Below are 72089 nucleotides of genomic sequence, written 5' to 3'. Positions count from 1 at the left end.
GTTTAGCAATTACATCTACTTTAGCTCTATCCACTTCAATTCCTTCTTTTGAAATTTTATGTCCAAGAACGATGCCTTCTTTAACCATGAAATGGCATTTTTCCCAATTAAGTACTAGATTTGATTTTTCGCATCTAATTAGCATTCGTTCCAGATTAACTAGACATGATTTAAATGTATCACCGAAGACTGAAAAGTCATCCATGAATACTTCCATGCATTCTTCTATCATGTCATGAAAAATCGCCATCATACACCTTTGAAAGGTTGCAGGGGCGTTACAAAGTCCAAATGGCATGCGTTTGTAAGCAAAAGTACCATAAGGGCACGTGAATGTGGTTTTCTCTTGGTCCTCGGGTGCTATTGGAATTTGAAAATATCCGGAAAATCCATCTAGAAAACAATAGTAACTATTTCCGGCTAATCTTTCCAACATTTGATCTATGAAAGGTAAGGGAAAGTGATCTTTTCTGGTGGCGTCATTTAATTTTCTATAATCAATACATACACGCCATCCTGTTACAGTCCTAGTAGGAATAAGCTCATTTTTCTCATTTGTAATGACAGTCATGCCACCCTTCTTAGGTACGCATTGAACTGGGCTTACCCATGGACTATCAGAAATTGGGTAAATTAAACCTGCATCTAGCAGTTTAATAATCTCTTTCTTAACTACATCTTGCATATTAGGATTTAGTCTTCGTTGGCGTTGCACATACGTTTTATGACCTTCTTCCATAAGGATTTTATGTGTGCAATACGAAGGACTTATTCCTTTAATATCATGAATCTTCCATGCAATGGCTGGTTTATGAGCTTTCAACACAGAAATGAGTTGTGATTTCTCATTTTCAGTAAGAGAAGACGATATTATTACAGGTAATTCAGATTCACCATGTAAATAAGCGTATTCCAAATGGTTTGGAAGTGGCTTTAACTCTAATTTCGGAGGTTCTTCTATCGATGATTTATATCGATATCTGTCTTCTTCTTTTAGCATTTGAATTTCTTCTGTTGTTGGTTCATATCCATTAGCTATAAGTGTAGCTAACATTTCAGCTTCATCAATTGGTTCATTACCTTCTCCTAAAGAACATTCTCCTGTTCCTTGTAATTCTGGAAATTCTTCTAATAATTCTGCATGTGCATCTATAGTTTGAATATAATAACATGTATCATCTGCAGATTGTGGTTGTTGCATTGCTCTATCAACTGAAAAGGTAACACTCTCATCCTCTATACTTAGGGTCAGTTTCTTACCGAACACGTCTATCATTGCTTTAGCTGTGTTTAAGAATGGTCTTCCTAATATGAGAGGAACTTGAGAATCTTCTTCCATGTCCAAAACAACAAAATCTACTGGAAATACTAAAGTACCAACTTTAACTAGCATGTTCTCCATTATCCCTCTAGGATATTTTACTGATCTATCGGCTAGTTGTATGCTTATTCTGGTTGGTTTCAATTCTCCAAGGTCTAGTTTAGCGTATAGTGAATACGGCATTAGATTTATACTAGCACCTAAGTCTGCCAATGCTTCTATTGAACTAAGACTACCCAGAAAACATGGAATTGTGAAACTTCCTGGATCAGATAGTTTTTCTGGTATCTTATTCAACAGCACTGCTGAACAATTTGCATTCATAGTGACAGCCGAGAGTTCTTCCATTTTCTTTCTATTTGTGATTAGATCTTTCAAGAATTTAGCATATCTAGGCATTCCTGAAATCACATCAATGAAAGGAAGATTTACATTTATCAGTTTAAACATATCCAAGAATTTGGATTGCTCGGCTTCAAGTTTTTCTTTCTTCATTTTACTCGGATAAGGAAGTGGTGGTTGGTATGGTTTAACATAAGGTTTATCCTTAACTGTGTTATCTTCATTAACCTTCTCAACTACCGGTTCTTTTTCCTTATCTTGATCAGGTTGTAGTTCTTGTGGAGTAGGAATAGTTTCATCAGAAGTTACAGGTATTTCAGGTGATTTAAGTGTTGTACCACTTCTTGTGGTAATAGCTTTAGCTGTTTCATTCCGGGGGTTAGCATTTGTATCGCTTGGTAAACTTCCCGGTTTTCTTTCACCTATTAACCTTGCTAGGTTACTTACTTCTTGTTCCAGATTTTGAATAGAAGCTTGTTGATTTCTAAATGCTTGAGCATTTTGTTCATTGGTTTGTTTTTGAGATGTGAAAAACTGCGTTTGAGTTTCAACTAGCTTCGTCATCATATCTTCTAAATTCGGCTTTTTATCATCGGTTTGCTGTGGTGGTTTGTTTTGAAAATTTGGTCTTTGCTGATTATAAGTATTATTGGATACTTGTTGATTGCTAGGACCTTGTTGGTTGTTGTATGGAATATTTCGGTTATAATTCTGGTTTTGATTGTAAATCGGTCTTGGCGGTTGATAATTATTCTGATAATTATTTCCAGGCCTTTGGTTTATGTATGAAATATTCTCTCTTTGTTCCATTGTTAATTCAATACTGAGACAATCTTTTGTCAAATGTGGTCCTCCACACTGCTCACAACTAATTCGTATTGAGTGAATATCCTTAGTCATTTTTTCCATTCGTCTCTCCACAGCATCTATCTTTGCGGAAATGGAATCTAAGTCATGGCTAGAATCGGCTCTAGCTGCTTTAGATGATCTAATGATATCTTTTTCTTGGTGCCACTCATGTGAGTGGGAAGCAGTGTTATCAATAATTTTGTAAGCATCAGTTTCGGTTTTCTTCATAATAGAACCACCAGCTGCTATATCTATGTCTTTTCTTGTAGTGATGTCGCATCCTTGGTAGAATATTTGTACTATTTGACAGGTGTCTAAACCATGTTGCGGACATCCTCTTAACAACTTTCCATATCTAGTCCACGCCTCATATAGAGTTTCATTTGGTTTCTGTGTGAACGTAACAATTTCTGCTTGAAGTCTTACGGCTTTAGATGCAGGAAAGAATTGTTTAAGAAATTTGTCAATTAAAACGTCCCATGTATCGATCGCCCCTTCAGGTAACGATTCCAACCAATCTTTGGCTTCTCCCTTTAAAGTCCAGGGAAATAACATGAGATATATCTGTTCATCCTCCACTTCTCGTATTTTAAATAGTGTGCAGATCCTATTAAAGGTACGTAGATGTTCATTTGGATCTTCCTTCGGCGCACCACTAAATTGGCATTGATTAGTCACCATGTGTAAAATTTGTCCTTTGATTTCATAATCTGGCGCATTAATGTCTGGATGAGTAATTGCGTGACCTTGGCCAGTGCTGTGACGCCCCGTACTAAATCATCATGTACGGACCATCAACAACAGGATCATTACAAGGTTAAGTACTATATGCGTTTTCAAAACAGAGTTTACATTCATTAATAAAAGTGACGTCATAACATACGTCAATTGTTTTACAAATCAAAGTATGCTTCACTAAGTAGAAGCATTAAATAAGTGTACGTGACCATAATGGTCGTTACATAACATAAGTTCATAAGTAAAAAGTTTGAATGCAACATAAGTAGTCATGCGATAACAACTCTAGGCAGCGGGTTCTACAGCACGACTAGTAAGATAGCGGAAGCGACTTCAAGCACCTGAGAAAATACATGCTTAAAAAGGTCAACACAAAGGTTGGTGAGCTATAGTTTAAGTATAACAGTAATGTAAGTAGGCCACGAGATTTCAGTGCTACAACGAGCGTTTCAAAAGTATGTAAAAGTATATGCTTAACCGTGGGCACCCGGTAACTAACTTAACGTTTAATGTACCCCCTTAAAGTGCACTTGGCAAGTGCGTATAACCTCGAAGTATTAAACACTCGTTAAATGCTAGCGCTACTAGCCCGAGTGGGGATGTCAAACCCTATGGATCCATATCTAAGATTCGCGTTCACGGTTCAAAAACCAATGATTAAACGTTACCGAGCTAAAGGGAATGTTTCTGCCGTTATATAACCCACACATATATAAAGTTTAAGTACTCGTGCCTAGTATGTAAAACATAAAATCCGCATGTATTCTCAGTTCCCAAAATAAGTTAAAGTAAAAAGGGAATGCTATAACTCACAATGATTAGTAGTAATGGTAAGGTAGTAGTCGGAAAGTGGTGTGCAAGTAACGGTCCAAACGTCCTCAACCTAAGTCAAATAGCACTAAGTCAATAAGTCGTCTCAAAAGGTTTACAAGTACGTAATTAAGGTCATAAGGGTCATCATCAATCATCATTAAACAAGAGGTAACAAGTAAGACTCGTTTATGAAAGTTGTTTAAAACAAAGGCTGACTTCGGTCAGTCACCACGGCCTCTACCCTTACTGAATTAAGGTGAGACCAGTGGTCATGGCTCCGTCTATGAGTCCCTTAAGTGTGGTAAAATTTACAGAAGCAAACTCGTCTTGGTTTGACCGTGGCGACGGTCTAAGTGCGAGTAGGTCAGAAATTTCTGCACAACGTTAAAGGACATGGTAACGATCGGAGGGCCATAAATCCTAAACCGTAACTCGGATTAAGACGAGTCCTATATGAAAAGTTATCTACTCGAAAAGTTCTATCTAAAAATCAAGGTTAGAACAGCCCAGGTCTACTGGTCTGTTCCAGAAGCATCAGGTCAGTAGGTTTTGGACAGAACAGTGGGTTTTGGAGAGTTCCGGTTGTCTCGGTGCTTGATGTTCATCACGGTTCTCATCCTTGATGCGTATAGCTTCAAGTGTACAACTCGTTGATGTGTTAATATCATTTTGACCAAGGTTTGTCCATCATAACTCAAGTGCAAGTGTTGTAAGTGTTTGATGAACCAAGGTTACATGTAAGTTTATGAACAAGTTTATGAACACTAAGAAAGATCACAATCAAGTGTTGGATCCATGATACTTGCACCAAAGTGTAAGCTCTTGTTGGTTTCATGTCCTTGTTCAAATGTGTAGTAAGCAACTAACAATAAGAAATAAAGAAAATGAATGATAAGCCTAAACCAACCATGAAGGTGGTATTCTAGTAACATACAACAAACAAGAACACAAGTAACAAAAATTGAAGATTATAAACTTTAAATCTTTGAAATAAATAAAGTAGAAAGCTAACTAAACAAGAAGATGATTCATAGTTGCTCTTACTTTTAAAGATTCAACCCAAGTTGATCTTTAAGTGAAGTAACTTCAAAGTTACTTCAAGAACTACAAGTAAAGAGTTTATACAACTATGAACTTTAATTCTTTGAAACAAATATGTAGAACATAACTAGAGAGATTATGTTCTTGATGTTCTTGTTAAATACAAGATATAAATGAAGAATCAAAACTAGAAAGTTTGATCTTGTAACTTAGTAAATAAAGACAAGTAAGTAAGTAAATAATAACTTAGTAATCTACAAGTGATTAAACTACAACAAGATTAAGTAACAAACAACAAAAGATGATGATGATTAATGTTTATGAAATCAGTTTTTTTGCAAGGAAAAAGAGGAGAGAAAAGTTCATATTACTTACAAGTAAGTAGAGAAAAGTGAGAGAGAATGGTTGAGAGAAAATGGGAGATGAATGTGTGTTTGAATGAGGTTATACAAGTGAAGTAGTATTACATAAAATGACACAAAAAGCACTCCCAAGGCCTCTATATTTTCGGCCTGCAGCAGCCCAAAAGGGGGGAGAGCTTTGTTTGGTGGATACTAGCATGTGGTTGTCCTTAAAGGTGGTTAAAATGGGTGCATGCATGGGAAGAACAACTAACTTGATTCCTTACTAAGTTAACCAACTAGTTACAAGTTAAAGTGATACTTACACTTTGAAAGAGTGGGCTAACTAAGCCCACTTAAAGGTAGGGTGGGCTTACAAGTCTTATTCATGAGTCCATTAAACTAATTAAAGCCCAAGTTGCAAGTAATCCAATAAAAGTCCAAGTTAAGCCCAAGTAACTAACTAAAAGCCTTAGTTAATTAAAATGATTAATAAAATTAATCATGGATGTAAATAATATCTTAAAATATTATTCGTGCAAGTTCCGGGTGTCACCAAGACGTTTCGGGCATTTAAAGTTCAAGTACGGGCAATTAAAGCAACATGTAAATGTAATAACATACATTCGATTAATCACACGTATTAATAATAATAATTATTAATAAATAACGTTGGAAAAACCAGGGTCGTTACATTACCCACCTGTTAAAGAAAATTTCGTCCCGAAATTTAAGCTGAGGTAGATGGAGGAGTCGGGAAAAGGTGAGGATACTTTCGCATCATTTGATCCTCTCGCTCCCAAGTAAACTCAGGTCCTCGTTTGGCATTCCATCGTACTCGTACAATCGGAATCTTGTTGCGTTTCAAAGTTTTGATCTCACGGTCCATAATCTCAACAGGTTCCTCCACAAAGTGGAGTTTGTCATCAATAGTAAGTTCTTCCAATGGTATGATGAGTTCGGGTGCAGCAAGACACTTCTTCAAGTTTGACACATGGAAGGTAGGATGAACTGAGCTCAATTGTGCTGGTAGATCCAAACGGTAAGCAACTGGTCCAACACGTTCCAAGATTTCGAAAGGACCAATGTATCGTGGGTTCAACTTTCCACGTTTTCCAAAACGGATCACACCTTTCCAAGGTGCAACCTTCAACATTACACGATCACCAACATTAAATTCAAAGTCTTTCCGTTTAAGATCGGCATAGCTCTTTTGGCGATCACGGGCAGTCTTAAGTCTAGATTGGATCTGAGCAATCTTCTCCGTGGTTTCGTGAACTACCTCGGGTCCGGTGATTTGCTTTTCGCCTACTTCGGCCCAACAAATAGGAGATCGGCACTTACGACCATACAATGCTTCAAAAGGTGCAGCATTAATGCTTGTGTGATAACTGTTGTTGTACGAGAATTCGGCGAGTGGCAAATGCCTTTCCCAGGCCTTTCCAAAATCAATGACACATGCACGCAGCATGTCCTCCAAGGTCTGAATCGTTCGTTCACTTTGCCCGTCAGTCTGAGGATGATAAGCAGTACTCATGTCAAGACGAGTTCCCATGGCTTCTTGCAAAGAACGCCAAAATCTGGAAGCAAAACGGGGATCGCGATCGGAGATGATTGATAAAGGTACACCATGACGAGATACAACCTCTTTGATGTACAGCTGAGCAAGTCTTTCCATTGTATCAGTTTCCTTCATCGCTAGGAAGTGTGCAGATTTGGTGAGGCGGTCAACAATAACCCAAATAGTATCGCATCCGCCCACCGTCTTCGGCAGCTTAGTAATGAAATCCATTGTGATCCTTTCCCACTTCCATTGTGGGATTTCCGGCTGTTGAAGTAACCCAGAAGGTCTCTGATGCTCGGCTTTAACCTTCGAGCAAGTCAAACACTTACCAACATAAGTCGCAACGTCCTTCTTAAGATTCGGCCACCAATACTGTTCTTTAAGGTCGTGGTACATCTTACCTGCACCGGGGTGAATCGAATATCTCGATTTGTGTGCTTCATCAAGTATCAGGCTTCGTAGATCTCCATAGTAAGGTACCCAAATTCTTCCGGCATAACATCGGAGTCCAGACTCTCTAACCTCGAATCGAGAGACAAGTATGTTCAAATGCTCGTGAGATATGTTCTCCTCCTTGAGAGCCTCAACTTGGGCTACTCTGATCTGGTTGTTGAGGTTCGAGTGGATGGTGATGTTCAGAGCCCTAACACGGAGAGGTGCCGTCCTCTCCTTTCGGCTTAAAGCGTCAGCTACAACATTGGCCTTGCCAGGGTGATAACGGAGTTCACAATCGTAGTCGTTGAGCGTCTCGATCCATCGACGCTGTCTCATATTCAATTGCTTCTGATCGAAGATGTGCTGGAGACTCTTGTGATCGGTGAAGATAGTGCTCTTAGTTCCATACAAATAATGTCTCCACAATTTGAGTGCAAAGACAACGGCTCCAAGTTCAAGATCATGTGTAGTGTAGTTCCGCTCGTGAATCTTCAATTGGCGGGAGGCATAGGCAATAACCTTTGATCGTTGCATCAGTACACAACCAAAACCACTCTTCGATGCATCGCAATAAACAACAAAGTCGTCACTGCCTTCAGGAAGTGATAGGATAGGTGCGGAGGTTAATTTCTTCTTCAAAGTTTGGAATGCTGATTCGTGTGTGGGTTCCCAAATGAACTTCTTGCCCTTGTGAGTCAGTGCGGTCAAAGGACGCGCAATCAGAGAAAATCCTTCGATAAACCTTCGATAATAACCGGCGAGACCTAGAAATTGGCGAATATGCGTTGGAGTAGTGGGGGTCTCCCACTTGCTGATGGCTTCAATCTTGGCGGGATCAACTTTGATACCCTGGTCGCTCACAACATGACCCAAAAACTGTACTTCCTTCAACCAAAATTCGCACTTGGAGAATTTGGCATAAAGTTGCTCTTGTCTTAAGAGTTCAAGCACTAGCCGAAGGTGTTGCTCATGTTCTTCTTCGCTCTTAGAGTAGATGAGGATATCATCTATGAAGACGATAACAAACTTATCCAAGTAAGGCTTGCAGACACGATTCATGAGATCCATGAACACGGCAGGTGCATTTGTCAAACCGAATGGCATCACGAGGAACTCATAATGACCATAACGGGTCCTGAATGCAGTTTTCATCACGTCACTTTCCTTCACCCTCAGCTGGTGATATCCGGATCGCAAATCGATCTTTGAATAAACGCTCGATCCTTGTAGTTGATCAAAAAGATCATCAATTCGTGGAAGAGGATATCGATTCTTGATAGTCAATTTGTTGAGTTCACGGTAGTCGATACACATACGGAAGGATCCATCCTTCTTCTTTACAAACAACACAGGTGCGCCCCAAGGCGAGAAGCTTGGTTGGATAAACCCTCGATCTAATAGTTCTTGTAGTTGACTCTGTAATTCTTGCATCTCGGAAGGTGCGAGTCTATAAGGTGCGCGAGCTACAGGTGCAGCTCCTGGCACTAAGTCAATCTGAAACTCTACTGCTCTCTGCGGTGGTAATCCAGGCAATTCCTCTGGGAAGACATCAGAAAATTCGTTCACAATTCGAACGTCGTTCACGTTCTTCATCTCAGTCTCTACCGCTTTCACATGTGCTAGGACAGCAAAGCGTCCCTTCTTCATAATCTTTTGCGCTTTCACGCAACTAATGAGGTTCAACTTCGAGGTACATCTCTCTCCATAGATAACCAGTGGTTCGCCATCTCCTTGTGGTATGCGAAGTGCTTTATCTCCACAGATAACAACGGCCTTTATCTTGCTCAACCAATCCATACCGACGATCGCGTCAAAACTTCCCAGTTTGATAGGTATCAAATCAATTTCGAAATCTGCACCAGCTATGTTGATAATAGCTCCACGACTAATATGGTCAACCTTTTCAAGTTTTCCATTGGCGACCTCGACAAGCATACTTTCCTTCAAAGGAACTAACGACCAATCTAACTTATCACAAAAATGTCTACACACATAGCTCCTATCGGCACCAGTATCAAATAGGACAGAAGCTAAAAGATTGTTGATCTTGAATATACCTGTCACCAAGTCGGGGTTGTCGCGAGCGTCCCTTGCATTAACATTGAAGGCTCTAGCACGTGGTGGTCCGCCATCCTTACGCTTGTTAGGACACTCGTTCCTGAAATGGCCCGTCTTTCCACATTCATAACTTCTTAGGCCCATTGTTGTTGTGGTTTGGCTTCACATTCAAAGTGGTAACCTTGCAATCCTTGCCAACATGTCCAGATCGTTGGCACTTCTCACAGATAACATTGCAATACCCAGTGTGGTGCTTGTAGCACCTATTGCATTGTGGTAAGGTTCCCTTGTAGTTCGGATTGGTGTGGTTGTTGTTGTTGGGGTTGGTGTTGTTGTTGTGCATGTTGTTGTTTTGCCTGAACCCTTCATGTCGTTTTGCCGGGTTTTGATCATAGTTCCTACCCCTGTTGTTGTTGTGGTTGTTGTCCCATTTCCTCTTTTCACCACTAACAGTTTCAAACTTAGCCTTCTCCGGCTCGTCAAGGATGATTTGATTCAAGAGAGTATGCGCCATGCGCATTGCTTCGGGAACACTTGGTGGCTTGGATGAGGTAACATTACCCTTGATGGACTTAGGAAGTCCCGAAAAGTATTTCTCCAAACGCTTAAATTCGGGGGTGACCATGGTTGGACACATAAGAGCCAATTCCAAAAACCTACGGTTGTAGCTGTTAAGGTCGTTCCCTACGGTTTTCAATTGCATAAATTCGATTTCCATCTTTTGAATCTCGGTTCTCGGACAGTATTCCTCGATCATAGCACATTTAAATTCTTCCCAAGGCGTAGCATACGCCTCATCAATTCCTTTCGCTTGGGCCATGGTATTCCACCATGTGAGCGCGCCATCAGACAGCGTGCAGGATGCAAATTTCATTTTGTTAGCCTCAGAACAATTGCTAACCCTGAATACTGATTCCAACTTTTCGAACCATCTGGTGAGACCGACGGGTCCCTCAGTGCCACTGAAGTAGTGTGGCTTGCAGTTTTGGAATTCCTTGTAAGTACACCCATCTCGGACGACAGGTGGATTGACAGGCGGTGGTGGTGGAACTTGGGGTGGTCTTTCAGCTAGTGCAGCAGCGACTCGCTCGTTAATCATTTCCTCAATTTGTGCCGCGGTGGGGATAGATCTCCCGTTGGCCATGATGTTCTATACAAACATTTTGACTCAAGTCAAAATCCATTATGCAAATAATAATAATATAGTATATAACAACCAACATGAAAACAGCACAACACATGTTGATTAAGTAATGCAAGCATATATAAGTACCACAAAACCATGATATGATAACGTAAATAGAACACTTGCGCACAAAGTAACAACACAAATTCCATTCATTAATGATAATAAGTTCATACATTACAATAAGTTCGTACATTACATAAGTGAAATATGAAATTACAAAAGAGATTACAATACAGAATCTAGTACAAAGTCCTACGGCGATGGTGGGTACAAGATGTCCAAAACATGAGTCAACTGCTCCTCGAGCTCAGTAACTCGAGTCTGGAGAATCTCAATCTCCCGCCTCATTTCCTCATTAGAGGAAGATGGTGGGGCAGGTGGTGCTGGCGGTGCAGGTGGAGCCGGTGGTGCTGAAGTGGATGGTCCGGCTCTGGGTGGAGACGGTAAGATCAGTGGGTCGGCGGGGTACGGCACCAGCCGTTTACGAGCAGTGATCCTACGACGCCGACCATAAGCGTCAGTGACAGTACGACCAGGAATTATGCCAGCGAAGCGATACCGCTTCTTCGGCGGGGTAGAAGGTGCCTGAATCGGTCGGTCAGCGGGATCCTCCTCATAACTGGAGTCGTCAGATGAGGTGTCGTCTGAAGAAGCATCGGTGGAAGAACCGTCGTCTGAATCATGTGGTGGTGGCGCGGGTGGCTCAACATATCCGAAAGCGGCCAACATCCGTCGGTGTCGGCCTGGCGTAATCACGGCTAAGCGGCCGTCGGCAGTGCGTCGGCAAGGTGTGCGCCAATGATTACGGAAAGGACCCTCCCCAAACTCCGCGGGGATATCTATGCCACCAATGCGAGCCAGTTGCCTCAGGGGTCTGGAAGAAGACGCCGGGATAGGCACACTAGAGCTAGCTCCAGAACTAGAGGCGCCGGGGTCGCCAGTGGGTGTCGGGGCCGGAATGTCAGCAGCAGCAGCAGCAGCAGCAACAGGTGCAGCAGTGGGCGAAACAACGGGGCCTGAGCCGCTCGGGATATCAGTAGGTGGAACGTCCGACATCTGAACAAGGAAAAATAAATTTTCCATGTCAGTATGTCATAAAGCAAGCAAATAATAGGCCAACAGTTTAAATCATGTATAACAATAAGTAGCATGGCAATATCAGTAATCGTACGAAACTAGCATGCAATCGAAAGCAAGTAATAGCATGCAGTAGTGAAATCACGTAGTAGCATACGGCATATAGCAGTAACAGTAAGCAGCAGCATGCAGTAAGTTTAGCGGAAACAAGTAAACTAACAAGTTGTAGATTAGTCCTATTAGTGAATCCTACTCGGGTCGGTCTTAGACTCACTAATGCATCCTAATTCCCTACAACCAATGCTCTGATACCAAATGTGACGCCCCGTACTAAATCATCATGTACGGACCATCAACAACAGGATCATTACAAGGTTAAGTACTATATGCGTTTTCAAAACAGAGTTTACATTCATTAATAAAAGTGACGTCATAACATACGTCAATTGTTTTACAAATCAAAGTATGCTTCACTAAGTAGAAGCATTAAATAAGTGTACGTGACCATAATGGTCGTTACATAACATAAGTTCATAAGTAAAAAGTTTGAATGCAACATAAGTAGTCATGCGATAACAACTCTAGGCAGCGGGTTCTACAGCACGACTAGTAAGATAGCGGAAGCGACTTCAAGCACCTGAGAAAATACATGCTTAAAAAGGTCAACACAAAGGTTGGTGAGCTATAGTTTAAGTATAACAGTAATGTAAGTAGGCCACGAGATTTCAGTGCTACAACGAGCGTTTCAAAAGTATGTAAAAGTATATGCTTAACCGTGGGCACCCGGTAACTAACTTAACGTTTAATGTACCCCCTTAAAGTGCACTTGGCAAGTGCGTATAACCTCGAAGTATTAAACACTCGTTAAATGCTAGCGCTACTAGCCCGAGTGGGGATGTCAAACCCTATGGATCCATATCTAAGATTCGCGTTCACGGTTCAAAAACCAATGATTAAACGTTACCGAGCTAAAGGGAATGTTTCTGCCGTTATATAACCCACACATATATAAAGTTTAAGTACTCGTGCCTAGTATGTAAAACATAAAATCCGCATGTATTCTCAGTTCCCAAAATAAGTTAAAGTAAAAAGGGAATGCTATAACTCACAATGATTAGTAGTAATGGTAAGGTAGTAGTCGGAAAGTGGTGTGCAAGTAACGGTCCAAACGTCCTCAACCTAAGTCAAATAGCACTAAGTCAATAAGTCGTCTCAAAAGGTTTACAAGTACGTAATTAAGGTCATAAGGGTCATCATCAATCATCATTAAACAAGAGGTAACAAGTAAGACTCGTTTATGAAAGTTGTTTAAAACAAAGGCTGACTTCGGTCAGTCACCACGGCCTCTACCCTTACTGAATTAAGGTGAGACCAGTGGTCATGGCTCCGTCTATGAGTCCCTTAAGTGTGGTAAAATTTACAGAAGCAAACTCGTCTTGGTTTGACCGTGGCGACGGTCTAAGTGCGAGTAGGTCAGAAATTTCTGCACAACGTTAAAGGACATGGTAACGATCGGAGGGCCATAAATCCTAAACCGTAACTCGGATTAAGACGAGTCCTATATGAAAAGTTATCTACTCGAAAAGTTCTATCTAAAAATCAAGGTTAGAACAGCCCAGGTCTACTGGTCTGTTCCAGAAGCATCAGGTCAGTAGGTTTTGGACAGAACAGTGGGTTTTGGAGAGTTCCGGTTGTCTCGGTGCTTGATGTTCATCACGGTTCTCATCCTTGATGCGTATAGCTTCAAGTGTACAACTCGTTGATGTGTTAATATCATTTTGACCAAGGTTTGTCCATCATAACTCAAGTGCAAGTGTTGTAAGTGTTTGATGAACCAAGGTTACATGTAAGTTTATGAACAAGTTTATGAACACTAAGAAAGATCACAATCAAGTGTTGGATCCATGATACTTGCACCAAAGTGTAAGCTCTTGTTGGTTTCATGTCCTTGTTCAAATGTGTAGTAAGCAACTAACAATAAGAAATAAAGAAAATGAATGATAAGCCTAAACCAACCATGAAGGTGGTATTCTAGTAACATACAACAAACAAGAACACAAGTAACAAAAATTGAAGATTATAAACTTTAAATCTTTGAAATAAATAAAGTAGAAAGCTAACTAAACAAGAAGATGATTCATAGTTGCTCTTACTTTTAAAGATTCAACCCAAGTTGATCTTTAAGTGAAGTAACTTCAAAGTTACTTCAAGAACTACAAGTAAAGAGTTTATACAACTATGAACTTTAATTCTTTGAAACAAATATGTAGAACATAACTAGAGAGATTATGTTCTTGATGTTCTTGTTAAATACAAGATATAAATGAAGAATCAAAACTAGAAAGTTTGATCTTGTAACTTAGTAAATAAAGACAAGTAAGTAAGTAAATAATAACTTAGTAATCTACAAGTGATTAAACTACAACAAGATTAAGTAACAAACAACAAAAGATGATGATGATTAATGTTTATGAAATCAGTTTTTTTGCAAGGAAAAAGAGGAGAGAAAAGTTCATATTACTTACAAGTAAGTAGAGAAAAGTGAGAGAGAATGGTTGAGAGAAAATGGGAGATGAATGTGTGTTTGAATGAGGTTATACAAGTGAAGTAGTATTACATAAAATGACACAAAAAGCACTCCCAAGGCCTCTATATTTTCGGCCTGCAGCAGCCCAAAAGGGGGGAGAGCTTTGTTTGGTGGATACTAGCATGTGGTTGTCCTTAAAGGTGGTTAAAATGGGTGCATGCATGGGAAGAACAACTAACTTGATTCCTTACTAAGTTAACCAACTAGTTACAAGTTAAAGTGATACTTACACTTTGAAAGAGTGGGCTAACTAAGCCCACTTAAAGGTAGGGTGGGCTTACAAGTCTTATTCATGAGTCCATTAAACTAATTAAAGCCCAAGTTGCAAGTAATCCAATAAAAGTCCAAGTTAAGCCCAAGTAACTAACTAAAAGCCTTAGTTAATTAAAATGATTAATAAAATTAATCATGGATGTAAATAATATCTTAAAATATTATTCGTGCAAGTTCCGGGTGTCACCAAGACGTTTCGGGCATTTAAAGTTCAAGTACGGGCAATTAAAGCAACATGTAAATGTAATAACATACATTCGATTAATCACACGTATTAATAATAATAATTATTAATAAATAACGTTGGAAAAACCAGGGTCGTTACAAGTGCGTTTAGCTCTCATTCGGTCTTCCATACTTAAAGGTTCTAGATTCTCCATAATTGAATTTGTTGAATCGGTATCACTAGATGATTCTGTTTTAATAGTTCGTTCCTCAACAATCTCTGTTTGAATGATTGGTGGTTCCGGAGGAAAGTTTAGTGGTTCAGGATCTATGAACCGTTCCTGAATATTTTCCGGATTCTCAATTGTGAGGTCGGGTTCAAAAAATGGATTATCGGAAATTTGAACTGAAGTACTTGGTCGACTGGATGACGATTCTAAAGAAAAATCAACGGCGGTTATATTTGTTAAACGATGTCTTGATCGAGTTATAGGTGGTGAACGTACAAAAGGTGATGAACGTCTTGCTCGGTGCATTCACTGAATATCCTATTAGTTTTAAAAAGGGAAGAAAAATTATAATAAGTTATCCAATCAATAGACTTTTCTGATTTTGCCCACGTTTCGAATAGCCAAAAGATGCAGCAGAGGGGCAGGATTCGTTTGGTCTCAATATAATTGAGGACTGTTTGGCTCCAATAACCCGGTCCACGTACAAATCCAACTATTACTACGAACCAGAAAATTTTGATGTCTATCAATTTAACCACTTAAAATAAATTTTCGTAATTTTAAGAAATTTAGATAAGAAGTAGAAAAAAATTCTAAGTCCTAAAAACTAGAATATCGAGAAATAAGAAAGAAAAAGAGTTCGTCGCAAAAGGTCGAAAAAGAAAAAAAATGGTTGAAAAATAAAAGGTGACGGAAAAATAAAAGAAACTTATAAAAACTTAAAAATACTTAACTAACATAACCTTATTACTACAACTAACTTAAAATTATAATCGCAAATTGAAATTACTAATTGGAATGATAATTGGTACATAGTAAAAGGTCTAAAAATATTAAAGCTTACAAGGAAAAACTAAATCCCAAATGGAAATAACTTAAAAAGAAACTAAAACTTAAAAAGGCGTCGCAAAATTCTAAAGCACCTAAATCTTAGTCTAAAGAAAAAGCACTTAAGGAATTCTACGTCAAAGCCTAAAAATCTAGGAGTAAAAATAACTATAGCAAAAACTAAGTTTAAAATTAAATATGAGCTAAAAATACAAATATTACGTTACAACGATTAAAAAGGTACAAAATATAAAAATATATAAAAAGTTGTAAAAAGTACAATTTTTATAAAAATATTATTTTTATATTATTTATTTTATTAAACTATTAATTTTACAATTTTAATAAAACTAATTAAACAAAATACATAAATAAATAAAAAGTAAAAATAAAACTAAAACTAATAATAATAATAATAGTAATTAGGTTAAATAATAATAATAATAATTAATAATATCCCGTAATTAATGCAGTTTTAGGGTTTCTGTTCGCGTGTCAGAGTGGCTCCGCGAGTTGCGGTGATTAAAGAAGAAAACCCCGCGAGTCGCGGGGTTCAGAATTTGAGCTGACAGATTTATCTTTTTACGCGTTTTTCTTTTTTTTTTTTTTTTTATTTTCTGTTTTCTGTTTTTTAAATAAATAAAAGATTTTAAAATAAAACTTATATTTTTATAAACTAAAATAGAAATAAAGAAACTTATAAAACTTAAATATTTAACAAAATCTTAAAAATACTAATATTTTTGTTTTTTCTTTTTATATTTTCGAATATTTAAAACGTATTTTTACAAAAACGACTTTTAATAAAAGTAACTAAAAATCTTTTTTTTTTTTATATATATTAGCGTTGCGCTTCCGGCTTTTAAGATAGTCCCCGGCAGCGGCGCCAAAAATAACTTGATGTCAAAGCGAGGTGTATATAAAATAGTTATTATTTTACTAGGAAAACACTATTAAATACGATACAATTTTACACAAGATATTTATTTATTTATAGAATGGATATACTTAAACCTTGCTACAACACTTATAGGCAGTGTACCTAATCGTACAGTAGTGTAGTTTTTAGTAAGTCCGGTTCGTTCCACAGGGAAATCTTTAAACAAAGCTCAACGCTATATTAGTTTACTTTTATAAAAATACAAATATATATATATAGGTAATATTATTATTATAAAGGGGGGTTTTTACCGTTTAATGACCGGTTTGTCGATTTTTAAGACTTTAGTCGCAGTTAAAACCTAATGTAAAATATAAAATAAATACAAGACTTAAATTAAAGCGTAAAGTAAATAATGATAATGAAATTGCGAATAATAAAATTGCGATAATTAAAAAGTACGATAATTAAAAGTGCGATTAAATAACAATAAATAAAAGTGCGATAATTAGAAGTGCAATTAAATATAAAATAAAGGAAATTAAATATGAAATAAAAGAATTATGCTTATTTAAACTTCCGTAATCATGATGTTTGACGTGTTGATTTTAGTTTTATGCCCATGGGTTAATTGTCCTTTGTCCTGGATTATTCAATATGTCCGTCTGGTTTTTGTCCATAACAGTCCATCAGTCATAAATGTAAATTGCAAGTGTCCTTGTCAAATTATTATTATACCCGAAGATAAATATTCCAACTAATTGGGGATTCGAATTGTAACAAGGTTTTAATACTTTGTTTAATGAATACACCAGGTTATCGACTGCGTGTAAACCAAGGTTTTACTACTTTGTTAACAATTACACCAATTACCCTTGAATGTAATTTCACCCCTGTTTTAATTATTCTAGTGGCTATTAATCTATTCCCGTGTCCGGTTAAATGAACGATTATTCGTACATATAAATACCCCGCCCATCATGTCCGATCGAGTGTATATGGTAATTTATAGGGACGCCCAATTGTAAATCTTTATATTAACATTAACAAACTTTCATTTAGTTAAACAAATATAAAGCCCATTAATAGCCCATAGTCTAATTTCCACAAGTGTCGTTCTTTTGTCCAAACCCCAATTATGGTACAAAGCCCAATTACCCAATTTTAGTAATTAGCCCAACATCATGATTACTTCGTTTTAAATAAGCATAATAATAACTTAGCTACGAGACATTAATGTAAAAAGGTTGAACATAACTTACAATGATTAAAAATAGCGTAGCGTTACACGGACAGAATTTCGACTTACACCCTTACAACATTCGCTAACATACCCTTATTATTAGAATTATAATTAAAATTAAAATATAAATTATAAATATAAATATAAATTTTACGTATGAAGAGGAAGAAAAAGATGATCAAATTTGATCAGAATTCGGTTGGCTTTATAGCCAGAGTTGAAAATTGGGGCTCCGCGACTCGCGGCAAAATGCCCTTAAAACTCCGCGAGTCGCGGAGATGTATTTACAGCTCACACCCTTGGAGTTTCTTGCTGCCGACGGTTTTTAATATATATATATAATATATATATAATTAATATAATTAATTATATATTATATTATATTTATATACATAGTTAACTTGTAATTTTTAGTCCGTTGCGTCGAGCGTTAAGAGTTGACTCTGGTCCCGGTTCCGGATTTTCGAACGTCCTCGCGTACAATTTAATATCTTGTACTTTGTGTTTTGAATCTTGTACTTTTGTAATTTCAAGACGTTTCTTATCAATAATTGGAACCTTTTTGATTGTCTTTTGTACTTTTGAGCTTTTTGGTCGTTTGTGTCTTCAAATCGTCGAATCTGTCTTTTGTCTTCACCTTTTATTATTTAAACGAATATCACTTGTAAATAGAACAATTGCAACTAAAAGCTTGTCTTTCTTGAGGAATAATGCTATGAAATATATGTTCGTTTTTAGCATTATCATGTTGTATTGGTGATTCTTATCACCGTTTTCCTCCTACTTTCTTTTGACTTGCTTCACATTGGCCTCTTCAGCAGTCTGTTCTTTAATTCTTTCTTCAATCTGGTTCACTAGTTTGTGAGCCATTCTACATGCCTGTTGTATGGAGGCGGGCTCGTGTGAACTTATATCTTCTTGGATTCTTTCCGGTAATCCTTTCACAAACGCGTCGATCTTCTCTTCCTCATCTTCGAATGCTCCCGGACACAATAGGCACAATTCTGTGAATCGTCTTTCGTACGTGGTAATATCAAATCCTTGGGTTCGTAACCCTCTAAGTTCTGTCTTGAGCTTATTGACCTCGGTTCTGGGACGGTACTTCTCGTTTATCAAGTGCTTGAATGCTGACCACGGTAGTGCGTACTCATCGTCTTGTCCCACTTGCTCTAGATAGGTATTCCACCATGTTAACGCAGAACCTGTGAAGGTATGCGTAGCGTACTTCACTTTGTCCTCTTCAGTACACTTAATTATGGCAAACACCGATTCAACCTTCTCGGTCCACCGTTTCAATCCGATCGGTCCTTCGGTTCCATCAAATTCCAAAGGTTTGCAGGCAGTGAATTCTTTGTAGGTGCATCCTACACGATTTCCTGTACTGCTAGATCCAAGGTTATTGTTGGTATGTAGCGCAGCCTGTACTGCGGCTATGTTTGAAGCTAGAAAAGTACGGAATTCCTCTTCATTCATATTCACGGTGTGTCGAGTAGTCGGTGCCATTTCCTTCAAAATAGTTAAATGGAACAAGTTAATCATACAGAATATTAAGAGTAGTTAATAGTATTTCGTAGCATAATATGAACTCATTTATAAAAGCTTTTTCTTCATATTAGCGTTTTATAAGTTTAAATTCGGGTAGTACCTACCCGTTAAGTTCATACTTAGTAGCTAATATACAATTCAACTACTACAATTCTATATGAAAAACTGATTATAATAATATTTCGCGTTCAAACTTTTATACAATATTTTACAAACTTACAATACCGCTTATTTTACATAAAGCATGAAATATAGCACACAATAACTTTGATACAAGATAGTTGTGAAGATAATTCTAGCTAGTACACAAGTCGTTCAGCAAAGGCAATAAAGACACGTAATTCATACGTCCAGAAACAAGTCATGCATTCTGGTTTTACTAGGACTACTTCCCATCCTTGGTCTTGTGGAACATAACCGTTATGGCCGTTGATAAGACAGCGTGTTGTAACGTCGTCAAAGGGACGAGGGTTACGTAATGTCCAACAGTCCCGTAACAATCTAAAAACCTCATTTCTTACCCCAATTACCGACTCCGTCACTTGTGGAAACGTTTTGTTTAATAGTTGTAGTCCGATGTTCTTGTTCTCACTTTGGTGAGAAGTGAACATTACTAATCCGTAAGCATAACATGCTTCTTTATGTTGCATGTTAGCCGCTTTTTCTAAATCACGAAGTCCAATATTCGGATATATTGAGTCAAAATAATTTCTTAACCCGTTGCGTAAAATAGCATTTGGGTTCCCCGCAATATATGCGTCAAAGTAAACACATCGTAACTTATGGGTTTCCCAATGTGATATCCCCCATCTTTCAAATGAAAGTCTCTTATAAACCAAGACATTCTTGGAACGTTCTTCGAATGTCTTACAAACTGATCTCGCCTTAAATAGTTGTGCCGAAGAATTCTGACCGACTTTAGACAAGATTTCATCAATCATGTCTCCGGGTAGGTCTCTTAAAATATTGGGTTGTCTATCCATTTTGTGTTTTTATACTGTAAAATAGACAAGAGTTAGATTCATAAAAAAAAAATACTTATTAATACAAGCAATTTTTACATATATCATAAAGCATAAGCACACTATATTACATATATTACACCACACGAATACAACTATCTTATTCCGACTCGCTTGTTTCTTCTTCTTCGGTTTTGGTTCGTTTTGCCAAGTTTCTAGGGATATATGATGTTCCCCTAATACGAGCCGTCGTTATCCACATTGGTTTAGAAAAACCTGGTGGTTTAGAGGTTCCCGGGTCATTGTTACAACTTAAGGACTTCGGGGGTTGACGATACATATAAAGTTCATCGGGGTTGGAATTAGATTTCTCTATTTTTATGCCCTTTCCCTTATTATTTTCTTTTGCCTTTTTAAATTCAGTTGGGATAATTTCTATAACATCATCGGAATTCTCGTCAGAATCCGATTCATCGGAGAATTGGTAATCCTCCCAATATTTTGCTTCCTTGGCGGAAACACCATTGACCATAATTAACCTTGGTCGGTTGGTTGAGGATTTTCTTTTACTTAACCGTTTTATTATTTCCCCCACCGGTTCTACTTCTTCATCCGGTTCCGATTCTTCTTCCGGTTCCGATTCTTCTTCCGGTTCCGACTCTTCTTCCGGTTCCTCTTCGGGAACTTGTGAATCAGTCCACGAATCATTCCAATTTACATTTGACTCTTCATTATTATTAGGTGAGTCAATGGGACTTGTTCTAGAGGTAGACATCTATCACATAATATCAAACACGTTAAGAGATTAATATATCACATAATATTCACATGTTAAAAATATATAGTTTCCAACAAAATTTGTTAAGCAATCATTTTTCAAGTAAACACGGTCGAAGTCCAGACTTACTAATGCATCCTAACAAACTCGATAAGACACACTAATGCAAAATTCTGGTTCTCTAAGGCCAACGCTCGGATACCAACTGAAATGTCCCGTTCTTATTGATTAAAAACGTTCCATATTAATTGATTTCGTTGCGAGGTTTTGACCTCTATATGAGACATTTTTCAAAGACTGCATTCATTTTTAAAACAAACCATAACCTTTATTTCATAGATAAAGGTTTTAAAAAGCTTTACGTAGATTATCAAATAATGATAATCTAAAATATCCTGTTTACACACGACCATTACATAATGGTTTACAATACAAATATGTTACAACAAAATAAGTTTCTTGAATGCAGTTTTTACACAATATCATACAAGCATGGACTCCAAATCTCGTCCTTATTTAAGTATGCGACAGCGGAAGCTCTTAATAATCACCTGAGAATAAACATGCTTAAAACGTCAACAAAAATGTTGGTGAGTTATAGGTTTAACCTATATATATCAAATCATAATAATAGACCACAAGATTTCATATTTCAATACACATCCCATACATAGAGATAAAAATCATTCATATGGTGAACACCTGGTAACCGACATTAACAAGATGCATATATAAGAATATCCCCATCATTCCGGGACACCCTTCGGATATGATATAAATTTCGAAGTACTAAAGCATCCGGTACTTTGGATGGGGTTTGTTAGGCCCAATAGATCTATCTTTAGGATTCGCGTCAATTAGGGTGTCTGTTCCCTAATTCTTAGATTACCAGACTTAATAAAAAAGGGGCATATTCGATTTCGATAATTCAACCATAGAATGTAGTTTCACGTACTTGTGTCTATTTTGTAAATCATTTATAAAACCTGCATGTATTCTCATCCCAAAAATATTAGATTTTAAAAGTGGGACTATAACTCACTTTCACAGATTTTTACTTCGTCGGGAAGTAAGACTTGGGCACTGGTTGATTCACGAACCTATAACAATATATACATATATATCAAAGTATGTTCAAAATATATTTACAACACTTTTAATATATTTTGATGTTTTAAGTTTATTAAGTCAGCTGTCCTCGTTAGTAACGTACAACTAGTTGTCCACAGTTAGATGTACAGAAATAAATCGATAAATATTATCTTGAATCAATCCACGACCCAGTGTATACGTATCTCAGTATTGATCACAACTCAAACTATATATATTTTGGAATCAACCTCAACCCTGTATAGCTAACTCCAACATTCACATATAGAGTGTCTATGGTTGTTCCGAAATATATATAGATGTGTCGACATGATAGGTCGAAACATTGTATACGTGTCTATGGTATCTCAAGATTACATAATATACAATACAAGTTGATTAAGTTTTGGTTGGAATAGATTTGTTACCAATTTTCACGTAGCTAAAATGAGAAAAATTATCCAATCTTGTTTTACCCATAACTCCTTCATTTTAAATCCGTTTTGAGTGAATCAAATTGCTATGGTTTCATATTGAACTCTATTTTATGAATCTAAACAGAAAAAGTATATGTTTATAGTCGGAAAAATAAGTTACAAGTCGTTTTTGTAAAGGTAGTCATTTCAGTCGAAAGAACGACGTCTAGATGACTATTTTAGAAAACATACTTCCACTTTGAGTTTAACCATAATTTTTGGATATAGTTTCATGTTCATAATAAAAATCATTTTATCAGAATAGCAACTTTTAAATCAAAGTTTATCATAGTTTTTAATTAACTAACCCAAAACAGCCCGCGGTGTTACTACGGCGGCGTAAATCCGGTTTTACGGTATTTTTCGTGTTTCCAGGTTTTAAATCATTAAGTTAGCATATCATATAGATATAGAACATGTGTTTAGTTGATTTTAAAAGTCAAGTTAGAAGGATTAACTTTTGTTTGCGAACAAGTTTAGAATTAACTAAACTATGTTCTAGTGATTACAAGTTTAAACCTTCGAATAAGATAGCTTTATATGTATGAATCGAATGATGTTACGAACATCATTACTACCTTAAGTTCCTTGGATAAATCTACTGGAAAAGAGAAAAATGGATCTAGCTTCAACGGATCCTTGGATGGCTCGAAGTTCTTGAAGCAGAATCATGACACGAAAACAAGTTCAAGTAAGATCATCACTTGAAATAAGATTGTTATAGTTATAGAAATTGAACCAAAGTTTGAATATGATTATTACCTTGTATTAGAATGATAACATACTGTAAGAAACAAAGATTTCTTGAGGTTGGATGATCACCTTACAAGATTGGAAGTGAGCTAGCAAACTTGAAAGTATTCTTGATTTTATGAAACTAGAACTTTTGAAATTTATGAAGAACACTTAGAACTTGAAGATAGAACTTGAGAGAGATCAATTAGATGAAGAAAATTGAAGAATGAAAGTGTTTGTAGGTGTTTTTGGTCGTTGGTGTATGGATTAGATATAAAGGATATGTAATTTTGTTTTCATGTAAATAAGTCATGAATGATTACTCATATTTTTGTAATTTTATGAGATATTTCATGCTAGTTTCCAAATGATGGTTCCCACATGTGTTAGGTGACTCACATGGGCTGCTAAGAGCTGATCATTGGAGTGTATATACCAATAGTACATACATCTAAAAGCTGTGTATTGTACGAGTACGAATACGGGTGCATACGAGTAGAATTGTTGATGAAACTGAACGAGGATGTAATTGTAAGCATTTTTGTTAAGTAGAAGTATTTTGATAAGTGTCTTGAAGTCTTTCAAAAGTGTATGAATACATATTAAAACACTACATGTATATACATTTTAACTGAGTCGTTAAGTCATCGTTAGTCGTTACATGTAAATGTTGTTTTGAAACCTTTAGGTTAACGATCTTGTTGAATGTTGTTAACCCATTGTTTATTATAACAAATGAGATGTTAAATTATTATATTATCATGATATTATGATATATAATATATCTTAGTATGATGTATATACAGTTAAATGTCGTTACAACGATAATCGTTACATATATGTCTCGTTTCGAAATCATTAAGTTAGTAGCCTTATTTTTACATATGTATTTCATTGTTAATACACTTAATAATATATTTACTTATCATTTAACATAATTAACCAAGTGTATCAATATCTTAATATGATTCATATGTACCTAGTAAGACGTTGTTATAACGATAATCGTTATATATATCGTTTTCGAGTTTCTTAAATTAATAGTCTCATTTTTATGTATATAACTCATTGTTAAAATACCTAATGAGATACATACTTATAATAAAAACATGTTAACTATATATATAACCATATATATGTCATCGTATAGTTTTTATAAGTTTTAACGTTCGTGAATCACCGGTCAACTTGGGTGGTCAATTGTCTATATGAAACATATTTCAATTAATCAAGTCTTAATAAGTTTGATTGCTTAACATGTTGGAAACATTTAATCATGTAAATATCAATATTAATTAATTTATATAAACATGGAAAAGTTCGGGTCACTACATTTAGTACTTCGAAATTTATATCATGTCCGAAGGAGGATCCCGGAATGATGGGGATATTCTTATATACATATTGTGAATGTCGATTACCAGGTGTTCAATCCATATGAATGATATTTTTGTCTCTATGCATGGGACGTATGATTATTAGAAATTGAAATATGAAATCTTGTGGTCTATTAAAATGATGGAAATGATTATTTATGTTAAACTAATGAACTCACCAACCTTTTAGTTGACACTTTAAAGCATGTTTATTTTCAGGTACGAAAGAAATCTCCCGCTGTGCATTTGCTCATTTTAGAGATATTACTTGGAGTCATTCATTACATATTTCAAAAGACGTTGCATTCGAGTCGTTGAGTTCATCAAGATTATTATTAATTCAATTAGAGATGGATATATTATAAAATGGTATGCATGCTGTTAACTGTCAATGTAAATGAAAGTTTATCTTTTAAAAACGAATGCAATGTTTGTAAAATGTATCATATAGAGGTCAAGTACCTCGCGATGTAATCAACTATTGTGAATCGTTTGTAATCAATATGGACTTCGTCCGGATGGATTAGGACGGGTCCTTTCAAGATGTCTGAATTGACGACCAAAAAATTGGCGTGGGAATGAATTTGACAAGCAGTCAGTTATTGACAGAGTATAAAGCAACGTATCGCTTTGACGTAAAGATTCGTTAGTCAACAATCACACGGGCAGAACGGAAGCGTTAGATTAAAGCATCTCTGATCAATAATTTAATAATAATATATTTTTATTATTTATTTATTTTTAAATATCAATTTCCAATCATATTTTATAAAATCATCTGATTTTACACAAATTTAACATTTAGGTTATTTGAGATCAAATAGTAACATTGTCATGTCATAGTCAATGACTTACTTTTTTTCACTAAAGGTAAACAATAGTAATACAAATAATATTGTATTTCTTTCGTAAAAGTTTGACTTTTGACCGAATCATAATTATATTTATTTTTAATATAATGTTTATTATATTTATATAAAAATTACCATCTCACATGTTTGTCAAATTTTCTTTTTTAAACCTTTAGTTTTTATGAAAAAAAACTTCTATCAAGTAATAATCTTGTTTGTATACCAGATATTAAAATTTTTTGAGTGAGAGAAAAACTAAAAGCTAATTAAACTATTGTTTAAGACAAATATATATATATATATTATCATTATCATTTTACACTATTATTATTAGAGTTTCAGCTACCATGTAAAATGCAAAACAACTAAATAAAAAAAAAATAGTTGTGGACAACGAATCTAACCATGGTTAAATGAAAGTTGGCGTGTGTAACCATTCCAGTTAACTTTCTCCCGTTCAATTATCTCACCACCATAAAACTCCCAAAGTCAAGAGCTCCCTCCCAACTACCCCTACCAATTTTCATTTTCAGAGAGGATCTAGAGGGAGGGAGAGAAATTAATTTTAATTTTATTTAAATTTCAATTTTTCTCTCTCGAAACTCCAATCTAATCAATCAACAACTCCTTACAAATTCAATAATTTCAATTCTAGTAAATAAAAAATTACACCATATAATGCAATCAGATTCTGTAAAACTATCGCCGTTTGATCTTATGAGTGCTTTGATTACCGGTAAACTTACAGACACATCGAACGCATCGGAGTCCGGTGAATCAACGATGCCGCCTGCGTTACTGATGCTTGTTGAAAATCGTGAGCTGTTGATGATACTTACTACTTCCGTTGCCGTTTTGATTGGATGCGTCGTCGTTTTGGTTTGGCGGAGATCGGCTTCTAAAAAATCGGTTATTGAACCGGTTGTTATTGCACCGAAGAAATTTAAAGAAGAAGAAGAAGTTGATGACGGTAAGAAAAAGGTCACCGTGTTCTTCGGAACTCAAACTGGTACAGCTGAAGGTTTTGCTAAGGTAAATTATCATTATCATTAAAATTATTCTCCAAGTAATTTATTTATTTACTTATTAAATAATAATTGAATATTGATTTGTGTTTGTTGTATAAAGGCACTTGTGGAGGAAGCAAAAGCTCGATATGATAAGGCGGTTTTTAAAATAGTTGATCTGGTGAGTTATTATAATAAAGTCAGATTCGTGTTAGATTCGAATTATTTGTTGAAGTTCATCAGTCAATTGAATAGTGGATTCGTGATTGAATATAATTATTTGATTTGATATGTAGGATGATTATGCTGCTGATGATGATGAGTATGAGGAGAAACTAAAGAAAGAATCTTTAGCTTTTTTCTTTTTGGCTACGTAAGTTTTTTTTACTCATTTTATTGGTATATTTATTTAGCTTTAACCGTTAGATTCCCATTTTTCGAAGGATACTTTTGGCCAAATATAATTGAATTTGGTATGATGATTGAATGTGTAGATATGGAGATGGTGAGCCAACAGATAATGCTGCTAGATTCTATAAATGGTTTACCGAGGTAAATGTTGTGCAAGTAGTGAAGTAGTAGATCAATTGGACTGGTATCAAATTGTGTAGATCAATGTTGAATGTTGATTTGATTTTTCTTGATAATTAGGGAGACGAGAAAGGTGAATGGCTTAATAAGCTTCAATACGGTGTATTTGGCCTTGGAAACAGACAGTATGAACATTTCAACAAGGTCATAGTTGATATGATATCATCTTTGATGGTTACCATTGTAGCATTATCAGTGTATGTTTACTTTATGCTAAACTTATTTTTGTTACTTTTTATTATGTGCAGATTGCGAAGGTGGTTGATGATAAACTTGTAGAACAGGGTATGTTATATTTTCTTGCATATCGATTATTAATTTAACAAGTCTTTTATGCGGTATGTACTTTTATTTAAAAGACACTATGAATTAGTCATGTACTAAAGATTACATAAAGTATTTGTTTACTGTGTTGATGATTACTGCATTGGTTGATGACAAAATGATGATTTGCTTCGTGGCTTTAATCGTCGGGACAATGCATTAAAATTCGGTTATATTTTGCTTTGTGAATGCTTAATACTTTATTAAACATGTGACGGTTAACTATTAATAGGTGCAAAGCGCCTTGTTCCTGTTGGTATGGGAGATGATGATCAATGTATTGAAGATGACTTCACTGCATGGTATTTGGCAAATGCACTTTCTGAATTTAATATTTATAAGCCATTTAGTGGTCCAAAATGAGTTTGTAATATCTTATTGTGTACTTCTCTTTTTCAGGAAAGAGTTAGTATGGCCTGAGCTCGATCAATTACTTCGTGATGAGGATGATACAGGTGTTGCCACCCCTTACACAGCTGCTGTTGCAGAATACCGCGTTGTGTTTCATGACAAACCGGACACGTTTTCTGAGAATCATATTCAGACAAATGGTCATGCTGTTCATGATGCTCAACATCCATGCAGGTATTGTACATTTCTCAATACCGTTGTTATTGACAAACAATTATTATATCTTCTACAAACTAACGAAATCCTTTCTATTGAAGATCCAATGTGGCTGTCAAAAAGGAACTTCACAGCCCTGAATCTGATCGTTCTTGCACTCATCTGGAATTCGACATCTCAAACACTGGATTATCGTTAGTTACTCCACAAACAACTTGTTTCCTGATATATATCTAATTTTTTCTTTTAACCAATTTATTATTTATTTATTTGTTGCAGGTATGAAACTGGGGATCATGTTGGAGTCTACTGTGAGAATCTAAGTGAAGTTGTGGACGAGGCGGAACGTTTATTAGGTTTACCATCGGATACGTATTTCTCAGTCCACACTGACAAAGAAGATGGAACCCCTCTCGGTGGGGCCTCTTTGCCACCTCCGTTCCCTGCATGTACTTTAAGAAAAGCATTGTCATCCTATGCAGATGTTTTGAACTCTCCCAAAAAGGTACATCTCAAGACATTCACTATCACGAAGCATACCCACTTGAATATTAAAATGACAAATGCTTTTGATATGTTTATTTCAGTCTGCTTTACTTGCTTTAGCTGCTCATGCTTCTGATTCCACTGAGTCCGATAGATTGAAATTCCTTGCATCTCCTGCTGGAAAGGTTTGACCTTTATTTCAGAAACATTTGATTTTGATTGATGTTTATTTTCTTGTTACAAAAACTGTTTATTTGCTTGTTACAAAAACTGATTTTGTTCATTTTTTTAGGATGAATATGCTCAGTGGATAGTTGCTAGCCAAAGAAGTCTTCTTGAAGTCATGGAGGCCTTCCCATCTGCTAAACCTCCACTTGGGGTTTTCTTTGCATCTGTTGCCCCTAGATTGCAGCCCAGATACTATTCTATTTCTTCCTCACCAAAGTATGTACATTTGAACTTATTGTATTTGAAACTACAGTTAATTATTTTAAATAAATACTAATAATAAAAGATATTATGATTATGATATTGATATGCATTGTATTGTTTTACAGGTTTGCACCCGATAGGATTCACGTTACTTGTGCATTAGTGTATGAGAAAACACCAGCAGGCCGCATTCACAAAGGAGTTTGCTCAACTTGGATGAAGGTATTTCTTCGTTAACAACTGAGAAACCAGAATGGAGTTTAAGCTCTTTTTAATTTAATTTTTTAGTTGAAGGACTTGAAGTCGTGACTCTACTGTTTATTTGCAGAATGCTGTTCCTTTGACAGAAAGCCAGGATTGTAGCTGGGCGCCTATTTATGTTAGAACATCAAATTTCAGACTTCCTTATGACTCTAAAGTCCCAGTTATCATGATTGGACCAGGAACTGGACTAGCCCCGTTTAGAGGTTTCCTTCAAGAAAGGTTAGCTCTAAAGGAAGCTGGACATCAGCTCGGATCATCAGTTTTATTCTTTGGATGCAGGAATCGCAAAGTGGTATGTTAAATAAACACACTTCCGACAGTTACTAAAGGTGTCAAATATTGGCTCAAGCAGGTTATGTGACAGGTCAAAACAGGCTGGGTCAGGTCGACCCGAAAAACTTTTTGTCCAGAAATAAATTAGGGGGTTCTATGCAATAGTAATATACTCTGAACTATATGAATTAGAGGGATAATGGCTAACTCAGTAATTGTTTTCTGCTACTTCAGGATTACATATATGAGAACGAGCTTAATAACTTTGTTGAGACCGGTGCTCTTTCTGAGCTTATTGTAGCCTTTTCTCGTGAAGGTCCCACTAAGGAATATGTGCAACACAAAATGAGTCAGAAGGTAGGACAAAAATCATAAAAATGTCACTCTTTTTAGACTTAATTGTGTATTTAGATTTGTAATTTTAATATCTGTAAGTATTCTTTGCAGGCTTCAGATATCTGGAACTTGCTTTCTGGGGGGGCATATTTATATGTATGTGGTGATGCCAAAGGTATGGCCAAAGATGTACACCGAACCCTTCACACCATAGTCCAAGAACAGGTATGTTGAATTGTATGATATCTAAGTTTTCATTTTCATTATTAATATATACATGTCGTTATTTGTTTATGTATATATGGTGAAGTTATATGGTTGGGAGTCGGCTGGGGTAGTGACTTGTAAAATTTCATGGTGTTAAATGGTTAGGGGTCCATATTGCTGTCATTGTTACAATAACTATAGTCAAATTGTAAACAATACACTGGCCCATGAAAAGTGACACCATTTTTTTGGGGTGTCAATTTAGTGGAACAATACTACCTATTTATTTATCTTGACCTGGTCCAATAACATGTTTTTTTATATTATTTGAGGGTGGTGGTTACATTTGACCATGAGTTTGTGTTCTCATATCTTTGGTGGTGGCAAATTGGGCGGCCCTGAGTTCACTTCTAAATGATAATTTTTTTAGTATGCATTAAAATAAGGAATAATATGACCAGCAAACTTTTTTTTCTTATTACAAATAATCAATGTTTTATAATACTAATTAATACCAAGATAATTACAACAGTAGATCAGTTTTTGAAATGAAACTATGTATGACATTAGGTGTCGTTTGTTATTCGGTCTGCAGATCTTATTATGTTTTATGTCAGTGCACAGACGTTTTTACTGCAGACTGTTTGTTTTACTGAAGACATAATAAAATAATGTCTTATTCTGTCTGCAATCTTGTAGACTTAGATTTGTGCTTCCAAGTGCTGTAGAAAGAATTAAGTTATTTTGCAAACATGAAAACAAACCGTTTTCAGTATTCAACATACAAAGCTTTAGACCACATTCTTTACAGACATTTGTCCACATATTCTTGGACAAAAACATCTTAAAAAACAAACAGAACCCAATTATATCTTCAGCATGATCTCAATGCAGATGTTTTTACATTTACCATTTGAGCCATTAGATGCGAAGTACAACTTAAATCAATGTTTATTGATATGTACATATATAAAATATATAAATGGGTTGAAATTATTAACTAAATCAATGTGTTATATCAATTACTTTGTTGATTTCAGGGATCTCTAGACTTGTCAAAGGCGGAACTTTTTGTTAAGAATCTACAGATGTCAGGAAGATATCTCCGTGATGTTTGGTAAATAGTATTAGACCCCGAGGACTCAAACGAGAAAAAAGAAAAGAAATAAATCAAACTTTGGTTAGCAGCAATTTATTCGAAAGTAAGCGATTAAAGGTGGAAAGATCGTACGATCTTTCCTACTATCATCCCATGAGAGGATGGGAAGTTCTCATTTGTCGTTAAAATTATAACGATGTGTTCAGAAATTCTTTGATATACCTTTGTGTTATATTTTACTATGCCTTTTTTGTAACTTACTACTTAAGTACTCGTGGTTTGAATGTTTTTTTTTTCTTTCTTATTCAATGTAATTTATAAGGAGATACATATAGCTTTATTTATATACCTACAATATTTGGAAGTAAACCGTTGAAAGCTTCTTTGTAATGAATTGGCAACATTCAAGCGACCTTAGAGCACTGGGAGTGGTGACTGAGGTCGCTTGGCATGTCAGGCCTGACTTGCTGAGTCAGAAAAAGTGGGGAGTGGTGACCTATGTCACTTGGAGTATGTCAGATTTAGAAAAATAAAATAAAAAAAGGCAAAATCAATACCAACGGTACATTTGATTTTTGTAAAATTATGGGTAACTGACCCGAGGGGGACGGAACAAAGCGACTGGAGTGGGGAGTGGGGCGACGGGCTATGAGCTTGGCGACGTGGGGGAGACGGACCACCACTCCCAGCGCTCTTACTATTATAGACATCATGCATTACTTCCATGTTTTACACAATGAATCAAAACTATGATAAACTAAATACCACTACCTCCATCTTGATAAAACTAACATTACTATCTTAGTTGTTATATGTTTCAAAAAGTTGTCTTTTTACATAAAGTAACTATTATATAAATCTTTAGAGAGACTATTTTAGTCAAATTTGCTTTGTATATTTATTTTGAGACGAATGAAAGTATTAATTTGGAATAACAAATTAACTATAGAACTAAAACTGTCTTACAGTAATATTTTTCAGAGATTTATCATAAAAGGAATGTTTTCCCTCGAATTATACTCTTTTAAAAATCAGTGAGTAATTGGTGAATACGCTACTAGATACTCCGTAGGGCTGAGCAGAAAATCGAATTAACCGAACCATAACCGAATTAACCGATAAAACCAAACCAAATTAACCGAACCGAAGACTTAACCGCGGATTTGGTTAACACTTATGGGTTAACCGAACTTTATGGGTCGGTTATGGAAATAAAGGATACCCGCTCCACTTTAACCGAACCGACCCGTTATCATTCAATAAATCATTACATTTTATAAATTTACAACTTATAGGTGATTAATTAGTAATTACAATTGACCAAACCATGTACATAATGTGAGACGATATATTACATGGAAGACACCCGGGACCAGAGCATGTCGTGAAAGAAGCACACTGGGCGAGCGTACTGATATAATATATTTCAATTTTAGTTTGATTCCCTCATGAATTTTCCCTTACGTATCATAGACGAGATTTGATACCAATTTTAGTTTGATTGCTTGTAAGATTAGTCCTACGTACCATTTACACATGATTTTGATATCGTGATTATCATTTATCAAGAAGTCTCGTCAAATTTTTGCATAAAATTACACATGGCTTATACAAGTTTAAGGCTAATCATATTGTTTCTCTAATACTATGCAGTATCCACAAATTCATAATTTATTTTTCTCACAAAATAGTTAACCAAATTAACCGTTTATATATAGTCGTTAATCAATTTAACTGAATTAACCTAACCATTTGTTAACCGAACCGAATGGTTAAAAATATTAATTAACCGAATTATTGGTTATGAGGGTGGGTTGCATACCTAACTGCCCCCAACCGCCCCATGCTCAGCTCTAATACTCCGTAATAAAATACTGTTTAAACACGAAAAAACACATAAAATAAAGTGTAACTAGAATCCTTTAACCAACTTGATACATGGACATATATAAACCATAATATGTTTGAAAAGTAGGGTAGAGGTTATTATTGTTACGTAGTTGAAATGAGTGGCTCTATGCAGATATACACATATCTTTGTTGTACTTGTAGACAATTACGAAGTGCCATAAGAAAGATTACACGTTACACCAATTGAACATTATATAATCTAACAAACTTGCAATTAATGCATGTTGCATCATGAGTTATGTCATTGCTCAATATTCATCTTGGATGAAACTTGTTAGAGCACTGGGAGTGGTGACTGAGGTCACTTGACATGTCAGGCGTGACTTGATGAGTCAGAAAAAATGGGGAGTGGTGACCTATGTCAGTTAGTGTGTTAGTTAGTGTGTTAAAATAATATTTTATTATATTAATAAATTATCCCTTTGGAAAAAAAAAAACAAAAAAAAAAAAATATGGGAAGAGTCCGTCGCCTACACGACTGACTGAGGGGGGACGCATGAAGGTGACGAGGTGGGGGAGTGGGGTGACTGGCGACGGGAGCTGCGACGTGGGGAGACTGACCTGGTGCTCTTATGGATACTTAATTTTATCAACTTTGGCGTTTAATTGGTCAAAAAAGCTGTGATACATCTTTGCCTTCCACAAACATAAATATATATATTTTTTTATTTCTTTTTTTTTTTTTTTTGTGCGCGCGCGCTAATAACAGTAAAGTAAGGGAATGATCTCTACACTTTTATTTCCATACACCACCAAATATTTTTTTTTGAACTTTTATCATTTCTTTTATAGAATTTTTTAATGACAATCCTAAATATTGTCATTAAGAGATGTTTTTGTGTATACGTGATTGTACACTTGGGGATAGTTATTTTCATGAGAATATGGTTATTAAAAGTACAAATAAAATTTGTATGTAATAATTACTTAAGGACAACCCTTAAGCCCCGTTTAAGGGTTTAATTTTGGAGAAAAAGAAAAAGAAAAAGAAAAAGAAAGAAGTTAAATGAAATTGGGTTTTTACATTAAAAGAAATAAAAAAATGAATTTTACCTAATTCTACTTTCAAATTTTCCTTTAAAATTGGAAAGATTTATATTCCTTTCATGCTTCACTTCATTTCTTTTCTTTCACTATTAAACTTAAACTCTGCAACAAACTATTAGGGTTGTAATCAGATTTTTCTTTTTTATTTAGACCATTTGTATCGCCACCGCTACAACCCCGTTGTAGCCTATCTGGCACCCCAAAAATGCCGGACAGAAGCCGTATCGCAGCGTTGCCGTTTCCATTTTTCGTGGCGTTCGAGCTGGTCCAACGGAATAGGCAACGGCCGTTGCCTTCACTTTAATAATTTTTTATTATTAAAAAAATATTATTTTTATTCCCTTTTTAATACTTACCCAATTATATTTTGACACATCACCACAATACTCCTAACCCACACCAACATCCAACACCACCACTACTCCACTCAACAACACAACACGTCCTAGTCATAAAAAAAAGTGCAAAAAGTGCACAACACGAACTCACAACACGAACTACCAATACAAATGGTCATACTATTTCACACATTTTATTTTCAACCTAAACTCAATTTCCTCTTCTTAACCTAATTTAAATTATTTTCCCCCAATATTTATAACTTTTCCCTGCACTTGCTTTGATGTCCCCTAGTTTTCTTATAAAGATTCCTCGTTTACTTATTCAATTAATTTGCCATATAAATTAGGGTATATAAGTGTCGTTGTGCTGTTTGTGAACCGTCTATATATTCTATATAACAATCATAAGATTGCTCATATCATGCATGGTGATGATCCGTCATCCGTGCCTACTTTATGTTGAAATTGATGCATATGTTCTAGAAAAGAAGGTTGTTCGTTATAAGTAGATTAGACCCAATAACATAAATATTGTAGATACTGCAATTTATTATTATAACCTATTTAGAATATATTAATATTTACTACGTAATATTTAATTATTATAGTAATATTAATATTAATATTAATATTAATATGAAGATAAAAAGATGGATGAATCACGTTAGGGAAATAATTTTAATTTGTAGGAAGAACTGATTTAATTTAGTTGGAAAAAATGGTTAGGAATAGTTATAAAAAAGGAAGGGTAAAGATGTTAAAAAAAATATTTAGTGGGGTATGAAAAAAAAGTGGTGTACTATCACCTCTATAACAATAATAGCATAACATTTTTTTTTTTATCATAACTAGAGTTGAAACGGGCCGCGCGTTGCGGCGGCCGCCTTTTGGTGATCGTTCGTACCCAAAGATATTGTATTTTACACAATGGCTATGTACGGTAAAATGGCGGTCATTTTTTCATTCACAATATAAGTTAGAAAAAAGGTTGTCCAATACTACAAACAATTCACCATTTACATATACTGAAACAAAATTTTAACAAACGGACTCAATGAAAAACATATACATAACAATGAAACAATTGTAGACCTTATCTTCGGACTCACCGACTACGGTTAAAAAAGTATATTAGCTTCCTTTAAACAGAATCAAACATGTGTGATCAGTTACATATTAAAAAATGACTATTCAGTACCCATGGTTTCTGATCACTTAGGATGCCATCCGATTGTTGGCACATATCACTGTTACTGTTACTGTTACATCCCATACTAGGGTCAGAATACAAATGCTTTCCAGATTCAAACAACTATGATTGATGATAAGCAAATGCAAAAAACATTGTAGGAGTTTTTTTTATGTTGTTCACTAAAAATCAGTCTTCGCCAGTAGCTACACAATAATAATGAATATATTAGTTCTAATGAAATGAAAGGTGAGCAAACAAAATGCAATGGAAAGAAGCTTAAATTCGTACTGTTCAAATTCAGAATTTAAAACAGATTACCTCTTTGGTAGCACTTTCTACCTTTCTCCATTGAAATATGAAAATGGAATCTCCAAGGTACGTCCCTGTACCGAACATTCAAACACTCAATATTGTTACTCTTACACGTATATTGAGAAGGATGAACTTATCTTAAACGATTGTTAACCTACAACGACAAAATTCTTACATATTCCACAATTTGGTTTGATACCGGTGCATATTGGCAAAGCTTCAACCTGCGATATACAATCCATACAATAGAAATCAGTAACCGACAACCCTCGATTTAAGCGTTAGAACATCGATAAGATGTGTATTATTTTGCAAGTCAGTTATGGCCCATTCTGTAACCATAAGTGGTTATTTTTTTATGATACTACATGTAATGAGCTCAAAAAATAAAAAACTGAAAACCGCTGTAGATATCTTTAGGTTGAAATTAAATTACATTTGATCTCTATTCTATGTTGTTATACATTGCACATAACCTGTTTGTTAGAAGTCCTCATATGACAAAATTTTTAAGTGTAGATGTTAGGCACCATCTCCGACCACGCCAAACACAACAGCTCAAATTCATTCACCAAATTAATCAGACAAATAAGAAGACAGATAATTGTAAAATTATTTATAACTATGAAATCAGACTGAAAACAATAAAGGAGCATACCTTTTGTATTTGCATAGACTTCAAGTGACAATAATGGAGTGATAATCGACTCTGCTGATGAACTATAGATAATAGGGGCTGCAAAATTTTGGCGAAGATTTGGTAAACCCAGGTTGTAAGAAAAAATATCAGTAATTTATATAGGTAACAAATGAAAAAAGAAGATCGACATGAAGCATCATGAAAGTTTAAATATTAATCATCATCACCAACCATAATAAAAACAACAGTTATTTTCATTCACCAAATAAATTAAGTAAATAAACAAAAAAATGATTTGGAGGGAATGAATCGTTACCGAATATTGGTTAGGCTCATATATGAATTTCAGGACAAAATAAGTCTGAAAACCCGCCATGGCTGCAAACACAAACGCTTGCATCGATTATATGTCTTCCGGGTGTTGCCTCGCCAAGAAACGGGGGATCATAAATATCCCTTAAAGAACATCAATCATCACATCCACCAATATAACCATAACTGCCATGGACACCTTCACTATCAGACAATCGATAAGAGGACATATAAACATGATTTGAGGTAAGAATTGAAAAAATAAGATCAAGATAAAGCATCATTATAACAACACTCACATTTTCATACTTGAATTGACTAATTTGCCCCTAGGGTTGTTATCCATACGTAATATATAATTAAATTTAACGTTGATCAAATATTTATTTTTAGTCGAAACATTTTGTTAACTAAAGTTTACACTAATTATATAAAATAACTTTAGTTAATATTAATATTAATGTGTATTATATTTAAAACTATATGTAACATAATTATTAATTAAATGATAAGTTATTTTAATCATTATATATATTTTTAGCTTATAAAAAAAAGATTTTATTTATAAATTAAATAATGAGCTCATGAATTTTGACTAAATATTTTCAAAGACAAAACATATTAAAAACATTTTTAACATGTTTTCTTTTTTTGTCAAAATTGGCACCTTTATTTTATTTATACTTTTTCTTTTCACCAACCATTTTTTTCCTATAAATACCCACTTCCATTTCATAAAAACTTGTATCAAATCTTTGGAAAAACTCTCTCACAAACTTGGGAAACTACTTGAGGTATTTTCTATATTTTTTTTATCGAATTGCTTTTATTTTTTATATATTATTTATAAATTTGAAATTAATATATATAAATTATGTTTATATGTTATAATTAGTATTATAAGTATTATGATGTATAAAAATAATTTTGTTAATTTATGGAATATTATTTATAATTAAATACGAATTATGTAGTATTTAAACGTAAAAATAATGTAAAATTTGTAATAAATATTTTTAACAAAAATAAAATATATTTAATTTTTTTGAGTTTATAAAACTTATATAGATCTGAAAAAAATTATAAAAATAATTACTTGGGTTGAATTGGTAATTATTATATAATTAAATTCTATTATTATGTAATTCGAAGGTAAATTAAGAATAAATATAAAATAATAAAAAGTTTTTTTTAAATATTTTTTTACAGGTTATTAGACTGATAGAAACTTATAAAAATTATAAAATTAATTGTTTCGATTTATTTAGTAATTATGTAGAATTAAACTTGTTTTATGAATAAATTAAGGGTAAAAACAAAAATAAATACAAAATATAATAAAAATATTTTCTTAAATTTTTTACTAATTTATATGATTAACTAAGACTATAAAAATTATGTATATAATTTTTAGATATTTAATTAAGTATTTAGACATTTTTGGATAATGTTTGATTAATAAAACACTATTATCTTTGAAGTAATTTAGGTATTTATTTAAAGGTAATTATATTTAATATATATAAGACATACTAAGGTATAACTAAATATTAAATAATACTTAAGGTTATATTATCACATATATAATTATTAAGTACATTAATAATTCGTTGTGTGTATACACCTATAACGTGAATGTTATAATTCAAAGATAACGTGCATTTTATACAAACCTCACCGCTACTTGTGGCCTAGGGTGATCTTTGTTACCATTATGGGACGCTTGTGGATCTCGAATGCCAAGACTTAGATTCTGGTCAAGAGATCCTGGGCCGCTCGATAACAATAGATCATTCGAGTGACTTGCATGTTAGCAATGAAGTTTGGGCGAGATTGTACAACGTCTTTGTTGAGGATTATAACCCGAACATTCTTAAACTAGAAGCTTACTATAAGTGAAAGCTTTCCATAAATAGTAGGTTTCAAAAAATAGAAACTTTTGAGAAATAGGAACTTTTCTCAAAAACTGTCACTGTTAATATAGTTGCTATATTAATAAACAAACTTTATGTCTGTTAGACATTAACTAATCAAAGATTATATCTCAAGGTTAAGATCTCCGATCACTTACTCCGTTCATTCTTCTTTGCATGAAATAACTTACTTGCTACTAAGGTGAACTTCATGGCCCCACTTTTTACTGTTTCATAACTGCTTTTATAACTTTTGGAGTGAGACACATGCTTGCTTTATAACTGTTTTACGCTTAGACACAAGTACTAAATTGTTAACTATGCTGTCTTGCTTTGATTCATGCTAAATCCCTACTGTAACATCGTTAATTGCTACGTATAAATGCAAACTTAATTATTGTGAGTAGGTCTATTGAGAGTAACGTCTCTAACCATTTGACCGCTGGTCTTTGGTTACATAATAATGATTCCACGACACTGGCAGTACAAGGTGTCATAGGGTAAACTTGTTTAGTAGCGATATTACAAACTGCAGCAACACTTTTAGATTGATATATCTATATTGATCAACTTTAAACTAAATCTTGTGGTCTAAAACTTTGGATATTATTTATAAACCTGTGAATTTAACTCAACCTTTTTGGTTGACACTTTAAGCATGTTTTGTCTCAGGTGATGATTGAGCTAGCTGTTTGCAACTTTGTGATGATAGATTTGATGCTTGCATGGAGTCCATATCGCATATTATATTTTAGTTCATAAACATTTATTTTACATTTTAATAATATTGTAAACATTTATTACTGCTTCCGCTGTTTTATTAACAAAGGTTTTATTTAAAAAGTCTCATATAGAGTCGTTCTCGTTTATACAACTGTGTTATGATATGATTGGTCACAATTACCCCTGGTCCATTTTGGGGTGTGACAGATTGGTATCAGAGCCAGACTGTTGTAAAGAACCAGGATTACATTTTAAGTGTGCCTTATACAATTAGGTACTTTAGCAATGTAGGACTACAACTTTCCTTGACTATAGTGCCTTTAATTGTTGTCTTTAACTGTTAAATGCTACACTATACTTTAGAAACTTTACTTATCTTAGAATGCCGAGCCAATCTAAGAACTCTGCTCATTCTCCTAAGTAATATTCAATTCCGCCACCACATTTAAATGCGACACCGTTCTCGACATTCCTATGTCATCTATCATGGTTTTGTGTATTACATATGTATTACATGAAATATTATCCATAATTTTTGAAACTCCTATATTTATTACTATTCATAGTCAAACGTATATAACCTCCTTGTTATATCACGTACTTATATGCTTTATGCCTTCATGCATCGGTTTGTGAACCGAAAAAGGTCATTGAGTTATCGAGAATCTCAAAGACATTATAATGTCATCACTACTCATATTCATTACTTTTAAATCTTTGATTTCTCGTTATTTTTGATCATTGAATTTTCTTGACGGATGGCATCTAAGAAACTCTAGAATGGAAGGGTTTGGATTACCGATTTAAAGTATCCTATAGCTCAAGCCCCTAGACCTGAATAGGCCATTATGAATTGAAAGTCTTTAATCATTATCTGATTACATACTTATCATTTTTAATCTAGACACGTCATACTGCAATTATTGCATAAACGGAGTATAGACAAATCATATCTTATCATATCTATCCCAATAAACTTTGTCTAACACTTTTCCTAAATTTCCTCCGTAAATTATGGAAATCTTTTTGCTACATATACGTATTCAAGGGGACGAATATATCATTTAGTATTCAACACCCACTCGTATCAAAAACCCTAATTCCAATCACATAAGATGGATTTCTCACTTGATTCCTCGAACTCCTCGTGCTCCAATGGCAGCGTAACCGGAACAAACGAACCAATTAGCCATCATCTATTTTGGATGAATTGGGTATGGGTTCGTAGTCTATTTAATCAATGGAGAAGTGAAGAAGGTGATCCTTTTCACCCACCACATTGCCCTATTGGTGAAGAACCTGAAGCACTTACCGACTAACCAATCTGGAACACCTTTTTCACCCTCATTTCCAAGATATCTCGTCACGAGTATATAATATCTAAAATTCTAGATCTTATTCATCCCCATGTCCGAACCGCCAATCATCCCGGAATAATAGAAGAAGTCAACGAGCTTCGCGCTCGAGTAGTGGCTTTAGAAAATATGGTGCAAAACCTACGAGCACCAGCAGCAGCACCAGCAGCATAACCCGGACCACCAGTACCATCAGCATCACCACCAACATGTGACGACCCGGAAATTTTCGAACAATTTTAAACCTTATCTTATCATGATTTCGACACGATAAGCAAAGTCAGTTATGTTGAGTATCAAAAATTTTGAACTATGTTTATGTGTTCAATTGACCTTCGACCATTCCCGATGATTCACGAACAATTAATTGTAAATAGACATGTGTGTATATATATATATGTAAATAATAATTGAAATTATAATTTGAAATATTATATGTTGTTGTTATTAATATTAATTATGTAAAATAAAATAAAAATAGGATATTATAATTATTATCTAAAACATATTAAAAATAAATATTAAATGATTGTATTACTGATTTGATGTTCCGATTGATATTAAGTAAGTTAAAAAAAACAGACTTATATATTTTAAAAATAAACGGTGATCCGAAAATGAGTTTTATAAATTTTAGGCTCACTAAAAATGTATTTAGGATTTAGTTATTAAATTTTAACACTTTTTATATTTTACCCAGAATTGAGAGGGACAGTTGAGGTAATTTTTATTTAATAAATTAATGACCAAATTTTATACCATAATGACTAAGATGAATAAATATAATAAAAATAAAAATTTGGGATTCTTCTGAAAGACATTTATCCGCCACTGATTAACAACGGACTACGAAATACTATTCCTATTAAAATCGTCGGTAGAGTAATCCAAGAGAGAAACTGCTAATTAATTGTTTATTATTACTTCACTTTGCACGTTTCTATGATTTAAGAAAGTATTATTATTTCTAATTATTAAAAGATCACTGTCTTCTTTTGTTTCATCTATCCACTATCAATCTATTCTCAATTTATATGTACGTACTATATGATTGAACTAAACAAATGCACATATCCACTCACAAACCACACCCACTTCCTATATTTACTTCTTCTTCTTTGTACTTCCTTGCTCCTACTAAGTGATCTTCATATTTGTTGTTTAAACCATTAACCACGATCATCAACTCAAATCATCACCACCCTACAAAACTCTTCATCGATCACCGAGAGTACTAACCTGGTGGTGCGGCTCTAATATCATCTTCTCCAAGCAAACTAACCCAAAAACCAAACCCACTACTTTGTTTTCGATAAAACTCATTCAATTATATGACTACGACTGCCACAATCCGTTTTCGTTTTATGTATTTTTCACAGGTACACATGCTTTATGATAACTTGTGTTAGTCTTGATAACCTAACTCTCGTTTATCTCGTTAATCATCCTTTTAAATTCCTCAAGGCATGAGGCAATTTCTTGATATATCTCCAAATCCACCAACAATAATCCATTATTTTCTGCTTCGGTTCCAGACCCCTACAAACAACCACTACTCTCTCTCTCTAATTGTTGTTGTGCAACCGAGAACCAAGCTACTGCTCTTCTCCTAATAGACACATGAACCCAATGGTGTACTATTACTATTCGAACCCATTTACTGTTTCAACTGGTAATCTCTTTTGTTCGGTTCACAAACAACTCCCTAGACCCTCATCATCAATCAACCAAAATAACCATGTGACCACCTTCTTCTATTTATCATCATCGAAAACCATCACCCTCCAAAACAACCCTCCTTCTTCTGCCTTTAACCACCATAAACAACCACCATCACCGTGAAACTGCCACGCTGCTCCAGTTAATTTTTGTTCTGCTTAAACTGTTGGGAACAACCCCCAAAACCCACATGCAGCTGCGTTGCCATTTCTGTTTCTAAAATTCTGTTAAAATGATGAAGATGATGAGGCGGATGAGATAAGAAGGATGATAAATCGAACTGTTGTGGCTGTTTTATTTATATTTTTCTTTGGCCGACAATATAACACGGGTGACATGTTAGTGTTCTAGAAAACATTATAAAGAAGAGGAACCAGGCAATCCCACAAAAAACTATAATGAGCCGGCTGCTAGGATTTTTTTTATTAGTTAGGCCGTAATCCTTTTCTATTAGGCCGTTATTATCCTGTTGGGCCGATTACCTTCTTTTTGTTGGGCCATTGAAATCCTGTCTTAATATGCAGGAAGTGCACTTGTGTTTTGTTTGAGACAGGAATTTTTATTTTGTGGTTGAGCTAAAGAATTTAATAACATTGAAAATGATAATGATAAAGTTATAATGGTATGATAATGATTATGCTATGAGTATGATACGTGAGAGGAGTTATGATGATCGTGATATATGTATAATAATCATCACGATGATGTTGATAATGATGATCATGATATGGTGATGATGATGGGTGATATAGGACGATGATGATGTGATGATGTTTAGATAATGATATTGATGACAAAGTTGATAATGAATAGCGTGTGAAATGGTAAAGATATTAGAATGATGATAAGTGTCACGATGTATGTGATAATGGATTCGGTATTATGATGATGAGGTGGTAAATCGATAATGATAACCAAGGACTATGATGGTTATGATCTTAATAATGATGATGATACGAAATTAGGATAATGATGATATGTTACTATGTTTGATGATGATTCAAAACAGAAAACTAATTTAAAAGATATTAAAATCTTAATAATAATAGAAAAATTGTTACGGAGCAATGGTTAAGGATGTTATCGGGTTAGCGGGACGTCGCGGGTTCAAACCCGGACTTGGACATTTTTTAGAGCTACTTCTTTGAGGTAGCATTACTATTACTTTATTGTTATTATTATTATTATTATTATTATTATTATTATTATTATTATTATTATTATTATTATTATTAATATTATTATTAATATTATTATTATTATTATTATTATTATTATTATTATTTTTATTATTATTATTATTATTATTATTATTATTTTTGAACATCTTAATACTATAAACACATTTATATTAAGAAGTTAATAAAAAGATGATATAATAAAGATTATGTAAAAAGATTTCAAATATATTAATACATGTACGATTATGAATGTGATTATCAATTATAATTTTAGGAAGTTATAACTAAAAGTTTAGGAATTAAAACGAAGATTTTTATGACTATTATTATTATTATTATTATTATTATTATTATTATTATTATTATTATTATTATTATTATTATTATTATTATTATTATTATTATTATTATTATTATTATTATTGTTATTATTGTTATCATTATTATCATTATCATTATTAGAATTAATATTAATATTATTAGTATTATCATTATTATTAGTATTAACATTATTATTATTATTATTATTATTATTATTATTATTATTATTATTATTATTATTATTATCACTTTTATCATTATAATTATATAGTATCATTATTGTTATTATAATGATTAATTTCACAATCACATTACTCATATAAAAATATATTTAAAATACATAATTTAACTATATTAATATTTTTATATATAAAATGAATATATTTGATAATGAAATATATAAGTTATTAACTACATCACTAATAATAATATATGAATTTGTTTGATTACCATTATATGTGTTAATATATATATAAATAATATAGGTTCGTGAATCCGAGGCCAACCCTGCATTGTCCAGTTTCGTCGTGTGAATATTTTTACTACAAAATATTGGATTGTGAGTTCATTTGCTCCTCTTTTAAATGCTTTTGCAATATATATTTTGGGACTGAGAATACATGCGCTTTTATAAATGTTTGACGAATAGACACAAGTAATTAGAAACTACATTTTACGATTGAATTGTTATACCGGATATCACCCCTTTGAGTTTGGTAACCTAAGAATTGATGTTTATTATAATTGCCACCAATTGACGCGAATCCTAAAGATAGATCTATGGGCCTTGACAAGCCCCAATCAGAGAATTTGAACTGCTTTAGTACTTCGAAGTTTTTATGTTTGGGGATATTCTAGATGCATTTTGTTAATGTCGGTTATCAGGGTTCAATTCGTATGAATGATTTTTACAGCAGTGAGCAGACCTGCACAGATTGTTTTCGAAAATATGAAAATCTTGTGGTCTATAAAAATGATAGAAATGATTGATTATAATAAACTAATGAACTCACCAACCTTTTGGTTGACACTTGAAAGCATGCTTATTCTCAGGTATGAAAGAAATCTTTCGCTGTGCATTTGCTCATTTTAGAGATATTACTTGGAGTCATTCATGGCATATTTCAAAAGACGTTGCATTCGAGTCGTTGAGTTCATCAAGAATATTATTAAGTCATTTATAGTTGGATATATTATGAAATGGTATGTATGCTGTCAACTTTCGATGAAATTAAAGTTTGTCTTTAAAAAGCGAATGCAATGTTTGTAAAATGTATCATTTAGAGGTCAAATACCTCGCAATGAAATCAACTATTGTGAATCGTTTATAATCGATATGAATGGGGCATTTCACAACAGCATCAGCTTCACCAACAACAACATCAGCATCCCACGTCTCAACATCATAATCGGTACCTCAAACATCAACATCATACGCCCATAGATACCAAGGAATATTAGTAATAATGAGTTAAGATGTATTGACTCATTCTTCCTGAAGAATTATATATGTATAATAAATATTTTCATACTAAGCTATTACGTGTGAATCTTAACTAGTATGTACTACTTGGTTAATTCATATCACTAATATGCTATGATGTACATCCTTCGTTAATGACTTAACAATCGTTAATCACTTCTTCAGCACAATAAATTCCATTTCATAATAAATCAAGTGTATTATTCAAATACATGTTTGATTTTACACTTCCATTTTCGATGTACTCGAAACTTTTTAGAAAACATTATTCGTGTCTTGTGAATTCCACAAGAATTCCACGAGCACCAACATCATATACCGAGGTATAACAATGAACGATGAAGTATTGATTCATAACTCCATTAAATAAATATTCCGCGACGATTATGTAATCTCTCAAGTTTTGAAGATTATTTATTCTCGTTCCAACCACAAATCAAATGAGTTTAATATTATATTAACTCATTAAATCTATATTATATTTGAAGAATACATATATGAACGTATATCTCCATAAAGATTGTAATTAAAGTTCTTTTATACAAACTGTTAATTGTGAAAATATTTTAACGGGTAGGTAATACCCGAGAAATATTTATATCTCACATTAATATGTTGCATTGTACATTCTTCAATTCTGATTCAATAATCAGTAACTATACTACTTACGTTCACAAGATATATGTATCCGTTCACTAAAGAACAACCATTTTCATACAAATTCAATTACATATTCTGATTTTGGCATATCAGAATCCAAGTAAAGCTTTAGCAGGTGTTATCTTTCTAAAGATTACTAAATTCATATATATATTCATTCGTATTCTGTGATGAATTATCACGTCAAACCACCAAAATTAGAACCATTGATGGTTACATCCTACGCTTAAACACTTCAAATTCAAAATTCTTGAAAACACCTCGGATTGATAATCAATGATTCAGATTCGTTAACCTTGAAAATACTGACGAAGCAGCAAAAGCTATAGATGGTCTTAATGGCCAAAAGTTTGATGATAAAGAATGACGTATTGAAAAAACTCAGATTTGAAACTGAAAAACAGATTGAACTAACCATGAAGGAGACCAAGGACAAATACAAGGACCAAACCCTATATTCAAAGAATCCAGGTAATTCTGGATCCGATGAAATCTTTAGAGAATATCTTGCTCCGAAGTCATGTTAAAAGCTTGCGGAAAATTTTTCTTCATCAACTTTCGAACTTAGAAATTCCAAAATATCATCATAAATATCTTCGATATTTCTGAAGATATTTTCATAAATATTCTCGTCCGAAATTATATACATCTTCGTGCTATTTGTATTACATTATATTGGAAACTTCTGTAAAATCTAAGTATAAATTATGAATGAATTCTGGAGAAGTGTTGGGAATTGAAGCATGAGTTAGTATAATATAATGACGTCGGGCCAATGTGATTATATTACAGTAAGTCATGCTGAGTTTTTAATGGGACGTGATAAAGGTTCACAGATCATACCCTCATCATGAACCATGTTACATAACTCTTTCATTCTATTTAACCTCTAAACATATCAAGAAAATATTTTTCTTGATGATTCGGTCTTTTCCGGATATTCTGGTAATTTGACAAATCAAATCATGCTATTACCTTTCCTTTCTGCTTTGTATATTATGATCATTCGAAACTTCATACCTACGAATTCTGGACCATTATTCGCTTGACTTGAAGTCGGGAAGGAAAAACAAAAGCATGGAGCTCCGACATATAAGGGAAAATATAAAGCCCGATAATAACACGGAAATTACAAACTGTGTATATCAATACGTATTGCAACGTAAAGACACGGGAGAATTAAAAACATTATAACCCCAAGGGAATAGTAGAAGAAAACAAATTCCTCTGGTGGTAAATGGAAAAGAAGAATGACTATATATATGGTCAATATAATAACAAGGATCAATACGGGATTGAGCATATTAATAAATCTTTTGAAAGTATGAATTGAGGAAGAAAGTATAGAAGTGGTGAAGATAATGAGACGGAAGAAGTTAATTTATAGCAAAATTCCAAACACAGCAATCGAGGCAATTCACCGCATTTAATCAAAGAAATCCCAAAATTCCTTAATTACCGGAGAATCAAATCTTATAAAGATTATGAAGATTTCTTTAAGTCCCTTGAATTCCGAAAATCAACTTTAGCTATGTCAAAAGTTAAGACGGACATTTATTTTCCTCATTTCACTTTTTTTACGATAGCTTCACTCATACTCTTCACGTAATCGAATTGTTTTATTACTCTATAGTGATAAAACTCTATTTTCCAACTCATATCCGTCATGAAAACATACTTATTGTCAACCATGACAATCTCTGTCAAATTTCGGGACGAAATTTTTTTAACGGTAGGTACTATAACAACCCTCACATTTTCATACTTGAATTGACTAATTTGCCCCTAGGGTTGTTATCCATACGTAATATATAATTAAATTTAACGTTGATCAAATATTTATTTTTAGTCGACACGTTTTGTTAACTAAAGTTTACACTAATTATATAAAATAACTTTAGTTAATATTAATATTAATGTGTATTATATTTAAAACTATGTGTAACATAATTATTAATTAAGTGATAAGTTATTTTAATCATTATATATATTTTTAGCTTATAAAAAAAGATTTTTTTTAAAAATTAAATAATGAGCCCATGAATTTTGACTAAATATTTTCAAACACAAAACATATTAAAAACATTTTTAACATGTTTTCTTTTTTTGTCAAAATTGGCACCTATATTTTATTTATATTTTTTCCTTTTCACCAACCAATTGTTTTCCTATAAATACCCACTTCTATTTCATAAAAAATTGTATCAAATCTTTGGAAAAACTCTCTCACAAACTTGGGAAACTACTTGAGGTATTTTCTATATTTTTTTTTATCGAATTGCTTTTATTTTTTATATTCTTTATAAATTCGAAATTAATATATATAAATTATGTTTATATGTTATAATTAGTATTATAAGTATTATTATGTATAAAAATAATTTTGTTAATTTATGGAATATTATTTATAATTAAATACGAATTATGTAGTATTTAAACGTAAAAACAATGTAAAATTCGTAATAAATATTTTTAACCAAAAATAAAATATATATAATTTTTTTGAGTTTACAAAACTTATATAGTTCTGAAAAAAATTATAAAAATAATTACTTGGGTCGAATTGGTAATTATTATATAATAAAACTCTATTATTATGTAATTCGAAAGTAAATTAAGAATAAATATAAAATAATAAAAATATTTTTTAAATATTTTTTTCTACAGGTTATTAGACTAATAGAAACTTATAAAAATTATAAAAATAATTGTTTCGTTTTATTTAGTAATTATGTAGAATTAAACTTGTTTTGTGAATAAATTAAGGGTAAAAAAAAATAAATACAAAATATAATAAAAATGTTTTCTTAAATTTTTTACTGATTTATATGATTAACTAAGACTATAAAAATTATGTATATAATTTTTAGATATTTAATTAAGTATTTAGACATTTTTGGATAATGTTTGATTAATAAAACACTATTATCTTTGAAGTAATTTAGGCATTTTTTTAAAGGTAATTATATTTAATATATATAAGACATACTAAGGTATAACTAAATATTAAATAATACTTAAGGTTATATTATCTCATATATAATTATTAAGTACATTAATAATTCGTTGTGAGTATACACCTATAACGTGAAGGTTATAATTAAAAGATAACGTGTACTTTATACAAACCTCACCGCTACTTGTGGCCTAGGGTGATCCTTGTTACCATTATGGGACGCTTGTGGATCTCGAATGCCAAGACTTAGATTCTGATCAAGAGATCCTGGGCCGCTCGGTAACAATAGATCATTCGAGTGACTTGCATGTTAGCAATGAAGTTTGGGCGAGATTGTACAACGTCTTTGTTGAGGATTATAACCCGAACATTCTTAAACTAGAAGCTTACTATAAGTGAAAGCTTTCCATAAATAGTAGGTGTGACGATTGCTCCAAATCCATATGGACGAACACGTTATTCATCCATTTCATTACGAGGTATTTAACCTCTATATGATACGTTTTGTAAACATTGCATTCTTTTGAAAAGGCACACCATAAATGAATATTTAAATCAAAGGTTTTCGACATCTGATGATTTCTACATATAGACAATCACCGTAAATAATAGTTTACAATAGTAATTTCATTGACAATGCAGTCAAAATAAGATACATGGTGATGATTTGGTAAATGCAACGTTTTCTTGATAAATATGCCATGTAAGACTCCATGCACATAGCTTGTCTAACATATAAGCAAATAGCGGAAGACTTCTAGGGAACCTGAGAATAAACATGCTAACAAGTGTCAACACAAAGGTTGGTGAGTTCATAGTTTTAGTGTTTCGCATAATCTGTATATAAAGGTGGATCACAAGATTTCAGTTGTTTCATCCAGAAACATTTATCAAAATATTCTACGAAATTGAGCACCCTGGTAAATAAACTTAACGTATATATAATTTACACCCTTTGTATAATCATCTTAATAATACACGCAAACCAACGTGTAACCTTCTCAAATAGTATACGTCCGTTAAAAGGCTAGTGCTCTAGCTCGGACGAGGATATCAAGCCCTATGGATCTATATATAACTACTCGCGCCCACCAGTTCTTATAATCGGCAGTTACTAGTTACCAAAGCTAAGGGATTTTCGGTTCAAACTCGGTGTAGAATTTAGTATGTATTTGTGTCCATTACGTTTAAAATAAAGTGCATGTATTCTCAGCCCAAAAATATAGATTGCAAAAGCAATTAAAAAGGGAGCATATGAAACTCACCTTAGCAGCATATAAAGTCGTTCACCAAAATGTGACCGAAACTCGGAATGCAAAATTAACCATAGATCTCAACCTAGAGAACATATGTTGGTCAATAAATGTCTATCAAGCTAGGTCTGGTCATAGTGTATCACAATCCTAATGCTCAAGATCGACATACAAAAGTTATCCAAAGTCGTTTCAAAAAGTCAATTTTGACAATAGATCAACAAAACGATACGTGCTTTATATAAGAATTCATTTACTCGGCTGGTAATATTTAAAAATCCATTTTATAAATCTCGTAAACAAGTTGTTTAAATCTTAATTGCAGATTCAAAAGCAATTTCAATTAACGTCAATCATAATTCAGTTGATCATATCTTTTAATCCGTTCATCGAAACTATTCGATATCTAAATGAAAAGTTATTGATTTCTTGCCAGCTTTCCAAAAATATACATATCATATACCTTATATCAGTAATATATGTATTAAATTCGTGATCTATCATAAACTATTTAACGACAAAATTAATCGTACTAGCATGCATAATCCTATATACTCGAGCACTAGTCAGGGATACACTATTAATATATAATAGATAAGATATAAATGCTTACGTATCAATATTGTGATTCATTATTGTAGGAAAGTACGTAGACGCTACGGAAATTATAAATGCTAGGTTGACCTTTGACTCATGATCATAACCCCCAAGTAATACCCATAACCTCCATAGCTATAACTCATAATTTCCTTAGCTCTATCCCGCTCGAAAAGCTTGTTTTGAAAATAACTTGCTCATGACCTCGTCGTAGTATTTTATGTATAATAATACTAATAATAATACTAACACTAATAATAATAATAATAAGATTTATAATAATAATAATAATAATAATAATAATAATAATAATAATAATAATAATAATAATAATAATAATAATAATAATAATTAATAATAATAATAATAGAGAGCTTAGATGGAGAGATATATGTGTGTGTGTGTCGACAAACTGTCCAATTTATAGAAGAATTCTGATTTCTGACCCCCATGCGATCGCATGGGTTTTATGCCTATTTCTCATGCGATCGCATGGCCCTCTGATCCAGCTCACAATCATTTGTTGTTTTTTTTGTCGACATATGTAAATATAATATATATAATATATAATTTAAATAATTAATTATATATTATATTAAATTCATGTGCATAGTTGACTTGTAATTTTCGTTCCGATGACTCGTACGTTGTCACTCGACTTATGTCCCGGTTCCGGTTTCTCGAACGCATTTTCGTACGCTTAGAAAACTCGCAATTTACGTTTGGTGAATCGTACCTTTGTCAAAATATAATCTTAAATTATCAATAAACTATATCATTCAAAGTGTATCTTAAACTTTCGAGTGTTTTGGTCATTTACTTCTATAAATCATTGTCTCGCTATTTTTTAATATATATATAATAACAAATTGTTTTATGACCAAGTTAATATATATTTTCAACATTCATAAACACGTTTTAAATATACGTCGCAAGTTATTCATACAATTAATATTCCAACTTATCATATATATTCAAATAAATATTTAAACCAATAAGTTTAATGTACGGTATCAAACAATTAATACATTGTTACGTTTTCAAGTTATAGTATATATATATGTATCTATATACATATAATTGTTCGCGAATCGTCAAGAATAACCGAAAGGTATTTGAATATATGAAAGTAGTTCAAATATTTTGAGATTCAGTTTTACAGACTTTGCTTACCCGTTAAAGAAATTTCGTCCCGAAATTTGAGTGAGGTCGTCATGACTAACAATAAATTTTTTTTCATGACGTATATGTGTTGATAAATAGGGTTTTATCACCGTTTAATAATATGGATAAAACAATCCGATTATTCGAAGCGTATGAGAGAAGTTATCGTAAAAGAGTGAAATGAAGAATAGAGATTCGTCTTAACTCTTGACGTATTAACGATTGATTTCCGTAATTTAAGGAATAGAAAATCTTCATAATCTAAATAAGATTTGATTCTTCGAAATTTAAGGAAATTAAGATTTCCTTTGATTAAATACGTAATCTGCCTCGATTGCTATGTCTGATATTTTGCTATAAATTGACCTCTTCTATTTCATTTATTTTCACCACTCCTATAATCTTCTTCCTTATTTCATACATCTTAATAGATTGTGAAAATGCTTCATCCAGTTCTGATTCTTGATATACTCCTAACTTTCATATCTATCATTCTTCTTTTTCATCTGCCGCCGGAGGAATCTATTCACTTTTACTATACTCTTGGCTTTATAGTGTTTTTAGTTCTCCCGTGTCTTTACGTTGCAATACATATTGATATACATGGTTTGTAATTTATCTATTTTTATCGGGCTTTATATTCTCCGTTATATTTTGGAGCTTCATGCTTTCGTTCTCTCTTCCCGCCTTCAAGTCAAGCGAATAATGGTCCAGAATTCGTAGGTATGGATTTTGAAATGAACATAGTTAATGTTCTAAGAAGGAAATTGTAATGGCACGATCTTGATTTGTCAAATTACCAGAATATCCGGAAAAGACCGAATCATCAAGAAATATTTTTTTTTGATATATTTAAAGATTATATAGAATGAAAGAGTTATGTAACATGGTTCATGATGAGGGTGTGATATGTGAACCTTTATCACATTCCATTAGAAACTCAGCATGACTTACTGTAATATAATCACGTTGATCAAGTGTCATTATATTATACTAACTCATGCTTCAGCTCCCAACACCACTTCAAAAATATTCATATTTTAAACTCAAAGGTTTCAGAATTTAGAAACTAAAATAGTTTCTTTTATGATGTAACACAGATATCATAAGGAGAAAATTGATTTCCGATAAGAATGATTATGGAATTATCTCCAGAAATATGGAGGTTATTTATAATGAAAGATACGATGATATCTTAGAATTTCTAATATCAGAGGATGATGAAGAATATTGTCCACAAGAGTTTAGATTCGGAAGCAAGGTATTCGTTAATGGCTTCAGCAGATACTGAATCATTTGGATTCTTTGAAGGCAGGTTTCGTCCTTGTGATTTATCCACAGCCTCCTTCATACTTTGCTCAATCCGTTTTCCAGTTCCAAACTTTCTCTTTTTCTGAGCTTTGCCAGCACACTATCCTTTATCATCAAACTTTTTACTGTTAAGGTCGTTTACAGTTTTTGCTGCTTCATCAGTATTTTTCAAGATTTCGAGAACTAGTTCGCGGTTTAAGGTGTTTTTCAGAAACTTCACATTCGAAGTATGTAAGTCTAGAAGATATATGTTATCTATATATAACTGTTGTCGTAGAAAATGCTGCGAGATTCAAAATACTGATTGCTAATTCCCGGTGATTGGTATGGCAATTATTGTTACAAGATGTGGATGAGTACATGATAGGGTTTCAATGAGTATAAGGATTTTTCGAAAGGTCAAGGATTAATAAAGTTGTTGGTAAATTTACTGCTAATGTGGTGGAACATGAAAGGTTTCCCAGTAACAAGAATGTATATGTCAAGGTTATAATAAGGCTAATCTGAAAAGTCGAAGTTAAATAGTTGGAAGTGTGATAAAACTGGATACTTTGAAAAGGAATTGCAAGATTATTTTCGGTAATAACAATGCTAAAGGATCTTTCACAGTTTTGAAGTCAAAGTATAGCTTTGAAAAATGTAGAGATCTAAGAATGATATCACTTGTTAAATCTTGATTTGGATTCTGTTCTGTCAGAATATATAATTGAATTTGTATGAAAACGATTGTATATCGTTGTGAGCATAGTTAATAATTTTTGAATCAAAGTTGAAGAATGTACAGTGTAACATATTAATTGCGAGCTTATATATTTCCCAGTTATTACCTACCCTTTAAAGATTTCACGATTAATACTTTGTACAAAAGAATTTTTATTACCGTCTTTATGAAAATATATGTATGTATATTTTCTTCAGATGTAACACAGATTTAATGAGTTAATATCATATTAAGCTCATTTGATTTTCGGCTTGACTTAAAAATGATTAATCTCTAAAACATTAAAGATTACATAATCTTTGCGGAGTATTTCGCTAATGTAAACGATACTTCATTATTTATTCTTATTCCTCGGTGAAGGATGTTGATGCTCGTGGAATTTTTGTGAACCTTACAAGGCACAGATGATGTTTTCTAGAAAGTTTCGAGTACATCGAAAATGAAAATGTAATATCAATTATGTAATTGAATAATACACTTGGTTTATTATGAAATGGAATTCATTGAGTTGAAACAGAGATTGTAGTTAACGAAGGTTAAGTCGTTAACGAAAGATGTACATCATAGCATATTAGTAATATGAATTAACCGAGTAGTATTTACCCATTTTCAATTCATACATAATAGCTTAGTACGAAAAGATTTATGATAGTTTTAAAATATATATATATTAGATATACATATAAATTCTTTAGAGGAATTGAGTTATTACTTCATAACTCATTGATACAATATACTCATTGTTGATTTGTGATTATGTTGGTGATTATGAAATTGGCGGAACTTGTAGTGCTACAGGTTTTGCCGGTGTTGGTGATACTGACGGTACTGTTGATGCTGCTGGTAAAACAAGTCTAGCTTGTAAATCGTGCACCATTTTGATCAGGGTTTCTACTCTTCCTTCTATCATTTCGGTCCACTCATCTGATTTACGGTTACGGTTGGAATAGATTATCTCTAAGACTTTAGAGATTACATAATCGCCGCAGAATATTTCTCCAATGAAGTTATGAATCAATACTTCATCGGTTATTGTTGTTACTCCTTTGTATCTATGGTGCGTATGACGTTGATGTTCAAGGTACATATTGTGAAGTTGAGGTTTGCGATGCGGTTGTTGTTGGTGGTGGTAATGGTACGGTTGGTGTTGCTGATGGTGGTACTGTTGCTGCTGGTGCTGCTGCTGGTGCTTGTAACCTTTGCACCATGTTCTCTAAAGCCACTACTCGAGCGCGAAGCTCGTTGACTTCTTCTATTATACCGGGATGATTGTCAGTTCGGACGAGCGGGTGAATGAGATCTAGAATGTGAGATAGTATATAATCATGATGAGATACTCTGGAAATGAGAGAGAAAATGGTATTATGAACAGGTTCGCCGGTAAGTGCTTCAGGTTCTTAGCCAAGAGGGCAATGTGGTGGATGGAAGGGATCGCCTTCTTCTTATCTCCAATGATTAAGTAGACTACGAACCCATACCCAATTCATCCAGAATAGATGATGGCTAATTGGTTGATCCATTACGGTTACACTGTCTTCGGAGTTCAGGTGAATATCCATATCGGAATAGCTGTCGAAGTTTAAGGAATTTGAACTAGATACGGGATCCATCTTATATAATTAGGGAGATGATTTTTGATATGAATTAGATTATAGAATTTAGTTTGGTATTCTTCAATACATAATTTACATATGTATATATAATACCAAATTTCATAAATCACGGATAAATTTTCGGAAGATGTCAGGAAAAGTTTACAGTAACAGATACGTTAAGATATGAATTTTTGTCTATACACTATTTATGCAATAAATGCAGGTAAATGTGTCTAGACTTAAGAATGATAAGCATGTAATTTCTGACAAGAAATGATAAGCAAAACTCGGTAAAAACAGATATGGTCATAGTCCAGACTCACTAATGCATCCTAACAATTACCAGTTAAACACACTAATGCAAATTCTGGTTCCCTGTGACCTCAAGCTCTGATACCAACTGTGACGATCGCTCCAAATCCATATGGACGAACACGTCATTCATCGATTTCATTGTGAGATATTTGACCTCTATATGATACGTTTTGTAAATATTGCATTCTTTTGAAAAGGCACACCATAAATGAATATTTAAATCAAAGGTTTTCGACATCTGATGATTTCTACATATAGACAATCACCGTAAATAATAGTTTACAATAGTAATTCTGTTGACAATGCAGTCAAAATAAGATACATGGTGATGATTTGGTGAATGAAACGTTTCCTTGATAAATATGCCATGTAAGACTCCATGCACATAGCTTGTCTAACATATAAGCAAACAGCGGAAGACTTTTAGGGAACCTGAGAATAAACATGCTAACAAGTGCCAACACAAAGGTTGGTGAGTTCATAGTTTTAGTGTTTCGCATAATCTGTATATAAAGGTGGATCACAAGATTTCAGTTGTTTCATCCAGAAACGTTTATCAAAATATTCTACGAAATTGAGCACCCTGGTAACTAAACTTAACGTATATATAATTTATACCCTTTGTATAATCATCTTAATAATACACGCAAACCAACGTGTACGCTTCTCAAATAGTATACGTCCGTTAAAAAGCTAGTGCTCTAGCTCGGACGGGGATATCAAGCCCTATGGATCCATTTATAACTACTCGCGCCCACCAGTTCTTATAACCGGCAATTACTAGTTACCAAAGCTAAGGGATTTTCGGTTCAAACTCGGTGTAGAATTTAGTATGTACTTGTGTCCATTGTGAAATGTCCCGTTCTTATTGATTAAAAACGTTCCATATTAATTGATTTCGTTGCGAGGTTTTGACCTCTATATGAGACGTTTTTCAAAGACTGCATTCATTTTTAAAACAAACCATAACCTTTATTTCATAAATAAAGGTTTAAAAGCTTTACGTAGATTATCAAATAATGATAATCTAAAATATCCTGTTTACACACGACCATTACATAATGGTTTACAATACAAATATGTTGTATCGAAATCAGTTTCTTGAATGCAGTTTTTACACAATATCATACAAACATGGACTCCAAATCTTGTCCTTATTTTAGTATGCATCAGCGGAAGCTCTTAGTATTCACCTGAGAATAAACATGCTTTAAACGTCAACAAAAATATTGGTGAGTTATAGGTTTAACATATATGTATCAAATCGTAACAATAGACCACAAGATTTCATATTTCAATACACATCCCATACATAGAGATAAAAATCATTCATATGGTGAACACCTGGTAACCGACATTAACAAGATGCATATATATAAGAATATCACCATCATTCCGGGACACCCTTCGGATATGATATAAATTTCGAAGTACTAAAGCATCCGGTACTTTGGATGGAGTTTGTTAGGCCCGATAGATCTATCTTTAGGATTCGCGTCAATTAGGGTGTCTGTTCCCTAATTCTTAGATTACCAGACTTAATAAAAAGGGGCATATTCGATTTCGATAATTCAACCATAGAATGTAGTTTCACGTACTTGTGTCTATTTTGTAAATCATTTATAAAACCTGCATGTATTCTCATCCCAAAAATATTAGATTTTAAAAGTGAGACTATAACTCACTTTCACAGATTTTTACTTCATCGGGAAGTAAGACTTGGCCACTGGTTGATTTACGAACCTATAACAATATATACATATATATCAAAGTATGTTTAAAATATATTTACAATAATTTTAATATATTTTGATGTTTTAAGTTTATTAAGTCAGCTGTCCTCGTTAGTAACCTACAACTAGTTGTCCACAGTTAGATGTACAGAAATAAATCGATAAATATTATCTTGAATCAATCCACGACCCAGTGTATACGTATCTCAGTATTGATCACAACTCAAACTATATATATTTTGGAATCAACCTCAACCCTGTATAGCTAACTCCAACATTCACATATAGAGTGTCTATGGTTGTTTCGAAATATATATAGATGTGTCGACATGATAGGTCGAAACATTGTATATGAAATGTCCCGTTCTTATTGATTAAAAACGTTCCATATTAATTGATTTCGTTGCGAGGTTTTGACCTCTATATGAGACGTTTTTCAAAGACTGCATTCATTTTTAAAACAAACCATAACCTTTATTTCATAGATAAAGGTTTTAAAAAAAAGCTTTACGTAGATTATCAAATAATGATAATCTAAAATATCCTGTTTACACACGACCATTACATAATGGTTTACAATACAAATATGTTACAATAAAATAAGTTTCTTGAATGCAGTTTTTACACAATATCATACAAGCATGGACTCCAAATCTCGTCCTTATTTAAGTATGCAACAGCGGAAGCTCTTAATAATCACCTGAGAATAAACATGCTTAAAACATCAACAAAAATGTTGGTGAGTTATAGGTTTAACCTATATATATCAAATCATAATAATAGACCACAAGATTTCATATTTCAATACACATCCCATAAATAGAGATAAAAATCATTCATATGGTGAACACCTGGTAACCGACATTAACAAGATGCATATATAAGAATATCCCCATCATTCCGGGACACCCTTCGGATATGATATAAATTTCGAAGTACTAAAGCATCCGGTACTTTGGATGGGGTTTGTTAAGCCCAATAGATCTATCTTTAGGATTCGCGTCAATTAGGGTGTCTGTTCCCTAATTCTTAGATTACCAGACTTAATAAAAAGGGGCATATTCGATTTCGATAATTCAACCATAGAATGTAGTTTCACGTACTTGTGTCTATTTTGTAAATCATTTATAAAACCTGCATGTATTCTCATCCCAAAAATATTAGATTTTAAAAGTGGGACTATAACTCACTTTCACAGATTTTTACTTCGTCGGGAAGTAAGACTTGGCCACTGGTTGATTCACGAACCTATAACAATATATACATATATATCAAAGTATGTTTAAAATATATTTACAACACTTTTAATATATTTTGATGTTTTAAGTTTATTAAGTCAGTTGTCCTCGTTAGTAACCTACAACTAGTTGTCCACAGTTAGATGTACATAAATAAATCGATAAATATTATCTTGAATCAATCCACGACCCAGTGTATACGTATCTCAGTATTGATCACAACTCAAACTATATATATTTTGGAATCAACCTCAACCCTGTATAGCTAACTCCAACATTCACATATAGAGTGTCTATGGTTGTTCCGAAATATATATAGATGTGTCGACATGATAGGTCGAAACATTGTATACGTGTCTATGGTATCTCAAGATTACATAATATACAATACAAGTTGATTAAGTTATGGTTGGAATAGATTTGTTACCAATTTTCACGTAGCTAAAATGAGAAAAATTATTCAATCTTGTTTTACTCATAACTTCTTCATTTTAAATCCGTTTTGAGTGAATCGAATTGCTATGGTTTCATATTGAACTCTATTTTATGAATCTAAACAGAAAAAGTAAAGGTTTATAGTCGGAAAATTAAGTTACAAGTCGTTTTTGTAAAGGTAGTCATTTCAGTCGAAAGAACGACGTCTAGATGACCATTTTAGAAAACATACTTCCACTTTGAGTTTAACCATAATTTTTGGATATAGTTTCATGTTCATAGTAAAAATCATTTTCTCAGAATAACAACTTTTAAATCAAAGTTTATCATAGTTTTTAATTAACTAACCCAAAACAGCCCGCGGTGTTACTACGACGGCGTAAATCCGGTTTTACGGTGTTTTTCGTGTTTCCAGGTTTTAAATCATTAAGTTAGCATATCATATAGATATAGAACATGTGTTTAGTTGATTTTAAAAGTCAAGTTAGAAGGATTAACTTTTGTTTGCGAACAAGTTTAGAATTAACTAAACTATGTTCTAGTAATTACAAGTTTAAACCTTCGAATAAGATAGCTTTATATGTATGAATCGAATGATGTTATGAACATCATTACTACCTTAAGTTCCTTGGATAAACCTACTGGAAAAGAGAAAAATGGATCTAGCTTCAATGGATCCTTGGATGGCTCGAAGTTCTTGAAGCAGAATCATGACACGAAAACAAGTTCAAGTAAGATCATCACTTGAAATAAGATTGTTATAGTTATAGAAATTGAACCAAAGTTTGAATATGATTATTACCTTGTATTAGAATGATAACCTACTGTAAGAAACAAAGATTTCTTGAGGTTGGATGATCACCTTACAAGATTGGAAGTGAGCTAGCAAACTTGAAAGTATTCTTGATTTTATGAAACTAGAACTTTTGGAATTTATGAAGAACACTTAGAACTTGAAGATAGAACTTAAGAGAGATCAATTAGATGAAGAAAATTGAAGAATGAAAGTGTTTGTAGGTGTTTTTGGTCGTTGGTGTATGGATTAGATATAAAGGATATGTAATTTTGTTTTCATGTAAATAAGTCATGAATGATTACTCATATTTTTGTAATTTTATGAGATATTTCATGCTAGTTGCCAAATGATGGTTCCCACATGTGTTAGGTGACTCACATGGGCTTCTAAGAGCTGATCATTGGAGTGTATATACCAATAGTACATACATCTAAAAGCTGTGTATTGTACGAGTACGAATACGGTTGCATACGAGTAGAATTGTTGATGAAAATGAACGAGGATGTAATTGTAAGCATTTTTGTTAAGTAGAAGTATTTTGATAAGTGTCTTGAAGTCTTTCAAAAGTGTATGAATACATATTAAAACACTACATGTATATACATTTTAACTGAGTCGTTAAGTCATCGTTAGTCGTTACATGTAAATGTTGTTTTGAAACCTTTAGGTTAACGATCTTGTTAAATGTTGTTAACCCAATGTTTATAATATCAAAAGAGATTTTAAATTATTATATTATCATGATATTATGATGTACGAATATCTATTAATATGATATATATACATTAAATGTCGTTACAACGATAATCGTTACATATATGTCTCGTTTCAAAATCATTAAGTTAGTAGTCTTGTTTTTACATATGTAGTTCATTGTGAATATACTTAATGATATGTTTACTTATCATAATATCATGTTAACTATATATATAACCATATATATGTCATCATATAGTTTTTACAAGTTTTAACGTTCGTGAATCACCGGTCAACTTGGGTGGTCAATTGTCAATATGAAACCTATTTCATTTAATCAAGTCTTAACAAGTTTGATTGCTTAACATGTTGGAAACATTTAATCATGTAAATATCAATCTCAATTAATATATATAAACATGGAAAAGTTCGGGTCACTACAGTACCTTCCCGTTAAATAAATTTCGTCCCGAAATTTTAAGCTGTTGAAGGTGTTGACGAATCTTCTGGAAATAGATGCGGGTATTTCTTCTTCATCTGATCTTCACGCTCCCAGGTGAACTCGGGTCGTCTACGAGCATTTCATCGAACCTTAACAATTGGTATCTTGTTTTGCTTAAGTCTTTTAACCTCACGATCCATTATTTCGACGGGTTCTTCGATGAATTGAAGTTTTTCGTTGATTTGGATTTCATCTAACGGAATAGTGAGATATTCTTTAGCAAAACATTTCTTCAAATTCGAGACGTGGAAAGTGTTATGTACAGCCGCGAGTTGTTGAGGTAACTCAAGTCGGTAAGCTACTGGTCCGACACGATCAATAATCTTGAATGGTCCAATATACCGTGGATTTAATTTCCCTCGTTTACCAAATCGAACAACGCCTTTCCAAGGTGCAACTTTAAGCATGACCATCTCTCCAATTTCAAATTCTATATCTTTTCTTTTAATGTCAGCGTAGCTCTTTTGTCGACTTTGGGCGGTTTTCAACCGTTGTTGAATTTGGATGATCTTCTCGGTAGTTTCTTGTATAATCTCTGGACCCGTAATCTGTCTATCCCCCACTTCACTCTAACAAATCGGAGACCTGCACTTTCTACCATAAAGTGCTTCAAACGGCGCCATCTCAATGCTTGAATGGTAGCTGTTGTTGTAGGAAAATTCTGCTAACGGTAGATGTCGATCCCAACTGTTTCTGAAATCAATAACACATGCTCGTAGAATGTTTTCAAGCGTTTGTATCATCCTTTCGCTCTGCCCATCAGTTTGTGGATGATAGGCAGTACTCATGTCTAGACGAGTTCCTAATGCTTGCTGTAATGTCTGCCAGAATCTTGAAATAAATCTGCCATCCCTATCAGAGATAATAGAGATTGGTATTCCATGTCTGGAGACGACTTCCTTCAAATACAGTCGTGCTAACTTCTTCATCTTGTCATCTTCTCTTATTGGTAGGAAGTGTGCTGATTTGGTGAGACGATCAACTATTACCCAAATAGTATCAAAACCACTTGCAGTCCTTGGCAATTTAGTGATGAAATCCATGGTAATGTTTTCCCATTTCCATTCTGGGATTTCGGGTTGTTGAAGTAGACCTGATGGTTTTTGATGCTCAGCTTTGACCTTAGAACACGTCAAACATTCTCCTACGTATTTAGCAACATCGGCTTTCATACCCGGCCACCAAAAATGTTTCTTGAGATCCTTGTACATCTTCCCCGTTCCAGGATGTATTGAGTATCTGGTTTTATGAGCTTCTCTAAGTACCATTTCTCTCATATCTCCAAATTTTGGTACCCAAATCCTTTCAGCCCTATACCGGGTTCCGTCTTCCCGAATATTAAGATGTTTCTCCGATCCTTTGGGTATTTCATCCTTTAAATTTCCCTCTTTTAAAACTCCTTGTTGCGCCTCCTTTATTTGAGTAGTAAGGTTATTATGAATCATTATATTCATAGATTTTACTCGAATGGGTTCTCTGTCCTTCCTGCTCAAGGCATCGGCTACCACATTTGCCTTCCCCGGGTGGTAACGAATCTCAAAGTCGTAATCATTCAATAATTCAATCCACCTACGCTGCCTCATATTCAGTTGTTTCTGATTAAATATGTGTTGAAGACTTTTGTGGTCGGTATATATAATACTTTTGACCCCATATAAGTAGTGCCTCCAAGTCTTTAATGCAAAAACAACCGCGCCTAATTCCAAATCATGCGTCGTATAATTTTGTTCGTGAATCTTCAATTGTCTAGACGCATAAGCAATCACCTTTGTTCGTTGCATTAATACACAACCGAGGCCTTGCTTTGATGCGTCACAATAAATCACAAAATCATCATTCCCTTCAGGCAATGACAATATAGGTGCCGTAGTTAGCTTTTTCTTTAATAACTAAAACGCTTTCTCTTGTTCATCATTCCATTCAAATTTCTTCCCTTTATGCGTTAATGCAGTCAAGGGTTTTGCTATTCTGGAAAAGTCTTGGATGAACCTTCTGTAGTAACCAGCTAGTCCTAAAAACTGGCGTATGTGTTTCGGAGTTTTTGGGGTTTCCCACTTTTCAACAGTTTCTATCTTTGCCGGATCCACCTTAATACCTTCTTTGTTCACTATGTGACCGAGGAATTGAACTTCTTCCAACCAAAATGCACACTTTGAAAATTTAGCGTACAATTTTTCCTTCCTCAATACTTCTAACACCTTTCTCAAATGTTCACCGTGTTCTTGGTCATTCTTTGAGTAAATAAGTATGTCATCAATGAAAACAATGACAAACTTGTCAAGGTATGGTCCACACACTCGGTTCATAAGGTCCATGAACACAGCTGGTGCATTAGTTAAACCAAACGGCATGACCATAAACTCGTAATGACCGTAACGTGTTCTGAAAGCAGTCTTTGGAATATCATCTTCTTTCACCCGCATTTGATGATACCCGGAACGTAAGTCAATCTTTGAATAAACAGACGAGCCTTGTAGTTGATCAAATAAGTCGTCGATTCTCGGTAGTGGGTAGCTGTTCTTGATGGTAAGTTTGTTCATCTCTCGGTAGTCGATACACAACCTGAATGTACCATCTTTCTTCTTGACAAACAAAACAGGAGCTCCCCACGGTGATGTGCTTGGTCGAATGAAACCACGCTTTAAAAGTTCTTGTAATTGGCTTTGCAGTTCTTTCATCTCGTTGGGTGCGAGTCTGTAAGGAGCACGAGCTATTGGTGCAGCTCCTGGTACAAGATCTATTTGAAATTCAATGGATCGCTGTGGGGGTAATCCCGGTAATTCTTTCAGAAATACATCGGGAAATTCTTTTGCAATGGGAACATCATTGATGCTCTTTTCTTCAGTTTGTACTTTCTCGACGTGTGCTAGAACAGCATAGCAACCTTTTCTTATTAGTTTTTGTGCCTTCAAATTACTAATAAGATGTAGCTTCGTGTTGCCCTTTTCTCCGTACACCATTAAGGGTTTTCCTTTTTCTCGTATAATGCGAATTGCATTTTTGTAACAAACGATCTCTGCTTTCACTTCTTTCAACCAGTCCATACCGATTATCACATCAAAACTCCCTAACTCTACTGGTATCAAGTCAATCTTAAATGTTTCGCTAACCAGTTTAATTTCTCGATTCCGACATATATTATCTGCTGAAATTAATTTATCATTTGCTAATTCGAGTAAAAATTTACTATCCAAAGGCGTCAATGGACAACTTAATTTAGCACAAAAATCTCTACTCATATAGCTTCTATCCGCACCCGAATCAAATAAAACGTAAGCAGATTTATTGTCAATAAGAAACGTACCCGTAACAAGCTCCGGGTCTTCCTGTGCCTCTGCCGCATTAATATTGAAAACTCTTCCGCGGCCTTGTCCATTCGTGTTCTCCTGGTTCGGGCAATTTCTAATAATGTGGCCCGGTTTTCCACATTTATAACAAACTACATTGGCATAACTTGCTCCGACACTACTTGCTCCGCCATTACTCGTTCCGACACCATTTGTTACTTTCGTTCTATTAACCCCTGGTCCGTAGACCTCACACTTCGTCGCGCTATGACCATTTCTTTTACACTTGTTGCAAAATTTGGTGCAGAACCCCGAGTGATTCTTTTCACACCTTTGGCATAGCTGCTTCTGATTGTTGTTGTTGTTGCGGTTATTATTGTTGTTGGGATGATTGTTGTAGTTGCTGTTGTTGTTGTTGTTGTTGTTGTTGTTGTTGTTGTTGTTGTTGTTGGGCCGTTGTTGTAGTTGCGATTGATGTTGCGATTGTTGGGATAATTGTTGCGATTATTGTTGTAATTGCTGTTGTTGTTGTATTGGTGATTCTTATCACCGTTTTCCTCCCACTTTCTTTTGACTTGCTTCACATTGGCCTCTTCAGCAGTCTGTTCTTTAATTCTTTCTTCAATCTGGTTCACGAGTTTGTGAGCCATTCTACATGCCTGTTGTATGGAGGCGGGCTCGTGTGAACTTATATCTTCTTGGATTCTTTCCGGTAATCCTTTCACAAATGCGTCGATCTTCTCTTCCTCATCTTCGAATGCTCCCGGACACAATAGGCACAATTCTGTGAATCGTCTTTCATACGTGGTAATATCAAAACCTTGGGTTCGTAACCCTCTAAGTTCTGTCTTGAGCTTATTGACCTCGGTTCTGGGACGGTACTTCTCGTTCATCAAGTGCTTGAATGCTGACCACGGTAGTGCGTACGCATCGTCTTGTCCCACTTGCTCTAGATAGGTATTCCACCATGTTAACGCAGAACCTGTGAAGGTATGCGTAGCGTACTTCACTTTGTCCTCTTCAGTACACTTACTTATGGAAAACACCGATTCGACCTTCTCGGTCCACCGTTTCAATCCGATCGGTCCTTCGGTTCCATCAAATTCCAAAGGTTTGCAGGCAGTGAATTCTTTGTAGGTGCATCCTACACGATTTCCTGTACTGCTAGATCCAAGGTTATTGTTGGTATGTAGCGCAGCCTGTACTGCAGCTATGTTTGAAGCTAGAAAAGTACGGAATTCCTCTTCATTCATATTCACGGTGTGTCGAGTAGTCGGTGCCATTTCCTTCAAAATAGTCAAATGGAACAAGTTAATCATACAGAATATTAAGAGTAGTTAATAGTATTTCGTAGCATAATATGAACTCATTTATAAAAGCTTTTTCTTCATATTAGCGTTTTATAAGTTTAAATTCGGGTAGTACCTACCCGTTAAGTTCATACTTAGTAGCTAATATACAATTCAACTACTACAATTCTATATGAAAAACTGATTATAATAATATTTCGCGTTCAAACTTTTATACAATATTTTACAAACTTACAATATCGCTTATTTTACATAAAGCATGAAATATAGCACACAATAACTTTGATACAAGATAGTTGTGAAGATAATTCTAGCTAGTACACAAGTCGTTCAGCAAAGGCAATAAAGACACGTAATTCATACGTCCAGAAACAAGTCATGCATTCTGGTTTTACTAGGACTACTTCCCATCCTTGGTCTTGTGGAACATAACCGTTATGGCCGTTGATAAGACAGCGTGTTGTAACGTCGTCAAAGGGACGAGGGTTACGTAATGTCCAACAGTCCCGTAACAATCTAAAAACCTCATTTCTTACCCCAATTACCGACTCCGTCACTTGTGGAAATGTTTTGTTTAATAGTTGTAGCCCGATGTTCTTATTCTCACTTTGGTAAGAAGCGAACATTACTAATCCGTAAGCATAACATGCTTCTTTATGTTGCATGTTAGCCGCTTTTTCTAAAACACGAAGTCCAATATTCGGATATATTGAGTCAAAATAATTTCTTAACCGGTTGCGTAAAATAGCATTTGGGTTCCCCGCAATATATGCGTCAAAACAAACACATCGTAACTTATGGGTTTCCCAATGTGATATCCCCCATCTTTCAAACGAAAGTCTCTTATAAACCAAGACATTCTTGGAACGTTCTTCGAATGTCTTACAAACTGATCTCGCCTTAAATAGTTGTGCCGAGGAATTCTGACCGACTCTAGACAAGATTTCATCAATCATGTCTCCGGGTAGGTCTCTTAAAATATTGGGTTATCTATCCATTTTGTGTTTTTATACTGTAAAATAGACAAGAGTTAGATTCATAAAAAAAAATACTTATTAATACAAGCAATTTTTACATATATCATAAAGCATAAGCACACTATATTACATATATTACACCACACGAATATAACTATCTTATTCCGACTCGCTTGTTTCTTCTTGTTCGGTTTTGGTTCGTTTTGCCAAGTTTCTAGGGATATATGATGTTCCCCTAATACGAGCCGTCGTTATCCACATTGGTTTAGAAAAACCTGGTGGTTTAGAGGTTCCCGGGTCATTGTTACAACTTAAGGACTTCGGGGGTTGACGATACATATAAAGTTCATCGGGGTTGGAATTAGATTTCTCTATTTTTATGCCCTTTCCCTTATTATTTTCTTTTGCCTTTTTAAATTCAGTTGGGGTAATTTCTATAACATCATCGGAATTCTCTTCGGAATTCGATTCATCGGAGAATTGGTAATCCTCCCAATATTTTGCTTCCTTGGCTGAAACACCATTGACCATAATTAACCTTGGTCGGTTGGTTGAGGATTCTCTTTCACTTAACCGTTTTATTATTTCCCCCACCGTTTCTATTTCTTCTTCCGGTTCCGATTCTTCTTCCGGTTCCGATTCTTCTTCCGGTTCCGACTCTTCTTCCGGTTCCTCTTCGGGAACTTGTGAATCAGTCCACGAATCCTTCCAATTTACATTTGACTCTTCATTATTATTAGGTGAGTCAATGGGACTTGTTCTAGAGGTAGACATCTATCACATAATATCAAACACGATAAGAGATTAATATATCACATAATATTCATATGTTAAAAATATATAGTTTCCAACAAAAATGTTAAGCAATCATTTTTAAGGAAAACACGGTCGAAGTCCAGACTCACTAATGCATCCTAACAAACTCGATAAGACACACTAATGCAAATTTTCTGGTTCTCTAAGACCAACGCTCGGATACCAACTGAAATGTCCCGTTCTTATTGATTAAAAACGTTCCATATTAATTGATTTCGTTGCGAGGTTTTGACCTCTATATGAGACGTTTTTCAAAGACTGCATTCATTTTTAAAACAAACCATAACCTTTATTTCATAGATAAAGGTTTTAAAAAAAAGCTTTACGTAGATTATCAAATAATGATAATCTAAAATATCCTGTTTACACACGACCATTACATAATGGTTTACAATACAAATATGTTACAACAAAATAAGTTTCTTGAATGCAGTTTTTACACAATATCATACAAGCATGGACTCCAAATCTCGTCCTTATTTAAGTATGCAACAGCGGAAGCTCTTAATAATCACCTGAGAATAAACATGCTTAAAACGTCAACAAAAATGTTGGTGAGTTATAGGTTTAACCTATATATATCAAATCATAATAATAGACCACAAGATTTCATATTTCAATACACATCCCATACATAGAGATAAAAATCATTCATATGGTGAACACCTGGTAACCGACATTAACAAGATGCATATATAAGAATATCCCCATCATTCCGGGACACCCTTCGGATATGATATAAATTTCGAAGTACTAAAGCATCCGGTACTTTGGATGGGGCTTGTTAAGCCCAATAGATCTATCTTTAGGATTCGCGTCAATTAGGGTGTCTGTTCCCTAATTCTTAGATTACCAGACTTAATAAAAAGGGGCATATTCGATTTCGATAATTCAACCATAGAATGTAGTTTCACGTACTTGTGTCTATTTTGTAAATCATTTATAAAACCTGCATGTATTCTCATCCCAAAAATATTAGATTTTAAAAGTGGGACTATAACTCACTTTCACAGATTTTTACTTCGTCGGGAAGTAAGACTTGGCCACTGGTTGATTCACGAACCTATAACAATATATACATATATATCAAAGTATGTTTAAAATATATTTACAACACTTTTAATATATTTTGATGTTTTAAGTTTATTAAGTCAGTTGTCCTCGTTAGTAACCTACAACTAGTTGTCCACAGTTAGATGTACAGAAATAAATCGATAAATATTATCTTGAATCAATCCACGACCCAGTGTATACGTATCTCAGTATTGATCACAACTCAAACTATATATATTTTGGAATCAACCTCAACCCTGTATAGCTAACTCCAACATTCACATATAGAGTGTCTATGGTTGTTCCGAAATATATATAGATGTGTCGACATGATAGGTCGAAACATTGTATACGTGTCTATGGTATCTCAAGATTACATAATATACAATACAAGTTGATTAAGTTATGGTTGGAATAGATTTGTTACCAATTTTCACGTAGCTAAAATGAGAAAAATTATCCAATCTTGTTTTACTCATAACTTCTTCATTTTAAATCCGTTTTGAGTGAATCGAATTGCTATGGTTTCATATTGAACTCTATTTTATGAATCTAAACAGAAAAAGTAAAGGTTTATAGTCGGAAAATTAAGTTACAAGTCGTTTTTGTAAAGGTAGTCATTTCAGTCGAAAGAACGACGTCTAGATGACCATTTTAGAAAACATACTTCCACTTTGAGTTTAACCATAATTTTTGGATATAGTTTCATGTTCATAGTAAAAATCATTTTCTCAGAATAACAACTTTTAAATCAAAGTTTATCATAGTTTTTAATTAACTAACCCAAAACAGCCCGCGGTGTTACTACGACGGCGTAAATCCGGTTTTACGGTGTTTTTCGTGTTTCCAGATTTTAAATCATTAAGTTAGCATATCATATAGATATAGAACATGTGTTTAGTTGATTTTAAAAGTCAAGTTAGAAGGATTAACTTTTGTTTGCGAACAAGTTTAGAATTAACTAAACTATGTTCTAGTAATTACAAGTTTAAACCTTCGAATAAGATAGCTTTATATGTATGAATCGAATGATGTTATGAACATCATTACTACCTTAAGTTCCTTGGATAAACCTACTGGAAAAGAGAAAAATGGATCTAGCTTCAATGGATCCTTGGATGGCTCGAAGTTCTTGAAGCAGAATCATGACACGAAAACAAGTTCAAGTAAGATCATCACTTGAAATAAGATTGTTATAGTTATAGAAATTGAACCAAAGTTTGAATATGATTATTACCTTGTATTAGAATGATAACCTACTGTAAGAAACAAAGATTTCTTGAGGTTGGATGATCACCTTACAAGATTGGAAGTGAGCTAGCAAACTTGAAAGTATTCTTGATTTTATGAAACTAGAACTTTTGGAATTTATGAAGAACACTTAGAACTTGAAGATAGAACTTAAGAGAGATCAATTAGATGAAGAAAATTGAAGAATGAAAGTGTTTGTAGGTGTTTTTGGTCGTTGGTGTATGGATTAGATATAAAGGATATGTAATTTTGTTTTCATGTAAATAAGTCATGAATGATTACTCATATTTTTGTAATTTTATGAGATATTTCATGCTAGTTGCCAAATGATGGTTCCCACATGTGTTAGGTGACTCACATGGGCTGCTAAGAGCTGATCATTGGAGTGTATATACCAATAGTATATACATCTAAAAGCTGTGTATTGTACGAGTACGAATACGGTTGCATACGAGTAGAATTGTTGATGAAACTGAACGAGGATGTAATTGTAAGCATTTTTGTTAAGTAGAAGTATTTTGATAAGTGTCTTGAAGTCTTTCAAAAGTGTATGAATACATATTAAAACACTACATGTATATACATTTTAACTGAGTCGTTAAGTCATCGTTAGTCGTTACATGTAAATGTTGTTTTGAAACCTTTAGGTTAACGATCTTGTTAAATGTTGTTAACCCAATGTTTATAATATCAAAAGAGATTTTAAATTATTATATTATCATGATATTATGATGTACGAATATCTCTTAATATGATATATATACATTAAATGTCGTTACAACGATAATCGTTACATATATGTCTCGTTTCAAAATCATTAAGTTAGTAGTCTTGTTTTTACATATGTAGTTCATTGTTAATATACTTAATGATATGTTTACTTATCATAATATCATGTTAACTATATATATAACCATATATATGTCATCATATAGTTTTTACAAGTTTTAACGTTCGTGAATCACCGGTCAACTTGGGTGGTCAATTGTCTATATGAAACCTATTTCAATTAATCAAGTCTTAACAAGTTTGATTGCTTAACATGTTGGAAACATTTAATCATGTAAATATCAATCTCAATTAATATATATAAACATGGAAAAGTTCGGGTCACTACAGTATACGTGTCTATGGTATCTCAAGATTACATAATATACAATACAAGTTGATTAAGTTATGGTTGGAATAGATTTGTTACCAATTTTCACGTAGCTAAAATGAGAAAAATTATCCAATCTTGTTTTACCCATAACTTCTTCATTTTAAATCCGTTTTGAGTAAATCAAATTGCTATGGTTTCATATTGAACTCTATTTTATGAATCTAAACAGAAAAGTATAGGTTTATAGTCGGAAAAATAAGTTACAAGTCATTTTTGTAAAGGTAGTCATTTCAGTCGAAAGAACGACGTCTAGATGACCATTTTAGAAAACATACTTCCACTTTGAGTTTAACCATAATTTTTGGATATAGTTTCATGTTCATAATAAAAATCATTTTCTCAGAATAACAACTTTTAAATCAAAGTTTATCATAGTTTTTAATTAACTAACCCAAAACAGCCCGCGGTGTTACTACGACGGCGTAAATCCGGTTTTACG

General features: G+C 33.7%; 1 protein-coding gene across 1 annotated transcript; it reads left to right on the top strand.

The window, feature by feature from the left end:
- The first annotated feature begins 26279 nt into the window (after window positions 1-26279).
- On the top strand, window positions 26280-31785 carry LOC139894293 (NADPH--cytochrome P450 reductase 1). Its single transcript, XM_071877508.1, has 17 exons — window positions 26280-26818; window positions 26915-26974; window positions 27090-27166; window positions 27288-27345; window positions 27445-27528; window positions 27633-27669; window positions 27941-28010; window positions 28108-28293; window positions 28377-28469; window positions 28555-28780; window positions 28863-28946; window positions 29054-29205; window positions 29319-29415; window positions 29522-29749; window positions 29965-30087; window positions 30178-30291; window positions 31314-31785. The coding sequence occupies exons 1-17, from the start codon at window positions 26465-26467 to the stop codon at window positions 31392-31394; spliced, it is 2124 nt and encodes a 707-aa protein (XP_071733609.1). The 5' UTR covers window positions 26280-26464; the 3' UTR covers window positions 31395-31785.
- The last annotated feature ends 40304 nt before the right edge of the window (window positions 31786-72089 follow it).

Source organism: Rutidosis leptorrhynchoides, chromosome 2 (genome assembly GCF_046630445.1).
Source record: "Rutidosis leptorrhynchoides isolate AG116_Rl617_1_P2 chromosome 2, CSIRO_AGI_Rlap_v1, whole genome shotgun sequence".
Classification (NCBI taxonomy): Eukaryota; Viridiplantae; Streptophyta; class Magnoliopsida; order Asterales; family Asteraceae; genus Rutidosis; species Rutidosis leptorrhynchoides.
This window is presented reverse-complemented; position numbering and strand designations above follow the sequence as displayed.

Coding starts and splice junctions, on each gene's coding strand:
- LOC139894293 (XM_071877508.1), top strand. CDS start 26,465: ATGCAATCAGATTCTGTAAAACTATCGCCGTTTGATCTTATGAGTGCT. Junction 28,947..29,053: donor TTGCATCTCCTGCTGGAAAG/GTTTGACCTTTA, acceptor TCATTTTTTTAG/GATGAATATGCTCAGTGGAT. Junction 30,088..30,177: donor AACACAAAATGAGTCAGAAG/GTAGGACAAAAA, acceptor TATTCTTTGCAG/GCTTCAGATATCTGGAACTT.